The sequence below is a fragment of the Teleopsis dalmanni genome, chromosome 2, assembly GCF_002237135.1.
Source record: "Teleopsis dalmanni isolate 2A chromosome 2, ASM223713v2, whole genome shotgun sequence".
Taxonomy (NCBI): Eukaryota; Metazoa; Arthropoda; class Insecta; order Diptera; family Diopsidae; genus Teleopsis; species Teleopsis dalmanni.
The window spans coordinates 103,519,794-103,591,882 of record NC_051847.1 but is presented as its reverse complement, the minus strand read 5'-3'; the positions used below and the strand labels follow the sequence as shown (position 1 = coordinate 103,591,882).

General features: G+C 31.3%; 2 protein-coding genes across 4 annotated transcripts; both read right to left on the bottom strand.

Moving 5' to 3' along the window:
• Positions 1–4,568: 4,568 nt before the first annotated feature.
• LOC119684282 (fork head protein homolog 2-like) lies at positions 4,569–5,973 on the bottom strand. Its single transcript, XM_038098289.1, has 3 exons — positions 5,803–5,973; positions 5,067–5,744; positions 4,569–5,006 (listed from the first exon to the last, which is right to left on the bottom strand). The coding sequence occupies exons 1-3, from the start codon at positions 5,896–5,898 to the stop codon at positions 4,635–4,637; spliced, it is 1,146 nt and encodes a 381-aa protein (XP_037954217.1). The 5' UTR covers positions 5,899–5,973; the 3' UTR covers positions 4,569–4,634.
• A 23,597-nt stretch (positions 5,974–29,570) lies between these two features.
• Positions 29,571–55,149, bottom strand: LOC119684754 (mucin-17). 3 transcript variants are annotated; one of them, XM_038098866.1, is made up of 5 exons: positions 54,993–55,149; positions 54,565–54,756; positions 46,314–46,364; positions 32,487–41,295; positions 29,571–29,601 (listed from the first exon to the last, which is right to left on the bottom strand). In XM_038098866.1, exons 2-4 carry the CDS (start codon positions 54,716–54,718, stop codon positions 33,635–33,637), a joined length of 7,866 nt encoding a protein of 2,621 aa, XP_037954794.1. In that variant the 5' UTR covers positions 54,719–54,756; positions 54,993–55,149; the 3' UTR covers positions 29,571–29,601; positions 32,487–33,634. The 3 variants fall into 3 exon arrangements, with proteins under 3 accessions (XP_037954794.1, XP_037954796.1, XP_037954795.1); XM_038098868.1 differs by having other exon boundaries at positions 32,487–41,266; XM_038098867.1 differs by lacking the exon at positions 54,993–55,149 and having other exon boundaries at positions 54,565–54,836.
• Positions 55,150–72,089: the final 16,940 nt, after the last annotated feature.

Below are 72,089 nucleotides of genomic sequence, written 5' to 3'. Positions count from 1 at the left end.
AAAGTTAAAGAGAAGGGGGTCAAGAACCAAACCATGAGGACACCGGCATAGATGGGGAAGTCACGGGACAAAGAGGAACCGACTCGGACTTGAAAGTCGTATTAGAAAGACAATTGTGAACCACACTGCAAAAAGATGAGGAGAAGCCGAACTGGTGGAGCTTAAGAACTAAGCTTTCAAACCAGACGGTGTCGAAGGCTTTTCCAATATCTAAACTTAGTGTCACAGTGGGCTGCTTATTGAAAAAACCTACGCGTATCTCATTTTGGAGATAATGTAGGGCATGGATAGAGGAAGTTTGGCTTCTAAAGCCAAACTGGTAAGGGGGAATAATATTATTAATCGAAGAGAAGGACTTCAGCTTACTGGCTATGAAAGTTTCATATAACTTGCTGATAGAGTTAAAAAGAGAGATGTGGCGATAGCTCAAGGGGTCACCTTTGAGTTTGCCACTCTTGGCAATGGGACATACTATAGCCTTCCACCATGCCTGGGGGAAGCAACCAGTGTTGTACACATGGTTGAAGAACATCGCGCACTCTTTAAAGAAGAGAGGTGAGAAACGTCGCATGGTGTAGAAAGACACAAAGTCAGTGCTAGATGACTTTTTGGGCGCTTTGAGCCGAAGCGTGTCAGAGAAGTTTAAAGGAGGCAAAAATGGTTTCAAGAGCATCGGCAGCAAAATCGATATCCGCAGGAGTCATGTTCCTGTGTTCGGGGATGCTCAGCTGAAGAAGAAGATGATCTAGAGTGAGATTAAACTCTGACTAGTTGGTGCTGGAAAAGTTGAAAAAAGTGCGAAGGCAGGCACGAGTAACTCTGCAGTCGTAAAGCGCAAGCCTTACCGCTTGGTGATCAGATACGCCGTCGATGACATGCGGATCATCGAGGCTGGGGAGAAGGCAATTATCCGCTATGAAAAAGTCAATGATATTGTTGATACGAGTCAGAACCGAGCGAGCTACCACACTAAGAATAGGAGTGACTGAACTGCTCGTCAGCCAGTTGAAAAGTCTGGTGCCACTACATTTGGAGATAGAATTATTCCATAAGGGGTACTTGCTATTGAAGTCAGTCCCTATAAGGAAAGGGTTAGGGGACAAGGAAGCAAGGGTGCCCAGATCGTTGGAGTTAATAACGTTAGCAATGGAGGGAGTATGGTAGACACAAAAGATGTTAAGATCAGGGCGGTTGGAGAGGGAGAGACTAGTGCTAACCGACCTTTTAATAATCCATAATGCATAAAAACCATAATTACATTGTAGTATAATATCGCTTGTTTACATTACACAATAACTGCATCTCGACTACAGTATCAAGACCAATTACTATATATTCTTAAAATTACAATTATGAACATAAAATTTACAATTAATAATTGCCACTTTTATCTTTGCAGGAATTAACTTCGGACTCATAACCATTTGTCAGGTATTTCAATTTTTAATACAATTTTTGAGCAATTTTTTTCTTGTTCAGCTTTAATAGTTATACATCTATTAAAAATAAACAATTCACTTATACAAAGTTTTTCTGTATTTTTAATAATTATTGAATAAAAAAAAAACACTAAAATCACCCGATTAAATTTAGGTAAGTTCTATGAAAGCATGTGCCCGCATGACTGTATTATATACATGAATATGTTTCTGTGTTATTCACTGGAATAGGAAATTAATTTTTGTCACTTGTCTAATTAAAAACTTAACCAGCACAGTATCTTGGATGTACTACCCATGCTTTTCACCTCTGTAAAGTCAGGTGAGAGATTATAAAGTCAGACTAATACATTATTGTCATTCTATATTGAAATTGCCAATATGTAAAATTCAGTGACGACGCGTGCCCTATCTGGAAGGGTATGCGGCCCTTCTACAATGGTTTTACGTGAGGCGCTTAAATTAAAAATAATAAATTGAAACATATTAGATGTTTCATCAAAAATAATTATATTACATTAGGCAATAATATATTCACAATATAATATTTACAATTTCATTAACAAAATAACATATTAAATAAATTAAATTAATAAAATATATATATAAGTTGAATATTATATCAATCTGGAATAAACACAACTTTACACATACTTCTTATAACATGAAACCAAATTTTTTCAAACAAAAGAGTTTGTACTTAGAACCATACATGTTTATGTTCAAACACAATCGAATACACTTGCAACGTATAAATTTGCGGTCAACTTTGTGTGAGGGATTTAAATAGCAAAGAAAAGACCAGAACAAAAATTTAGTTAATTTATTGAAATTTGACTGACCATACATATAACGCTGTTTCGAGTATTGCCACGCTCTCATCATCAGTGGTCTTAGTAAATATTTGAATTTCTTTTTAATTAGTTAATAGTCCGTTTTTAATTTGTTTGGACTGCAAGTGTCAGACTTAGAACTCGTGCCTGTCAAATTTGAAGCGATGAATAATCGTATTTTTCCACAAGCAGCCAAGGCTGCACGAACTTTCAATGCTCTAGTTCCAGGTTTTTTGTCACTTCTTACTTTTTTAGTGACACTAACCAAAGCACTTGCCGTGCTTTTTAAATTACAACGATTTTATTTGGAAACACAAGTTCAACGAATTGAAAGTTAACTCTTGAAATTGCCTATTTTTTGTTTCAAAGTTCTTCTTTTGTAGAGACATATATTACGCATATTTTTACTTAGTAGGTATATGTAAAGCACCTGTTTTTGGGTGTAATTTTACAAAGAAGCTATGCAAATGTTTCTCTACAAGTTCGTTGATCGCGATCAGGAAAAGTTGAACAATAATATATATTATTTCTTATAGTTCTAAATTTTAATGTTTTTTTTTTCTTACCGAGAGTGACGCGTCTTCATTGATTCGTATTTCGTCTTTATGACGAAAAGAAACTATTAACTAAATTTTTGTTTTTGGCTTTTCTTTGCTATTCGAAGTCCTCTAACTTTTAAATAGTTTCTTTTCGTAATAAAGACGCGTCACATTAAAACGGTGTATGATTTTAAGCAAGATCATGAAATAAGTACTCTATACCTGAAGGTTATACAAAATCATTACCACAGTTTGGGATGTATATTTATAATCCTGTTAATTCTGATAGCAGTATACATCTGTAAGCAAAAAACAAAATTTATGAAAATTCTCAAAATAAGAAGTTAGGTGTTTAAAGCTGCGACCTCTTTGGTCCCAACGCTTCAAAATAGGGAAAGAGGAGTTATATATGCTTTCACCTCTACAACAACTATTAACTCAGATATACCTTCGAAAACGCCAGCATATTGTTTCATTACGGAATGTAAATTCTGAATAGTTATTTTATTGTCACTTTTCCATTTAAACATTGTACCATGGAATATGGTTCAGCATCTATATTGCAGAATATTATCCGGAAGATAATATTGCTAAATCTACAATGAACCTGTATAACTAGTGTTTTTTAACATTTTTCATAGTAATACAAAGCCTTCGAAAATATTAAAACAAAATTGGAAATTCAGAATAGGATTGTTCTCTGAAACTAAGAATCGTAGTTTTTATATTGTTAGGGAACACATTTTCCATAATTAATTTTTTTTTTGGAATCAACAGTTGAAGTTTGCATAGCTCGCGCGTCCGCTATTAAACATAATAATTGTTAATGGAAGATGGTTACGGGATTGAAAATGCTTGCTAGGATTAGTTATCACTGCTCACCTAAGCGTTCCTTTATAAATGGTATTGATGACGTTTTCATATTAATTAAATTAAATTTCATATTAATTAAACAGTGATTAATATTTTTAAACCCTTGAGAGTTTCATGTTGGCATATGCATAAAAATATAAGAAAATTTCCTACAACATATAAACTTGTTCAATGAAGCAACCTATTTTCTCTTAACTGAATTCTCCAACCAGACGATTCTCCAGGCTGCCAGATGATTTTAGGATTATGCTTTTACTTTCTATCTCTCTATTGCATCGATGCGTTCTTAGTTATTATTACTTTTACTCTTCTGTAAAAGTTAAAGTTAAAAGCTAAAGTCTGTTGGTTGAAGTTTTCTTGTTAAATTCTGTGATCTATATAAATTCTTTTTCTGGAAAATTTGAAAATTTGACTTAAGTCATATGCCGAATAATTGTTAGTAACCACTCCGAAGTGAAAACAATTAATGAATTTCTCACAGTATAAAGCGTCCCTAATCACAAAGCAGGTAATTACAATTATACATTTTTGTCATAAAGTAATCAAAAAAATTATTTAAGAAACACTAGAATTTCAAATATAATTTCGTATTTCAGATTCAGAGTCTTTTGTACTTTCAGAAAACAAAGTTAGAAACATCGCTTTGTCGTATAATTTATGGTACTTTGACAACTTCTTAATATTACAAATTTTACAAATACTTTTTTTATTTATATTTCTAATAAACTATATATATCTGATGAATAAAGTATTTTTGTTAACATTTCTGTTACATATTAATAATTAATTCTTTCTTAAGCAAAGTAACTAACATTTATTAAAAAGATATTCGTAGTCAATTATTTTCTTTGAATACATAAAAATCTGTTCTTACTTTCTTTATTTGTTGATATTCAGTATGACAGACGAAAAGACAAGATTTTCTTATTTAACTATAATAATACAGTCATTTAATAGTCACTAACGGATATATCTAACAGATTGTCAAGTATATCCTCCCTATTACTGTTGTCAATACTACGCAAGTATTGGAAAGCCTCTTCAATGCCATCAATATAAGGACGGAAACTGTCGCTTATAACAGTAGAGTACTCCATGTGAGGAATGGCTTCATTGGTAGATGTTTTGGATGAAGCCAATGAAGAAAGCGTGCCAAAAGAAGGATGATTAGCTTGTTCCACAATCACATTTGACCTTAGCATTCTTTGATTTGCAAGTGGTTCGTTAAAATTATGTCTGTTACTGTCAATATTGTTATTGGCAAGATATGAGGAGATTATTATATTTCCACATCTTGGCAACATTGTGTTGTTGGAAAGTACCTAAAAAACATTTATATAAAAATACAGAATTGCCAAGAGCTTTCTTAATATCGCTCATACCAAGTTTTGATGTTGTTCATTAGTATTTTCACCAAACATATTATTTATTGTCGAACTGGCTTGTTCGACATCCGTTGCAGAAGTGCTGATAATAATGGTGCCAAGCTGATATTTTTGTAGTTGTTGAAAACTTTCCTCTCCTTGTTGCAAATCATCATCCAGCTGATCTTGCATGTTTTGTTGCATGCTGTTGATGCTGTTAGTCGTACACATCTCTGAAGAACTGGTGGTATCTTCAACTGTAGAATTGCTAAGTACGCCAGTAATAAAAACGTCATTTAAGTTCTGATGATGTAGGTCGTTGCAACTGCTCACATTGCTATGTTGAACATTCAACTCATTGACTAACAGTTCATTGGTTTCTTTATTTGCTGGCAAGCTTTGAGCATCAACCATAGGTTCAAGAACATTCTTCTCACTCTCAACTAAGTAACAGCAATATTTTGACTTTTCCGTATTTCGTATTCCAGTTCTTGATCTTATGCTTGAATTGAAATTTTTATTTGCCCTCATACCAATCGTTTTACTTTGTAAAGATTTACGATTTCGAATTCGTTTTCGATCGCATTTTTTTGGGTCAACGCCAAGCTCCCAATAACCACCTTTTCCCTTTTCATATTTATTGCGATCTATTTTCCGAAAACAGTAATGTAACGATAAATTGTGTCGTATGGAGTTCTAGGAAAAGATTAAAACTAATTACAAATAAAATTTTCAATATTATAATTTGGCTTACGTTCCACTTTTTTCGAACGCGAAAAAAAGCAAATTTCGATTCAATCCATGTGCATATTTGCTGTAATGTTACACGCCCATTCTCTAACATAGCCATTCCAATTATGTGCGAATAATTAAAGGGTGGCTTTTCTATTGGATCGTTCTGGTAATTTGTCGCAAATTTTTTATATTCCATTAAGTCTCTATAAAAACGTTTTTGATATAACATCAGTGGCAGATATGAAAATATGACAAACATATTCAGAGTTCTTAATTTATTATTATTAATTTCATTAGAATAATAATCTATTGTTTTTTCTTGATTTTTAAACTATACGCATGTATCCATTATATATATAACATATTCGAAAAATAATCTTACCGTTTTATTTTATCTAAAAATATTTCATATCGTTGCGAAGGTGTGGGGATCGTAGGTTGACCTTGCTGCTGATGGCTTGATCCTTTCTGTGTGCTACATGTATTAACCGAAAAACCGTTCTGGAGACCATTAGAAATGTTTAGCATCTTTTCCTCAGATCCACTTTTTGCATGAATGGTTTGAAGGACTCTTCCATTTTTATAATTTTTACGTTTAGTCTGAGCCAAGCCGGAAATTGATGGTTGCTGTTGATATACTTTATCAATAGAGGCATCATCTTGTCCCTCACCATTTGCGCATTTATCGACAACTGAGGGCCAACTGAGGTTCTGGTTTCGTAATTCAGTTAACCAAGTTAAGTTCGTGAGATCTCTTTCATCATCCGAACCATCATCGTTCGATATTAACGACTGTTTTTCCGAAGTGGGTGGTACAGACAACGATATTGCTGGAGTCACGTCAGATAACAAAGCACTATTTGTTAAAAAAGATGAAGATGAAGGGCTTTCTTGGGAGCATATAGTTAAATTCGGTGCAGGTTCCATCGACATTTATGACTTCAATTTATAAAAAAGGTATTCTTTTGTCGAAATAAGATCTCAATTTAATTTCATTTAATTAATAATAGTCTATAGTGTACGTAGTTTCTAAGAATAAAACGAAAAGATGCATTATATTTAGTTTCTGTTAACTAGAAATGGTGCTTAAACAAAACTTAGGTATCTAAAATGATGAGATTTTATGCAAAAAGATATAACTATAAGCTTTCAAATTCTTATTGGCAAATTTGAATTCTCTGAGAATAGAGGGGTGGGTTTGTTCGCAAGTCGAACACATAAACACGCCTTACGCAATCTTTCTCGACTGTGATTGGCCGAGGCATTCTGTATCATTACAGTGTGTAAGTGTTTTGTATCCAAAATACAGTTCCAGAATTAAAATATTAAGCAGTCTTTCATATTTTATGCATACTAATTGCTCTGCATTATATAATTATTATTATACAATAATATTCAATATTTCATTACAATATGAAATCACTCGTATATACATACGTGCAAATCGGTCTATTTGTCAAAAAATCAAGTTATATTTTTGTACACCGAATTTATTCACTCATCCAGTAAGCGTAAAAGTATTTTTTTTTATTAAGGTCTGCGATATTTAGAATTATTTTTGCTTTTAAATAAAAAATTTAAATAAAAAATTATTATAAATCATATACTACAGACATCAAGTCACCCGTATATGTATATATATGTGTACGTGTGTTTATATATTTATATTACTTATATATACAAATGTATCTTCAAAGAGTCACCATAAAAAATAACTATTTTACGTACTGTAATTAGTTGTCCGACCAAACTGTAACTCTCGCTTGCTAACAAACACTGAAAGGACAAAACTATATGCGGCCAGTATGTCACTTTAGAAAAAAAAGTATATCCTCTCTGCACCTGTGCTGTGGTCAGTATGGCAGGTTGGTGAGAATGTTTACACATTCTCTATGCATGAGTTGCTGACCTTCTGCCAACAATATTTGGTTCACATTCTAATAGCTTACTTATACACGCATTTGGGTAGTAAATTTACATTGCAAAAATTATTTCTTGTTTATTTGTAACTGATTACTAATATAGGTATATCTTCTACTGCTGCATGGATGATCGTGTTACTTTAGTTTTACACTGATTCTTATTTCAGCATAACATATTCATTTTTAAACTCTTTTATATCCTTCCAGCGAAGTTAGTGAACTCAACTGTTTCACTGAGGGCAAACATAACGACTTTGGTTCCCACATTCTATGGCACAGAATTTATTCTCCGAATTATTGACTACAACCCCTAATGCTATTCAAAAATGAACTAGTAGCAGACTAGTTGAAAGAACTAATATGTGTGCACTCATGCAAATATGTTTAAATATGCACTGGTTATATATGAAACAATTACTACTGGACACTGAACACCTGAACTTTTGTTTATAGTAAGTTTCCATTCCAAGGTATTAACCATGCTTTTGTATTGCGGACTATTGGAAATTACCCTTATTCACGGAGAATAGACACGTTTACAGGATTATTGATTTTGATTCGACGATTGCAACAAGTTTACAAATCCACAGCATTTTTTAAAAAGTTTATGGTTAGTAAATTTTCGGTGATGCGAGAGGACTCCAAGACTTGCTAGAATACGTTACACACTTCGTTTCTGAATCAAACTGAAACAATCAAGCTCCATCGATTAGTAAAAATCCATTTCTTTGGTATAAAATAATAATTATTTGATAGTCAAAGCTAAATTAATTAAATATACTTATAATTGGTGAAAGTATTGTATAAAATTTTCCTGAGCCTCGCGTATTCGCCTCTATTTATATATGTTTTATTGATTATCGATTAATGGTATACAGACATAGATAACTTTCCAACATCAGGTATATCTGTTAATTATTACAGTATTATTAATTTGAATTAATAATACATCTATATATACATATATATATAAAAAAATTTTAAAAATATTGTAATAAATTCGTATTCATAAATATCAATAAAAAAAGGCTTTTAAATTATTTAAATAACGTAGATAAATTTTATTGCAGTTGCTTTTTTTTAACAATACTCTCTATGTTCTGCGTGTTAGTAGAGAATGCGGCACTGGAAATATATGAACTTAAGTTATAAACACCGGTAGCGCTTCACAGAGACTATAACAACACATCAGACACCTTTAATGGAGTAGTAACATTTGCAGTAGATGCGACCAGAGCAGGTAATACCGACGTATAATACAAGAGCTAAAATTTTAAAGAATAATGAACTGATAATACTATTATCTAGTCTGCCTACCAGGGTTGCAAGGGGCAGCAGTGTGTGCTGCAATGCGGGAGTGATGCAAATACATAGCCTATCCTCGTCTCAGCCAGGGGATTCTCTTGCATACTAGGCTCTGACGACCGAGCACAAGCGGTATAATCTGGAAACACCTAGCAGAGGGGAAACTTTCTGGCTATCAAACACCAATTTTATCCCCAGATTTGCAGGGGATCTGGTCCTCCAGGTTGGGGGTTGAAAAAACATCCGCTACGCAAGCTTGCTTAAAAAAGAAGGAGACCAAGGTTTACACTGGACTGTAGTGCCAAATAAGAAGAAGTGTACCTACTTTTGCATAGATGAATAGAGAGTAGATGGTAATTGGATAAACATATGGCAATACTTTAATATGGCACGAGTGGCACTTAGCGTATAAAAAAAAGAGTATTTGGATGTAATGTTAATAATATGTATGTATTTATTTTCTGTACAAATGCTTGTCTGGTCGCAGTAACAAAACCGAAACTTAATTTTAAAAACTATTTAATAATATAAGGTAACTTATAGCAAAATAAAAGTAACATGTAATTGGCACAATATAAACAGTAATTAAAAGTTAAAAATGTATTCATTTACATTTGCCTAAAATTTGTACAAATAAATAATTTTTAAATGCATTAATGTTAAATTACATAATTAAACTTGTATGAAAGTACAAATATAAAAGTTATAAGATATGCTTAATCACATTTTTTTAGCCCTTATAAAAATAAGCTTTAATTAACCCATATCCGCCCAAAGTTCGATTAATCGAACATCAAATTTTACCCCTTTTCATAGAGTTTTTGTTTATATTAGAAAGACTATAGAGTTTATATATGTTATTACTTTGAATTTATGAAGCTTAAGCTTTACAAAAATATTTGTGACTTCACTCTACACTTCCCACCCCCTTACTAATAAAGCTTTAAATATGAAACATTTTGACCAAAAATTCCAAAAAAAATCCTTGGGCGGAGATGAATTTATAAATAATATTTGCAGATCAAATCTCTTAATTATAAGAATAATGTGAGATTTAAGCATTATATTTTAGTGCGTCATTTTTGCATCGATGAAAATTTTGAGAAAAGTTATGATTGTCACTCCTTTGATGAAAGATTTTAGTTTTAATTCAATTGTAACTTCTAAGGCGTCACATCATCCAGTACCCCACATCGTCCCTAAAATGATTCGTGACCAGATATTTCACTTTCTTGCTGAAAAACACAATCAAGAACACAAAGATTATTCAAAATAAATGTTTGCATAGAAATTTTTAGTCTTACAATATCTAACTTGTAAAGGTGAGTATGGGGTAATAGAAATGTTGATCCAACGTCTCGCTCAGCCATGGTATTCGCCTCCTAAAAAATAAAAACATATTGTCAACTACATTATGCACTTCTGATTTACAAATTATGATTGAAGCTAATAAGTAACGCAAAACTTAGTCGGCGTTTTATATGATTTTAGACAATAAATCCAATAAGGTGTGTCTTCTTAATTACTTAAACGAAGTGACTGATTACATATATAGAAAGTAAATATAACAATTCTACTATGAACTTACATCAAGTGTTTCATTTTCAAAATTATGTATTAATCTGTTATATCCCTGCACTATAGTTTCATTAAAAGACCTTACTTCTGTGGACCTATTTAAAGAAAAAAAATTAAGACATATTTTTATTTTTAAAAAAAAATGCAACTGAATTTTCAATTGGTGCCGTAGTTACAAAAACCTTTTTACTTACTCTGATTGTTTAGAAAAATAATTTTGATGTTCAGCATTGAAGTACATTTGTGCATTAGAAATATCATCCATTCCGTCATTTTTATCAGAACTAGAGTTGTTCAAATTATGACCGACAACCGCAGATACTTCAAAACCCGCGGAGACTAGAGCTCCGTGATTATCAGCTGCAATGAAGTTGTTTTTTGAAGATCCAGTACTCAATTTCATTTTTTTTTCGCTTGAAAACTAAAAATTAAAAAAATTAATTCAGAAATAATATCGATGCATTGAGATATATGTAAGGAGGTTCTACAAATAATTCACCTTTTGTCCATTCGAAAGTTTTGAGATATTAATTTTCATATCATTTTTTCTTATATTTGGTTGATGGAATAAAAACTGGCCTTGCGGTTTTGTTGAGGAATAATATTTTGCACGCGGAATCATGACTGTTAATGATCGATCAGTTTGATCTGAAAAACATTCCTCCATATTTGATATTGATTGGCCGTTACTGATAAATTCTGGCGTTCTATCAAGCGAATTAGAGGTAAGGATCTCATAAGGAATGGGTGGGTCGTGTTGTTTATATTTAACAGTAAATTTCTTTGGTTTGTTGGAATATTTTTCAACATGTGTTGAATCACTTCGCAAAACATAAGGCAAAGAGCAATGACTTCTCTCGCTACTAGTGTCTTTAATTATTGCACAATTTCCACTGAAACTGCTCCCATCGTGCATGTAAGAGCCACTGAATAAGCGTGGACCACCTGCCGTTTGAGCTATTCCACAGCCTTGACTAATACACCTGAACATAGTTTTAGCACGTGCATGCTTGGAGCATGCAACATGCAAAACGCAGAATAGAAAGAGTACAAAAAGCACAGCACCAATAGCACTAAGACTTATAAGTACAATTTTCAAATTAAGTTGGCATGTAGTACCCGCATACCAAATAAAACACTCGCAAGCCATACTATCTGGTATCCAGTGTTGATTTTTAAGTAGCTCTCCCGCTGAAGTTGTTACTGTTGAGTTGACACATATTCCATTATAGTGACATTTGTTGCAACCAATTATTTCGGGCGAGCATTTACGACCAGGAAAAATATTATTTTCTGAAAGATCAGAGTATCCTTCTCGACAGCTACATGTATAGGTTCCCTTCAAATTGAAACAACGAGCGTTGGATGAGCAATCATGGAATTTCATATCAGTACATTCATCAAAGTCTATTGAAATAATAATAAGTGTAAGTAATAATGATTGTTAATACCCAATACAAGTAGATTCGTTACAGATACGGCTTTTAAATCACGGTTAAAAACGCAGGAGATCGAAAAAAAAATATACTCACCAACAACAGTTAATAATTCCAAATCCTTATTGGTGGTATAAAAATCTGTGCCAGCAATGCTATAATTGTTGAAACGTAGTTGCTTTCTTAATTCTTCTTCTAAACGATTTTCATCAGTATTTTCGGATAGCTGTAAAAAAAAAATAATAAATTTAACGAATGAAAAGTTCAGTGATTACAGTGGACGAATTTATATTTTATAGAATCCACAAAATTTAATGTTATTAATAAAATATAAAAATATATAAGAATCCTACATCATATATTTGTGGATTGTAAAATATAACGAATACAAGAACAATTCTGAGTAAGACCCGAAGTTTCCGCAGAAAATAAAAATTAAGAATGAGAAAACTAGAGTCCTATTTATTACTATAGTATCATGAGGAACTCGTTTGTCGCTAATGGTGATATGGTGGTACTCAATATTGATGTTGGTAAAGTTAATAAATACCAATTTACTGCTATTTAGTCTGTTCCTACGTCATTATGAAATTCATTCCATAATTGAAGTTCATATTATGCTGATATATTTTCTATATTCATATTGAATATTATATTTATCTGTAATAGCTTTTATTATACTTTTTTACAGAACCCCAGATTTAATTTTGTGAATATTGAAACATTAATTTCCTTTTCTCACTACAAAGTTTGTCATTTATCTAAAACGTCACGTACGTCTTAAATTTTAATTTATTTATTTTTTGTGAGTTATGCTTAATGACGTTGAGTTGCAACATTGTATGCAACATTGTATGCAACAAGAGCAACTACCACATCAAAACATATTATTATAATACAGTATACGCTCGGTTATGTGAATACTCGATTAAGTAAATATCCCATTATGGTATGTGAACAAAAAAATTACCGAAAAATTTTAACTCGTAGTATTCTATAGAGTGAACAAGGTGATAATTCAATTATGTGAAAAACTAAAAATTTTTATTCTTGGTTTAATTTTTTTGTTCTAAGACTTACAAATAATATAATTTATCTTAAAAGATGAGCATATTTTTGTTACAATGTTATTTCAATTTCAAGGCCCCAGCTTTCTGATGAAACAGTTACTACCATATGTCGTATTTTTTTGTTTTTTCTTATTTACTTTTGCAATTAATGGTATTCTGCATAGGCTTTTTTCGCAAAAGGCAGAAATTGATTTCTCAGTCGACATCACAATGCCGGGAAAAGTTTCAACATTATATGATCGTTATGTGACTTGATTAGAAGTTTAGAAAGTTGATCATCGGTTACATCGATTTCAAAAAAATACTACATATCAGAATCTTCAGTTAGTGCGATAAAAAAAATAAAAAAAAGATTTAGATACCACAGACAATTATGTGGTTGGTGCTAAAAGGAAAACTTTGAAATTCTGAGAGATGTATAAAGTCGAGGCAAAATTATATGAATGGTTCTGTGCACAACGAAGTAGAACTCTTCCAGTCTTTCGTGAAATATTGAAAACAAAAGCAAAAGAGATAAATAACATTTTGAAAGAAAAGACTAATATTTTTTCCAAGCGATGGGTGGGTTCAGAAGTTTAGCGAAGATTTGGAATAAAGCTTCTAAAAATTTCACGGGAAAAGTTATTTTCGAGTTCTCATCTTGTGAATCCCTTTAAAAGCACTTTTAATTCGTTAGTAAAAGCGCATAACCTATTAGAAGATCATATCTATAATCATATCAATATCTATATAAAACTTTGGCTTGCAAACATGAAACAGCTGCACCTGGCAAAAGCTTGAAAAAGCGCGCCTTACATTTTTAGGCTGCACAAATGCATCTGGCGATCATAAAGTAAAACCTGTGGTGAAAGCAGCAAAGTCAAGATGCTTTAAAATTGTTTGCTTCCAGTGGATTATGATCGTTCAAAAAATGCCTGGATAACAAGTGTTACTAAAGATTATATTCATATAAAGTATTTTTTATTAATAAAATTAGGGAAAAAACTTAAAAAAAAAAATTCGATTTAGTGAACATTTCGATTATGTGAACTTGCTCTGTCTGAATTAGTTCACATAACTGAGCGCGTACTGTATTACCTAATGTTAAAATCAGCATTTTTATGCTTTAAGATCGCTTAAAATGTAAAGTCAGTAAATGTACGCTGTACGCTGTACGCTGTACTAGTGGCTTGAGAAGAAAACGTAAAAGTAAGTTTAACAGAGTCATTGCTTCCCAGTCATCGCAAACAGTATTTTTTGTGTTCTTTTGATTTAAATAAATAAATAAATATTTTATCCAATAAATGTGTTTTATTAATTCATTCGTGTTTGTTGCCAGAAAAGACAACTGAAGACCTAACATATTGTGTCTATGTGCAGACTTGCATAGGCTGGTTCTAAATTAACCATTATCCTATCCATTATTAAGGAATAGTGGAATAAAAACGGCTTTCTTAGCTAATTGCGGAAGATTCCTCCCTCCCTCCACTTTACCAACTTCTCATTTCATAAGAGAATTTAATGACTCTTTTAGTTAAGGTAAAGTAAGACGTTGAATAAACCGAGTAAAGAACATATCCTTTTTCAGTATGAATATCATAAGCGGGCATTTTTGTAATAAAATTCGATGATATTATATATATAATTAATGTCCGGCGGCCCATGTACTGCTCTATATAACTCATGTCTATATATTTCATGTGGTTTGCATTAAAGTGCCCTCCGATTATAAATTTTTATTTGCACACATTGATACGATTTTTGATTCATTCGGTTAAATAGAAAATTTTGATGGACTGCTATCTGTTGTGAAAGACAATGGGTTTACGGTTTCGACGGTTATGGTAGTTATTTGCAACCTTCATTGCTAATGTGATAGTTCCATGTATTTGTATAAATAAATAAATACATAGCATCAACAATTTTATTTTCGTAATTATTTGAATGTTTAATTCGAATTTATTTAATTGAGTTTTGGCTGACCATACAGCTGTTTGACTATTGCCAAATACCCATCATCAGTGGTCTTTGGAATTATTTATTGTAAATAATTTTTTAAGCCTGCAAGTACCAAGGGTTGAACTCGTGCCCTACCAAATATTAATCTCGAAGTCAGTGTTCATTAGCCAACTGACCCAAAGCACTGGTAGGCTTTTAGGGTCTAACTTGGAGTATTGTTAAATTACTGTGAATGTTTATAAACAAACTCACTTGCTGTGTTATATTAAATCGAAATCTTAAACCAGCTACAGAAAAACTGAATTAATTAATTATAGTTATTTTTTATTTATTAAATTTCAATCTTATTCTTTTGTAGATGCAATTTTTATTGCATGATTTTATATTAGGTATTTCTTTTTAATTATAGTTTTCATTTCTATTGTCCTCATTGCTTTTATACCCTTAGTAGTCATCAATTTTTTTTCGAAATTGTTTTTTCCTTAATAGGTAGAATAACGCTATTTAGCATATCACTGTTAAATTGTAGTCTTGAAAATGTATCGGCAATTGTTTTCATAATACCCATTTTATATATTTATATGCGATGTTAAAATCATAATCTAAAAGGACAAGTCGTATACTTGTCATTTCTGTTGGCAGATTTCTGTGTATATACAAATAATGCTGCTAGTGGTCTACGATCAATTACGACGGTTAATCGTTAACTGTAAGAGTAAGATTATTAGGCCAATGAATTGCTGGATCATGTTTGGATAGTAATATCCAACATCAAAGCCTATTGAGCCTTAGAATAAAATGGCTTCAAATACGAAGTTCAAGGCATCTGTTTTTCGAAATTGGGACATATCTATACCATACGCATTCATGGACTTAAATTTTTGTGCGTGTCAGAAAACAACATTCACGTCGGTTCAATTTACGGTCATTAAATAATATTTAATATTATTTTAAAAACATGTTAAATCCCTTATGCATGTTACTATATATATATATATTTATATATTTTTCTATATATATTCTATATATATTTTTCTCTAACAGACTTACAGGACTGTTTATATTCACCATATTCAACATCCACATAATCTATATGTAGGTATATAACATCTGTTGAATTATTTAATGTAGTATCTATTAAAAGACAAAAACTCTTGAAGTATACAGATTAACTGGATTTTATATATTTGCAACTTAGTATTGCAAATAATTATTGAGAACACTTTCATTCTTTTTAGTTTTGGTTAAAACTATATTTTATTGAGCCCTGAGATTATTTAAATATTATAGGCTGTTTAGATATTATTTATAGTCCGAGAGGTCTTACCTGCAAAATAAAGCTGAAAATTCCACTACCTAAGTTGTTCGGTTTTTCATCAAAAGCAAGTAGCATTACTTTCTGATAGATGTCGCGAAAATCTGACTGCATAATCATTTGATCAATTGCATTCTTTGATTTAACAATTACAAGTGAGTCCAGATCCGAACTCGTAGTGAAGTTTTTCTTATTATCCAATATTTTGTGTGGTATCCGAATGGTTTTCATTTTTACCATGTACGTATAAACAGCTGGAATAATAAAGTGTAGTTACTTAAAATATTGTTAGAATTAAATTGCTTACAATTTTTTATATAAAACGAGTACTATAAATATATAATAAATAACTTACGTTTGCATGAATTGTCAGAAAACATTCTCGCAAACCCTGGTCTACAATTACAACTTGATACAGCATTGTGTAATACACAGATTTCATTTCTGCTGCCTTTACAGGATGGTGTACAAAGTGCAAAATTTGTAGGTTTCACTATTCCAGTAGATGGCAGAGCACTGTTATGGTTTTTCACAAAATTGTTGTATACTGGATTTTCACCAAAATCAGGTGAGGAAGCTATAAACACTCCACCAAGGACAACATGATTTTTTTCATGTTCGTATGAGTCGTTGCGCTCGGGAAATTCAAATGTTATTGTGTTATCATAATCCAATTCTATGTTGTCACTGTTACTTATATCCGATCTATAAATGGGTTCAGTGGGATTTGTCATGAGTATAAATGGAGTACTATTTCTCTTATATCCTTTATAATCGCTTAAGTTTATATTTTGTCCATCCTTCGTTGGATGTCTATTATTTGTAATACTACCATATAGATAGTTATTTTTAAGTATATTAGTAACCATCACTACTTCTGGTTCATAACCATTAATGTTACTAGAAACTGACTCAGCTTTTACGATCTTTTCAAATGTATTATTGTGTTGCGATGAACTTTTAACACTTTTGTAAACTGTACTAGGGTTAAGTGTTTGAGTTTCTGTCTTCATTTTGGAAGTGGTAAATAATGTTATATTTTGAGTACTAGTATCTAACTTAGTTTTGATTGCTGTCGATATCTTTGTGTTTGCTGATGATTGTAAAAATACTTTAGACTCATTATTAAAATTATTTATTCTTGAGTATTTTAATGGTGAAATAGAGCTTTTAGTGTTCATTTCAATGACATCAGAAGAATGCTCGAATAATGTGAAAATGGGGTAAGAAGGTTGTATACTTTTTGAATTTAAGTGTTGATTTGATTGTTGAATCAAATGTGAATCAGAATCGGAAGATTTTTGTTCCTTTAATCTTTGATTTTGTTTGTTTACTTCATTGCTTTTCGAATTAATTGGGTTAGATGCCGAAATGAGAGGGACTCGTGTTCGTGTAATAAAGACATTTGTGGTTTTAGTTGGAAATATGCCTCTCGTTGAATCTGCAAATTAGTAAACAGAATTAGGTGAATTTATATATGTTACTACATCAATTGTATATTTCCAAAAAAAGCTTAATAATATTATATATTAAACTTAACTTACTTGAAAATTTTTTCACGTTGGACGAAATTATCACTGCCGTTGCTATCGTATTCGAATAGTCAATATTTTTTGTATATGGACCGGCTGTTTCTGAAAAATGTGTTTTTTGTGGCTGTTTGGATTGCAAAAAACTCCAATCCAATATATTAGTAGAAGTAGCTACTGGACCAACAAGTTCTGTGAACTTCGAATCAGTATTCAGATTGACTGTTGAACCTTTTATTTGAACGGTATTTAGGTACTGCTCCAAATGCTGATTATTGTTGTTCAGAAGATCATTGACTTTCTCAGCATTTGTCTCATTTTGTTTGATGTCTTTTATTGACACGCGGTTATGTGGATTTGTCGTCTCATGTGTAACAAAAATTTCATCATAATTTTGAATTTTCTTATCAATATTTTGATTATGAATCTCGTCTTTTTTTTTTGTTGACAATGACAATTCCATGTCCACTTTGTCAATACTTGCTTGGAATGCTGAAGGCGAGGTTTCTGGATATTTTAAAATATTGTTAATTGATTTTACCAGGAGATCTTTTGATTTTAATGTGGTGACATCCACCGGCTTTTCTATTACTGGTTTCGAAATTTTAAACCCATCGCCATTCGCTATAAATATTTGATGATGTTTTGTTTGTGTAGTTTTGTTTTGATGAACAACACGATCCTTTAATTTAAATGTTGTGGCATGATTAGTTGGTCGTTTTAATACTGCACTTCGATTGATTGGGTTCGAAGTGGTATTACCCAGTTCAGTAATATTTTTATAAAACGCTGTTTTTTGGAACGGACGAAGGAGATTTTTTTTCGTGGTATGTAGCTCTGGAACCGAAGCATTGAAATGTTGCCACTGATTTGGTATTGGATGTACAAGCGACTCAGAATTTTGCTTTAGAACTAATTCATTTTTCGTCAATACAGGGCTTGGTGCTTCTTTAAAAAAAGGCACAGTATTCTGTCCAACCTCACCTATTTTTTCTTTGTTGTTGTATGTGTCAGTATTTTCATTTTCACTAAAATTCAAAGTGTGTTTTGGATCAGTAAGCGATTTATATTTATATATAAGATTAGTTTCCTGTCTGTTTTGATCTGTCGCATTAAGTACTGGCCTTTGCAAAGTATGTGTTCTTAAAGGTTGTTTAAAACTATGCTGGAGTTTAAATGGAGCGGAATAATGCAAGTTAGTTTGATCTGTTTTAATTTGTGTACGATTAACAGACAGTGTGTGCTGGTTAGTTTTTTGCAGATATTGTGGTGTTATATCAACATCTCTCTGGTTCGTATCAATTTTGAAAAATGTGTTACTAACTTTTAGCGGAACACGTCTTTCACTACTAATCACAACATTTTGCTTTTCCGAAATAGAGGGGCTGGTTGGTTTAAATTTTTTTTTATTGTTATTTAATATGCCATGATCTGTTATCTGTTGTGTAAAATTATTTTGTTGTAATTTTCCGCTATGAGCATTAATGGAAACTACTGGTTGAGTCTGAATGAAATTCGATTGGATCTGACCTCTAATTATGTTATAGGGACTGTCATAAGATTCATTTTTGAATGTTAATGGAGGTACATTCACCTCAATATTATGACTTATTATGCTGGAATTAAGATTGACTTGTGTACTGCTTGAGTGAGAAGCGTTCCGCATATTCTGTTTGGATTTTCCAAACAAATTGCTGTCCTGAACTGGATTTTGCTTATTTTTAAGTGGTTTCATTGTTCGTTTTAATTCATTTTTATTCTGGAAAATTGTTTGTCTTGGCGATTCAGTTGTAAGTATTTGTGTATGCTGATTATGTGAACTTCCTTGAAAAGAGTACAAAACTGGTATATTAGCAGTATTGTTCGTTTTAATTATTGGTGGTAAGTTTATACTATAAACCTCAGGAATTGGTTGAATTTCTAAAATTTCATCATTTTTCAGTTCGCTGTTTATTATATTTAATTTGTGCTGATAAGTTTTTTGGAGGTCGGGTGTAGAACGAATGGGTATATGCAATGGAAATAAGTTTTTATTTCGAATATTGGTACTACCAATATGGTGTTGTTTTTTCGTATGCATTGACACAGGTGTTATCGAAGGTGGTGGTGGCTTTAAAATATCTGAGAATGTGTTATAAATATAATTATTTTTTAATGGTGGCGGATACAATATAGTATCAAAATTTTCAGAAGGGGCATGCAACAAATTCCCTTGATTATCGTTATCTTTGTCAATATTAGTATAAAAAGGTGGCTTCAACTGACTAACTGGAACTTTGAAATGTTGTATTCCATTTGGTTTTCCAATTACTATGTCTGAGTTTGCGGTTATTAGTTCGCCTGGTCTAATTGGTATCCCACTTCCACCAGCATTAAAAACCACTTTGTTGATTTTAAATGGGGTCCTTTTATATTTTAAATTGTTGAAATGTATATAGCTTTCGGAATCATTTTTTTTATGGTCGGTCTTTTGAATTTGCTGCGTTTTGTAATCACTGTATTCAACATTCACTTTGGGTGGTTGCTTATGTAAACTGTCAATATTCATATGATGTGAAATAAAATTAGTTTTTTCCACAGTTTTATTATGTACGGGAATATGTACAGAATTACCTTCATCAGTTTTGATAGGTATGAACACATGAAGACGCTGTTCTGGACTATTCTTAAAGACATTTGCTGTTACATTTTTGGCTGCTTGCTTACCCTCAATATTATTTGCGAAGTTGATCATAGCTACTGTTGGCTTTGTTCCAATTTTATTGTTTTGAGAAGAATCACTTATTTCTTTATTTCCATAATTACTTTGTAATAATCCAGCTACTGCATTAAAAAATGCAACTACAGCGGTTCCAGCTGCATCTGATGGCAAAGATTGCTGAGCGTTATTAATACCTGTCGGTTTCACGTTGGTATAATTTTTTTGTATATGAGACTTATGAGGAACTTTTAATACTACTGGTATTTCAAATGTGTTTTCTGTATCTAAATCTTCAACAGTATTATAGCTTATTTTATTTAAATTATTATTTGGGATTTCTGATACTTTGCTGGTATGATATGCAATTAACTCTGTATTTGCTACTTGGAATGCTGAATTAGAAATCAGAGCACTGTTATCAGTAATAATGGATTCATGTTGTGGATTGATATTTGGTAGGTCTATCATTTTTGTACAATTATTCCCCGAATCACTTACGTTATCTGTAATTGACTTAAGCTTTTTCGCAGCTGTGACTTCCAAAATCTGACCATTTTGTAATGTGGCTATAGTTATAATAGCATTCATGTGACTTATATCTTTTCCTAATTCATACCTAATTTTCGAAATGAGAGAGGGTTTTAGAAGCGTACTTGGCACACTCTCTGTTACAATATTTTTTAGAACTTGTGTACTGTATTTTATTACCGCTGCGGCATTATTTACTTTATTAGCCAAGATACTCCCTACATCTTTTACTATTGATTTAGTTGTGAAACTCGTAAAAGTTGTTAAAAACATTTTTGTGGCATAAATATTAAGATCGAAGTCCAATGCAAGATCAGTATTATATTCTGTGATATGTTGCGTTCGTGTCTTCAGCAACAGATTTTGCATATCGTCGTCTACTACCGATTTATAATTAGTTTTGATAAGGTCACTGTTTTTCAAATCAGTCAAAGTATGTAAATATGTTGACATTACTTGCATCGTCTTTAATATATTTGTTGACTTATTGAAACTATATACAGACATATTGGGTTGGTTAATGTTTTCATCCGTATCAAAAGCGTTGTAGGAAGTCAAAACAAATGTACTACGAGGAGGAAAATATTCCGTTACAACAACTTGAGTGAGTGGAATTTCAGTAACCACACGTTTTTTGACATAAGCATTGCGTAATGTCTTCGTCATTATTATTTTATTGAAGTAGGTATTCGTATCAAATACTGGAGTAGCCTGCTCTGATGGTTGCAAGAATGATATGTAGTCATTTGGACCGGTAATTGTGTTTATAATTGTATGCTCAGAAGAAAAAATAAAAGGTACTTCACCATCAAGAGTATTGTAATAAGCAAATGTTGTTGGAAAAATCCCAATCACCATTTCCGGAACCTGAATCAAAATAAAATGTATATATTTACAAGATGCATTTATTTGTGAAAACTAATAATGCTACTATAGGTTTTCAATAGATTGTAATTGAACGTAATATATAAAAATTTAAAAACAAAAATACTTGCGTTTGAGAGCGTTACACCCAAATATGATTCGGGACTGAACTTTAAGTAATTTCTTTCTTCAGTAGCGGTATTCGCTACTACACGTTCTCTGGTATTCAGTTTCGTTTTGCCATCCTCGACAACTGTGGTACGATATGTATATGTGGTAACACAAGTCTTCGTTACAAATTGATTCGGATTTGTAACAATAGTTAAGTTATCCTATTCAGAAGTCTATGTTTGTACTTTTAAGAAAAAATTACTGGAAATATTTACCTGTGCATCGTTCGATGGCATCAATAATATCATTTGATTCTTAAGAGTACTTGGTGCTAACGTCATAGGTTTTAACGCTTGATTTGGCACTGCATGAAGTAAACTATCTATGTAATTGGCATCAGCGTCAGTAATTTTACTTTTATCACTTGCAATTATAACTTCAACACCATTGGACATAACACGTGTCTTTAAATTATATCTGGCTTCATCAAAGTTGTCATCAGCACTTTTTTTGCTTTGAGTCACATAAACATTCTTTGAGTTATTGACACTGTGCAAAATAGGTGAATACAACGGGCCTGTAATATCCGTTGTATCTTCATGAAGAGAATATAAAGATTTATATTCGGTGTTGAAGTAACTTATTGTTTTTTTAATTTCGTTTAATGGTGCTAGTTCTGTTGCAATATTAATGGGTTGTTTTTCCAAATTAGTTAATTCCTTTGTTTTGTGAAGCGAATCAAAAATTGGGGTTTCTTCAGTTGATACAAGGTGCATGAAGCCTAACAAGTTTAATTTAATATTCTTAATTATTTGCAATTTATGAATATGGTGGCAGTCCTATAATCTTAAAAAGCTGAAAACTAATTTCCTTATTTTATATATTTTAAATACTAAAATTGAATCAATAACTGTACATATATTAACACTTAGCATTAGGCACGCTGCAATAGTTATTTACATAGTCGCCACTTTTTAGGCTTGGGATAGTTGTACCAACAACACTAGTCCGAAAACTGGAATTAAAGATTGAGTCATACTCATCAAAGAATATTAAAATTAATATTCCCAATCGGGAAAATAAAGTGCAAAACCCGACTTAAATAAATGAAGAATCGCAAATCTGGTATGCAGATAGTAACACCGGAGGCAGATATACTACGTACTTCCAAAATTTGTACTTTTGAATATCTATGGAGCATAAAACAGAACAGCAACCAACATAAAGTCTGATAGCGAACCGATCTCTTTGACTTTAAACTCTGACAATATTTAATGAGCGCTACTTTGTGGTGGGTTCTGGGACAAGGAGAACACGAAAGTAACGAGAAGCTGGTTGCTGTAACAAAAGAGGAACCCAACAAAGATTAACGGATGCAAAGTTTCGTTCGAAGATGAACGTAATACAATGAAATACAATGATTGCGTACTTGTGTCTTGTTATACGCATGAAAAAGTTGACTAATTTTCAACTTTTTTTACGTTTAATGAGAGCATAATGATACCTGTTTCAAAATATATTGTATTGTATTGAGTATTAAGTAGCTATAGATTTTCTTAATATTAGAATATTATTTTTATATAATGTGTTTATAACAATGATTGCAAAATGAAAATAAGTTAAGGCAGAAAAAGTACTTCGTGAATCAGCCAAGGTTTGGATAAAAACTCACACCACAACGACATGAGTTATTTTTGATTTGCAATTGGTTTCTTGAAGATGCGACGAGGATTGCTAATCTCAGCTACTACGGATTGTTCGAATACGTAGTTCAAACCTATGTTCCATACTCCTCTTCAAGTGCCTTGCAAAATTTTTCAAGAAAAAGTTGCCTTCGATTCTGGAATCTTGTGTAGAAAATTACAAAGTGAGGGAAAGCCAGATTATCGTGAAGAAATGCAACCTTTGTGAAAGCGGAAGTCACTCAGAAGTTGTCCAAAACAATACCAGCAATCAACAATTAATGTTTAGAACTGACTCTTCCGTGCGTACAAATCGAAGGAAATGCTTAGAAGTGGTTTACAGAATTAACCTATAGAGCTATGTTATAAGAAAGTTTAATAGTTAAAGTCTTAAATATTATTTTTAAATAGGTTCAGATGAAATGCACTTATTTCTTGTTAGCGTTGATCTACGCCAGTTTGAGAAAATAGTAAACAAAATAATAGGAGGGGCTAGAAATAATCTTCCCACAATCAACAAAAGCGGTTTTAAAGGGAAAAAAGATTATAAAATGATAACTTGGTGGCTGGAGCCTGAAGCTATTACAGATTAATGCGATTGACTGTTCACAACTCAATCGCTTAAATAAAGTAGAGATGAAGATGGTCTACAAAGTAGACCGAAATATTTGTAATTAAAATAATTTTGTATAAAAATAAAATGCAACTAAATATTTAACACTAAAAAAGTGTAATTTATTTTATTTAAAAAAACATTTTCATAAAGTTATGTGTTCAATAAACGAACTAAGCCCGGTAAAAACAATTTATTAAATAAAGTAATCTAATAAAAGCGACGAGAATTATCGAACAGAAAAAAGTGGTGTTCGATCATGAAAATGTCAAACCACACACAACCTTGATTCCTTAATTTGTTTGCCGGAACTTGTTTGGGAATTTTTGGTGAATACGGTGGATCTGGTGGATAGACCTCATAAGTTAAAAAATTGAACTACCGAAAAACCGTGGAAAATCTCTTGGCCAAGTTTTCGCAGACGAAGCAAAAAAGTTCTATACCGATGAAATGCAACCCAATAGCAAGAAATAAAAAACTTGCAAAGTTTGCAAGAATTGGAAGACTTACTTTCAGACTCCTGCGCCACGCTCTTTTTTATGTATTATATAGTATATTGATTTACATATTTATTATCATACATTAAATTTATATTTTTGGATGTATGAAAAATATAAATTAAATTTAAAATAGGGCATAGGGCATAGCAAGAAAGAATCTTGAATATTACGCTCATTTCAAACCTTAGTAAAATACTTACAATAGTACTGTATTTCAAAAACCATTGAACATTCCTAATAGCTTGTAGAATAAAGTAATTACGAAATAGCATCTAAATTTAAAGAAAAAATAATGGCAAAGAAGAAACGATTGTTTAGTTATGAACATATTGATGAACCCATACAATCTGTTAAAATGCTAGATGCAATGATAGATGCTATCATAATTGATACCGACTGTCGATTCAAACCACTTAATGGATATTTTGAACAATTTGGTTTCATATATGGCATTAATCATATGAAAAGTATACCAAATGAAGGCCTTTTCAAGCAATAATTTAGTGAAACTATGTCGGAATGTTTGTATAGTAACCAGAATCATGCTCACAGTTCCACTCAGTACAAAATACCAGCTGGTATAAATTATAAAATAATTTTAAAAAAATCGGTGAATCTTTAAGTAGGAAAACTCATTTATTTTAATTTGTGTTTATTTTAGCAATAAAACTTTCATACATGCTTCGTCGTATTAGTGAATGTAAATTATTTACAATTATAACTCGGTAATGACGGGGCCTCTCAATTCTGATGGTGCCGACGTCCAGAGTTAGTTTATATCAGCCGCTGATTGCTGGTTGTTGTTTTAGAAATTGCCAAAAGTGCAATTGATCCGTCAGTGATCTATGAAAGCCGTAATGTTTTCTTTTAGTTGTAAAAAACAGCTGCACCAGCTCCGAATGTTTTAAGAGCATTGTTTTTGCTTCAATTATTTTCTTTCGTAATTTGCAAGAAAATCAAAAATTCTTCTCAAACCAAAAATCGGATCATTAATTCTCATTCGTCACAAACATTTGCTCAAACAGTGAAGTCGGGCATCAGTAACCCAACACAGCACAAGCTTTCACCAATGCCAAATAATTATGTGGAAAAACTCCTTGAGAAGAACACGCTCGTAGTAATGACCAATTTACTGATCAACTTGACGTCTAAACAAAATTCTTAATTTAGTCGTAGTCATATGGAATCCGAATGGCCTATCAAAACATGCTGTTGAAATAAAAGCATTCTTAAAATAAACCAGGTCTGCGTAATGCTGGTATGAGAAACCCATTTTAGGACGAGAAGTTTCTTTAAAATTTTGCACTACAAACTTTATCACACAATGCATCCAAATGATAAAGCGAATTGGAGCTCAGGGGTTCTAATAAGAAAATCGGTAAATCATTCTGAAATAAAACTATATTGCATGAATGAAATTCAGACTATAAATATGGCACTACACTCTAAAGCAAGTAACATGACTTTCTCATCACTCTACAGTCCATCACGTCACAGTATCTCGAAGAAAATGTACGTATCAGTTTTTCAGTGGCTTAGATCTAGGTTTCTAGTAGAAGGAGATTTCATAGTCAAACCCTTAAAATTGGGTTATCTCCAACAGGACGTCAACTTCTCGAAGCAATTCATTTACTCAATCACCACACAATCTCAACAGGTAACGAATAGAAACAAAAATACCTGACTTAATTGAATTTGCATTATCGATGGCGGTATACAACTGGTCGAAATACCGAAGTCCGGTTGAAAACTGAAACTGATGTAGGTGAAGCCGTAAAACATTTCAACTCAAATATCAAATGTCAGCATGGGAATCAACTCCACCGTGTTCTAAAATTAGCAAGCAAGAATATCCTTTTAACATTAAATAACTAATCAAAGAAAAAGTTAAAATGAGAAAACGTTGACAGAGGACGAGACTCCCTGTAAATAAAACTCGCTTAAACAATTTATGTAAACTCGCTAAAGTCCTTTTTTATAAAGTACAGCAATAGTCGCACGTCCCTGTACCTCCAAAAGCTAAGTGCTTTAAGTGATAAAAACTCCTCCATCTGAAAGGCCATAAAAAATAATAACACATCTTTCGCTTGTCAACTACCTATGCGCAAGACCTACAACTCCTGGCCAAGAAGCGACATTGAAAAGGTAGAAACAATCGCGTTACATCTAGATCAGATCTTTAAACCGAACGATAACCAAAATGTGACATATATCATGAAACAAAGAATAAATTTTCTACAAGAGCTTTACCAATTAGTACAATAGAACAAACTCATAGACTTGTGAGACATATTCATAGCTCGATAGATGAAAAGAAATATTACACTGCGGCATTTATAGATATTTCACAAACATTTGATTGAGTCCGGCATGACGGCCTTTTGTTTAAACTAAAACTAAATCCACCCCTCAATTTTTTCATATTTATTAAATCGCAGCTATCAGCAAGGCACTTTTTCATTAAGCATGGTAATCAAGTCACAGAACTTCATGATATATGAGCAGGAGTACCTCAAGGTAACATAAGTGGACCAATGCTTTATCTTTTATGTACTTCGGATCTTCTCGTTACCTCTGAGAGTGTAATTGGTACATTTGCAAACGACACAGCTGTTTTATTAGTGACCCAATCCATACTTCCACCAAACTACAAACCTGCTTTATCAATGTTGCGCCCTGGATGGAAAATTACCGTATGCAATCAAATTAATCAAAATCGGTCCAAGTAACATTTACTACAACACATTCTACTTGTCGGACTGCTTTAGTACACAATATCCAATTACCAAAAGCTGTAGAAATAAAATAATTGCAAATACATCTGGATAGTAAACTAACCTGGAAAACACATATATTCAGTAAGCGTAAAGCGTCAAAACTCCAAACTGTGACTCGATAATAAGCTGCTAATATACAAAACTTCACTAAAACCTATTTGAAATTATGGAGCTCAATTATGACGTATTTCAACAGACTCAAACTTGGCAATTATCCATTTGTGATTATAATCACAAATACACCTTGGCATATAACAAATCAACAGCTGCATAAACAACTACATATTCCGATAATCATGAAAGAACTATCGCGAATTATAAAGAACTACGCTCATTGCAAATTTAGGCACTCCAACCCAGTGGTTACACATCTGATGTCCCCTTCCAACACTTTTACAAGGCTGAGAAGAAAAATTTCAATCGACGTCTTAGATATGTATATGTGAGTGAAATATTTATATTTTAGGTATATATGGATATATCACTGGGCATAATCCATACGCGCCTTTCTTTTCTTAGCTCGTAGTAAATATTACTTATTGTCATTCATACTTGATAGATTGTAATAAAAAAAATGGATTAAAAAAAAAGTTGGGAGTATGTTTTCGCTACTCTAAAAGAAAAAATTACTGGTATTATTATTTGTAATAATCATTTTAGATCGTTTACATTCTGCAATTGGAGCCGGACCAAAGAAATGCTCTTTGCAATTTCATCCAACTCTCCGTTGGATATGAACTAATCTGTGACAGTCAACAAAGACACGTTTTCAAATAAATCCTACCGCCTGTTTGTCACTGACAGCAATACGTAATTCAAGTTTCTTACCGCGACAAAGGTTGATTTCTGTATACTACCCGCGCGTTATCTTAGAAGCGATAAGTTGCTACCATCATCATGATTACTGCAATCGTTTTGCTATTCCGATTAACGGAAACAGGTTACTATTGCTAAATTTGGCCATAAATTGATCAATCTTTAATTAATTTAAATTTAATTGGAATTTTGTAATCGCCATTGTGTTGGAACCAATAGTAGGTCTTATGTGCATATGGTTCCACAACTGCAAGAATACGGTTTAAAATCAAGCGAAATGTGCATTTACTCAAGAGAAAAAAGGTTTCTTGACCATTATAATAATCGTAAATTAAACATACATATAAACCAGTAAACTAACAAATAAATTAGTATACAACAGTAAAACTAAATGTTTGAAATTCTTCACAGACTGTCATCATCAGTAATTCTAACAGCTAAATCTATTGTTTTCATTTCTTTTCTAAAAAAGTCATTAACTTATTTTCAAAACAATTTAACGTGCGATTCACTTTATAATTACAAAAATAACTTGATCCATTTTTTACTGATTTGAAGAAATTTTTAGAGTACTTGTAAACTTACCTGTAAATACTGATCTGAACCTCATTCAGTTTAAAAGAAAATGAAATGTATATAATATGTATATGTTTATTATACATATTTATATGTAGGTAAAATATGTGTTTAGTACAATTAATAAGGCCGTTAATATTTGAAAAGGTTTTTTAAAATTTTATTATAATAATTATTACATTTTACAATTTATTTACAAATGTTTTAAGGCTAAATCATAAATACACATTATTAATTAAAACCATACAAATTATTATATGTAAATGTGCATGTGCTTTATACAAATAAATAACTTCATTAAAAATCGAAGCTACATATCTTAATTTACACAGAGAAGAATAGAACAGTGAATATACATACCGATAAAATTAAGTTATATGTACAGCTTAAAACTACATTTTATGTTATGTAAGTATAAATATGTAAGTGGGTTTAAAAAATCATTTATATATAGGGTTAAGTCCGATTTAATATATCAGCCAGCTGCGTGCACTTTAGATATACATATTCTTTATATGCATATTAACTGCGCCTCGAAAAGATCCGTGTCGATTTTTCTTGAAATAAATCAATAAAATATCAATTAAATATATGTGTATATGTGTACTGTATCTGTAAAAATAATAAAACAGAGAAATAAATAGTTTGCATATTTTAAACTTCATTTTATTTTCTATATTTTCTTTTATTGAAGAGTTGAAGAGCCTTTAATCAAAAATTATATATTGCTATAAGATTTAAATAAATAAGGCGACGGTAAGCTATGGTATTTTTAAAAATAGTTTATTTAAGCAAAACACTTGATTGGTGAACTATTAAAGGTATTCACATATCGCTCAATAGCGCAGTTATCGGTAAAGTTGTAATATATAAGTTGGGGAAGTAAAATATAATATAAGTGAAATTAGTTTGTTCTAATTTTTTCAATTAACATTTCTTTATTTATAATTATAATTTAATTTTACTGGGTTCAGATCGTTTATCTAAAAAATAGTAAATAATATAAATGGCCTAAAGCCCGGTAAATGTAAATATAAAAATATTGATCGAAAATAATTTTTAATTTTTTTTAAATTTAAATTTTGTACAACAGTTTACAATAATAAAAATTAGCTGATCTTTTACGGAATACCGAAAAATTACTCGACGAGATACTTCAGAATGTCGTTAACTCGATAATGTTGTAATTTCTCAAAAAAAAAATTATATAAGATTTTATAACTTTACCGAGTTACTGAGCACGTGTGAATATCCGAAAAAATTATGACACATATATTTTACAAAAAAAAAAATTAATAAATAAAAACCTATTTCTATTATCTTTAAATTAAAATTAAAATTTAAATTTAAATTAAATTTAAAAAAAAAAGTTAATAAATAAAAACCTATTTCTATTATCTTTAAATTATGTTAAAGTAAATTTACTCGATTTTTAAAATCGTTATAACATGGTAAAGAAAAATAGTCATTATAAGAAAAGTAGTCTTTATCAAAATTAATTAATTAAAATGTGTAGCTACATTTTTAAGTTTATTTTCTAGATCGGAACTTAAACTGAGTTTCACCTTTCAACCCTAACAATAGTATTAAAACGTGAATATAAATTAAAAAGCTGAGGTCATGTGGAGTAAAAAAATATAAAAAATATTTCTATTTATCACCACTTAGGTTTCTATGCTCTGAAACCTGGATCAACACACTTAAAACCCTTTATTATTCATTTTTGAGTTAATGAAAGTATTGTGTTATCGAATTTATGACCATATAGATTTCTATGAACTTTAAATTGTATCCACATATTCTGAGAACTTTAATATTAATTTCAAATAAAAGAAAGGTCATGTGGATATTAAGATATAATTGAAGAGGCTTCGATTTTTTTCTATTTATTGCCACATAGATTTTATGACCTATAATCAGTATTTACATATTTTAAATTCGGACACACCTTTATGTGGTTTAATAAATATCAGTACAATATGTTTAAAAGCTTACTACATTATTTTCCAAATTCTGCCATTATTTGGCAGAAAATCAATCAAACTTTTTTATGTTTTTTGTTTTATTTTTATATAATCTGCCGTATTATATACATATATTTTCTATTCAAAAATTTCTATTCTATTTGCTGCTGGGTATGTACAAGATACGGTTCACGGGGCTGTTATTTCATACACATACAAAATAGCATATACACAAACCATTTAATAACTGCAGTAATCAAATATTTGACGAAGATAGGTTCAACGAAAAATTTGAACTAAGCCAAATTTTTTGAAAAAATAATATGTTGTATTTAAATTGTGCTATTTGTTTATAGCTGATACCGCCATCGCGTAATACATGTAAACACTTTTGGGTACATGTTTCATTTTAGGTCCTTAGCCCGATGGATAGAGGGGTGAATATGTTATAGTACATTTACACTGTCTCATTTAATGACTTGCTCAATTTTATTAATGAGCAAACGTTCACAATCTAATGAGCTCATTTACACAACTGATAGAATTTTTATAAACTTTACTTAATAATATATCACATAAAAAAATAAAATATATAACTGATATATGAAATTATTTATATACATTTTATATATCAATTACATATTTAATTAATAAAAACAAAGATTTTATTAAATACTTACTTCCTGAGTGCGTTCGTCTACAGCTCAGCTGTTTGTTTACATTTTATATATAAAATATATGACAAATGTTTCAACTTTTGGTAATTTCCCTTGTGGGATATATTATTTTTCTTTTTTAAGGATTACGTTCGACAATTTCCATCTTTAATAAGCTGATCTATTGATAATGAGCTCATTTATATGAAAGATTTTTGTATGGTAAATCATCCTCATTAGTGGTTGTAATGAGGAAAAAAGTCTAAATGAGACAGTGTGATTGCGCTATTATTTAATTCGTTTTAATTAATAATTAAAGGCCATTATAGCAACAAGATTTTCGATTCTTAAACATCAAGCATTATATTCAATTGGGGTTATTGATGTTTTGCAATACGACATGTACATTATACACCTCTAACGACTAGAAAAAACTTGATTTACACATTCATAATTATATCCAGTACGTAAAATCATACATCATATGTACTTTCAACATGTTACAAATCGTAATAATTTTTCTAGCATTCTAAATAAAACAGTTAAATAAAAATCGATAAAATTAAATAAGAAACTAAATAATTACTAAATTGTTATATAAAATATTATATACCTCTATATTATTTCTGATTTGGAATTTTATTTGTTTAAATATTTCAAATATGGGTATAATTTGGGAAAGTAATATATATAAATATTGCTTTCTTTAAGTATTAAAATTAGTAGAATGAATATCTAGCGTATATTTTAAAAGGCATTTAGAAATTTTTTGATATATAAAAAATCGGATTTCTAAAATTCATTAAATTTGTTGGTACTTACCCAGTTCATTTGTTCTAGTTTCAGGTAGTATTGTACTACATGTATAATTTGCAGCTGCTCTTTTATCTATACTATGTTTTTATTACATCGATGGACTTATACGTGAGATATTAATTGTGTTGCTATTTGCTATGTCGTAAGAGAGACGGTCGTTGTTAGAGTTTTTGTGTAATCACGTAAAATTGTAGTCGACTGTATTTCATGCTCCCCATTGTGAACGCGGTCAACAATTGCGGTATATGTTCGCTGAATTGTTGTAACAAAAATTGAAGTTGTAAACAAAGCTTTTGTTTCAACCGATGTCGGATGAAATAATATGGTCATCGATGAGTTTAGCTCAGTAAATAAGTGATTGTTCTTAACTTTATTTTTATTTCGGATGCTCTTCTCATTTCTGCATATGGGCTTTTTACACTGTTTCCGAGTTCTTGTCGCTTTAATTTTCCCTTTTATTTCTGAACTGTTTTCCACAGGTGTAATTGAAATTTCTGTAGAATTTTTTGGTGTATTTGATGGGACTGTTGTAATGGAGGTTAGGTCCACTGCGTCAATAGCACTTAGTAAATTTGGTGTGGATTGAAATTCAATATCAGAACTTCTCTCCGTTCCTGTAGTAGGAGTTTTGGTGTCAATAACATTTACATGTGCGTTATTTCCCTCAATCACAGTAAAAGAATATTGCTTCTCCTGTGGTGTTTTTAACTGTTTAATTTTAATTACTCGCAGTCGTTTAAATGGTTCAACAGTTCTGATTAATTCGGTTTTGTTGCTTAAAAGCCGCTTACGGACTAAGAGTTTACGTATATTTCGTTTTAAAATTGTGGAATTGTTTTGGTCTGTTGCATCCTTTGTTTGGTACTTATTGGCAATTATTTGGTCCGGTTTTTCAGTAAATATAGATCTTTTTTTTCTAATATCCGAACTAAATTTTTTAGATGGTGAGGGTGAAGTGATATTAGATAAATCATTTGATAATTTTGTACAGTTTTCACTTTGTCCGTAAATTTTTTCACGGTTACTAGTACCAATACTTTCTATCGTGTAGTCATATTTTAACTTACTATCAAATGCGATAAATATATATTTGGTAGGAATGCATAAATTGACCTTTAACTCGAGCTGGGATTGGTTGTGCTGAGTAAGGTCCTTTATTCTAAAAAATGTATATTTGACAGTTCGTTTTCTTGAAAATGTTTTACATTTGTTAAATGCATTGTTGAAACTACTTCCATAGAATTCGTTTTTGTCATTTTAGATAAGTTATGTGTTGTTTTCGCATGCCACAAAATAACATCACCCACTATGCTCTCTAATGATTCAGTTTGTTGCTGAATATCATAATTTGGTTCAATTGAATTAAATGCTAATATCAAATCAGTATCTTCATTATTCACATGGGGTCGTTGAACTTCTGGAGCACTGTCGATAACATCGGGAATAGCATAGTTATTGATCTTTTCACTACCATCGCTAGTATAAAAGTCTTCAATATTTTCTATAGCTGTGGTAGCATGAATATTTGAATCGGCCTCCCGCTTATGTAACGTTGATTCATAATCGGCTTTTACTGTTGATAGAATAGTACTGAATTCACCTGGACGACGTCCCGAAACATACAATGTGATGACACTGCTATTTTGATCTTCATCTAGTTGCTTTTGTTGCTTGTTTCGTTTAGATCCTTTACCTGATTTTCTTAGTTTTTTTCTTCCAGTTTTATGGCTTAATGTTTCTTCTATCACTCGAATTTCATCATCAATATCATCGTTTTCAGAAGACATTCTTACGTTATTTGTATCAATATCTTGGAGATTTTCATTATAAAGTAATTGTTTCGGTAAAATCGTATTTTTTGATGAATTCTCCACTTGCTGTTGAGGTTGCTGCTGAAGCAATAGTTGTTGTAATAGCAAACTATTAACTTGAGCTGCTGGTTGCTGTTGAAGTGTTGGGGTTGTAACAATAGTGTCTGTTATGAACTCCGTAGCAGTAATTGTTTCTGCTGAAGTATCAAAAATAGTAGTTAAAATCTTTTTTCCCTGAAATGTTACTGGCAAAACAGTTGACGTTCCCTCAAATAAAGTTGTAACGTATGTAGATGTATGTGTACGAAACTCAGTTACCGGTACTGGTGGAGCTAAATTTGATACAGCAGGTATTTGCATTGACTGTGTTATTGCTCCACCTAACGCCTCTAGTAGTGGATTTGAGGGTAAGCCAATATTACCAAGTAGAAGTTGAGATAAAAGAATATTAGCTAGTGGAGCATTAGCTGAAATTTGTGGCTGTAAAGTTGACACAACATTTTCAACTGAATAAATAGTGGACGGAATAATATGGGAAAATGATGTCTTTCGGCCACGTATGGTTGTTGGAGTAAACGTTACAGATGTAGTGGGTGTTTCATGTAAAATAAATTGTGTTACTTCCGTTGCTCCAGCAAAATTTGTACTTGACTCCTCATGAACTAGTGCTAGCGTTGTTTGACCATTATTTCCTACATATCTCGTATATTGTTGTGAGCTGACTACTTCAGTGCTCGTTTTAGCTGTTATTATATTTTTGTATTCTGTTATTTTACCATTTACAACAGGTATTGTTGCTTCTGCTGGCACAACATGTGTGATAGTAATAATGCCATCGAAGATAGGTTCAACGAATTCATTACGGCTACGAGAACGCACAGTGGTCATTCCTCGGCCTCGATTATTTGAACTGTTTCTGTTACGAGAAATAGTTGTTCTACTATTGTCGAGAGGAACATTATTAGTGGCAAAGTTTTTTAAACGTCTGTTGTTTGGTGATGTATGACTAGTTCGTCTAGTGGATGCAGTAGATGTTTTTGGTCTGCGAAAGGAAGAAGTGCTAGATGTTCTAGATAATCCTTTTTGGGTTGCTGTTGTTGCATCTTTTTCTCGCAATGTAAATTGCGTTCGTCCAATTGATGGTCGAGTTGGTCGAATAGCTCTATTATTTGCTGTTGTAGTTATTGCGGCTGTGGTCGCATGTTGCATACCAAAAATTTGATACCTTGTACCAAAACGCGATGATAATCGTGAACGCGTTGTTGTTGTACTTATAGGAGTGACAGATCCAATGTCATCTGTATTGTAACTTTGTGGTTCATTTGATGTGGTTGGTCTTCCACGTCGAAAGTTAGTACGCAAATTACTTCTGTTTGAAAAATTGTTTTCTGCACTTCGTCGTTCTCTTTTCTTGTCTGAACGGTTCTTTACTCTCCCTATTAGTTTATCGTTAATATTTTTATTCAATAAATTATTTGTTTTTAACTTCTGGACTTGCTTTGTATTTGAACGTCTTCGACGATTGCCATCATCGTCTAAAGAGTCTACTTCAGCATCATCATCATCTTCATATTCAGAGTCATCATCACTGTCTGTTTCCTCAACGTTTGTTTTTTTGTCGGTAATAGGTTCTTCTACTGCAGTAGATATAGATTTTGGTTGAAATAGTCCACGTGGAGGAAATAAACTACTTTGTGGGCGAGAACGGTTTAAATTAACTACAGGTCTTTGAAAACTGCGTGGTTGTGCAGGTTTTGATGTCGTTGATATTGCTGTAGAAGTCGTTGTTGTTTGGTCTTTACTGCGTCCACTTATAGGACTTCTACGAGACGAAATTGAATTATTTGAAATAATTGGCCGGTTTGTAAGGGTAAAACCACTCGGACGGCTGAGTGGTCTTCTGAAACGCAATAACGAGTTGTTTTGCTTTAATTTGTTAGAGTTAACTGCCTCCACATTCGCATCGTCATCATCATTTGGGGTTTCTTTGGTTGAGGTTTCTTCTTCACTTATATCATTTTCAGGTTTTTGAGTTTTTAATGTAATTTGTTGTGCCGCGTTGAATGTTGATGTCGATTTAATGCGAAGTCGTGAATTACCTGCATAAACGCTTGAAAATGGTGAGCGATAGTTTCCAGCAGATGTTGGTCTTAATAAAGATGAAGACCTTCTCCCTCCTGGCAAAGAAGAAAGCTGGATACTTGAACTTAATCGATTTCTTATTCCACCGAAATTGATACCAGTGGTTGACGAAGTATATATTTGACTTCCATTATTGCTAATTCTGCTTGGACGACTAAAACGGCGCGATGAACTCGGATTGAAATTTGAAGTATTAATAGACGAACTTTTACGTGTTGAGCCAAAACGATTATTAGTTGATTTTAGAGCAGGTGTCGCAGTAATGGTAGGTGTGAAATCACTTCTTGTAATTATTGTTGCACTGCTGGGAAGAAGATTATTTTTTTTTGGTGCAAATAGTGGTCGATTACGTGAAGCAAATGGACGTATAACAGGAGTAAAAGTGCGTTTTTTCGACAAAATGTTATCGTGCTGCAAGTCCTTTTCATCTATATTTTCATCTGATGATTCTATATTAGTCTCAGTTGTCTCTTCTGATGAAAGTACAGCTTGCTGAGTTATTCCAATTATATTTTCGGTTGGGGTAGGTGTGGGAACCAAAACGGAATTTTGTTGCTGAAACTTTGTGGTTTCATATAAGAAACTTGATGTACTTTCTATAATTTGTGCATATCTATTATTTATAATTGTTCCAATAACTTTTGACTGGTAGAGTGTTGTAGTTGAATTTGCTATTTTCGTGCCATCTATTAATCGTACTAAACCAGTCTTATATGTTCGACTTGCGCTACCTTCATTATTTTCTTCAGTGTTGACAGAAGCTGTATTTTGCAATAAGGCCTTTTTAACCTCATCTACATAAAGACTTGAGGTACTAGTTGTGAATTCTGTTATTTGACCATCTTCGGCTGCACTAGGTATTATTTGTGTTGTAAGAAACAAAGTACTTACACCTTCTGCATCAATTATTTTTTTGTAATCGAAAAGAATATAATTTAATTTCTCAATGGGGGATGTTTCAACGTTTATTTTAGTTTCTTTTTCATCGTCTTTACTATCTTTTTGTTGAGCAAAACTTGTATTTTGTAATGTTAGAGTTGGCGTAACTACATTTGTAATTGTTTCGAAGCGGGAATCAGTTAAGGTTTTGTTTGCTTCATACGACGTCGTGTAGTACGTGTATGTAGTATAGTATGTGGTGGGTTCTATTTTACTCACATTTACGTCGAATGGCATAGAAATAATTGAATTTTCCGGTGCAGATGGGGTTATATCTACTTTATTTTCTACTTTTAGGTCGCTATTTGAATTTAAAATGACTGTTTCCTGCTCATGGGATATTTCATTTGTTGACGTAGGTGTAATGGTCATAGGAGTGGCAATATTTGTAATAGTCTCCTCTCTACTAATAGTAGTTACATCACCGTATTTAGTCAATTTGGTCCAATAGGTAAAAGTTGTGAAATATGTTACCGGCTGTGTGACGGCCTCTTCATCAAAAGTTATCATTTTGGAAGGTGTTAAAGTTTCAGTTGCAACGCTTGTTATTGTTTCTAAGTGGCTCACCACATTTGAGTTGGTACCACTGTACATAGTTGTATAATATGTAAATGTAGTGAAACTGGTCTGTAATAAAAGAGTAGCTGATGGTACTATTTCATCTGTGTTGCTTTCTGAAATTATTTGATCGTCTATTGTATCATTACGCTTGATCAGAGCCTTCGGGTTGTTAATAATTTGTTTATCACCGTTTGAACTACTATAACGAATATCTGTCATTAAAGTAATATCATAATCTTGTAATTCTATCGTAGATGATGGGTGTCGTGACATTGTGCTATATTGTAGTTGTGATGATGTTTCTTTTCCCGAAATGTCACTAGATTTTTGGATTATTGTGTCTAATATTAAATTCTCAAATATATTATCATATTCCTTAGGAATTAATGTGTCAGTTATTGCAATTTCTGCAAAATTATTCTGTGTTTTTGTTGGTTCAATTGCAAGAGGTGAGGTTATCAAATTTGTATATACTTCCGTTCGTGACATAACTTCTGTTTCACCTTCTACGAAGATTGTTGTATAATATGTATACGTGGTGTAATAAGTTTCAATTTTATGGTTTTCATCGTTTAATTGATTTGTTATTGTAACTTTTTCTGGACTCATGTTATCCTCCTCTCGTACAAAATTCTCTACTTCACTTGGTACCATAAATTTGGAAAAAGTTTTTGTTATAGATAGTTCTTCTATAGAGTTGTGTGGAGTTGCTGAAAACATCTTACTTTCAAGTGAAACTTCTTCAGAGTTTTGCTGAGAATCGTTCTCAACTTCTATCGTAGAAGTTATGACATTTGTAACTACTTCGGTATGACTTGATATGCTAGTAGTTTTTTCATGGAAAAATGTTGTTAGATATGTATAGGTTGTATACAAAGTTCTATAAAGAAGTTCAATTTCTTCTGAAGATTCATCGCTATTTTCGTGCTCAATAAGAGATTCTTCTTCATCGCTTGCTACTAGTGTTGTGTTTTCATCCAATGTAGTTTCTTTAATATTCTTGTCTGGTATATTTTTTTTTAAATTTTCATCTGTTCTAAGACGTTCGGTAGTACCCGTAGTGAATTCATTATCATTATCTGTTATTTCAGTGTCAAAAAATTCTGTAGTGGAATACATATCTTCTTGTAAGTAATCTTCTTTATTGAATGATAATTCTTCCATCGCTTCGGAGCTTAAATTAATTTCTAGTGGTTTTTCTAGTTGTATAGATATAGTATTACCATTGAAACTCTCGGAAGTGGGCTTAATACAGTAATGTTTGGTGGCTTGCGTAATATCAAAGGTTGATATTATGTTCGTTTGGGTAACTGTTGAGGTTATAGTTTCTAAACCGTTGCCATCTGTAAAAGTTTTCAGATATGTTGGAGAAAGTGTAATAGTTTTCGGCACTTGCGTTAGGAAAACTTGGGATGTACGTATACAAGATTCGTTTACGTTTGTATCCTTTTCATTAATTTCTTCTATTATAAAATTATTTAATATAACTGCTGGAGTTCTAACTTCAGGTTCGGTGCTATTTTCAGTGTTGATAACATTAGAATTAGACTGCTCTTCATTTGGATTTTCTGTAGTATCAAAATTTAGATCACCTGTTGTAGTCATGGTTTCTGAAAATTCGTCACTGCAACCCAGTGATTTATTACATGTAGAAGATATTATTTGCATTTCGTTTTCATTGGTCACATTTATATCCATATTCGCTATCTCAGAATTTATATTATTTTGTGTAATATTAGCAGTTTTAACTTCGTATTCAGTGGATAGTTTTGAATATTCATTTGTGCTGCTATAAGAGCTTAGTTGCGAAATATCTGTTTTAGTGCTTTTATGAGTAAATTCCAAAATTCCTGTCGGTTCTATGAAATTTGAAAGGGGATCCTCTTCAAAGAATATGGTTGTAGCTCCCCCATGTACTTCTATACCACTCGTTACATCTTTTGTTTCTTTTGAGTTAGAATTAACATTGCTTTCATGACTTTCTATTGGAATGGTAGTCTGCTTTTTATTTGCCTCTCTGGATAATGAAGCATATATTGCAAGAATTTCTTCTTCCGATGGTCTTGAATACATTTGAGTGTTAATCTCATTTGGAGTACTTTGAATATTTTTACCTATATCTGATGATGGTATTTCCGAACTATGCAGTGAAGTGGAACCTTGTAAAACTACTTCTTGTTCTAAAACATCTTCCGAATCATTTCGTATTGATTGATCAAAGTTACTAGTTACAGCAACTGTAGCCATTTCTATTTCTTGTTTTTTATTTTGTAACTCAATGTTTTCTGTTGTAATTTCTTTCGTAATTTCACTTTTTAGCTTGATGTCATCAATAGGACTATTAGTTTTTGTTACTATCGTTGTGCCATATGTTGGAGAAATAGAGTTAATAGCAGCAGGGGGAACAAATTCTTCAAAACGATGCCCCAGAGTTGCTTCTCCTGAAATTGAAGTTATATGCCCAACATTAGTATTTTCCGTTGTTTTACTTGGGGAAAATACGATAACGCTATCTCCAACAGTTGTAACAAAATCTGCAAATCCATAATATGTTGTTGTTGAAAAGGAACGCTTAGGTTGAATCTGCGGCACAGCAGAAAGATTAGAATCGACGCTATTTATAACTTGCTGAAAGTAAAGCTTAGGTGATCTGTTGTCATCTCCAAATTGAACAGAAAACTTTTGTTCTTGCTGATCTCGCAAAAAGTTTTCAGAGTTATTTGATGAAGAGTATCCACTAGGTGCAAACTGATTGATGACGGTGTATGTGGGCAAGTTAGCAATCGGTAACACCTTGTTTGCTACCAATTTACGAATATCGTTGTCCGTAGTTTCATGAAATTCATTCCATTTGTTTTTAACTGAGTTTAGCGATTCAATTTCATTTACAGCTTTTGTAGCATTTACATTAATCTTGGAAGATTCAGACAAGTTTACCGTTGCATATTTTTTTATATTATTGATACCAACAAAATCTGTGTTTCCTACAAATTGATTATGTTGTATAGTTGAACGATTATCTTTGTCTTCATGTTCAGGAAAAAGATAATTGTTAATATGTTCGGGCATTATTTTCACAGTAGACGTCGATTCCCCCACCCAACTAGTTACCACAGAAGCAGAGTATGAGGGCACACCCTCGAAAAGTACACGGGAGCTCTTCTTCAAATACTGTGCATAAACCCGGCCATTATCAAGTGTCGTGCCAAGTACTTGCGTTGCATATTCAGTGGTTACACCCTCTTGTATAAATGTCCGAGCTGTCGATGTTAAAAGACCAACTTCGGGTTTTAAATTAATATACCGTCCAGGGAAGTCATTCCGTCCTTTGTCCTTATTTAATAATAAAACAGTCGTTAACGCTACTTTACAAACGATTATATACAATTAGTAATAACATTTATTTACAATAAATAATAAGTTAGAAACAGTAATAAAAGTATTAAATGTGTTGTATAATGTTGTTTTAACAGAAAAGTACACAGTTGGTTTATTTAGTTACAAAGATCCATCCGGCCCATATAGTTTAAGGAATCATTTACCAATTATGTACATATAAGAAAAGAAAAAAGAAAGAAGAGAGAAAAAATAGTGGAAATATAGATTAACTTGAAGTCACTAAATTCAGTATATATACGCCTACTTATAAAAATTAAGAAATTTTGATGAGTAAATGATAGCATTGGGTATGTAAAAAATTTGTACACTTATAAGAAGCACTGCAATTTAAGTTTAAAAAACTATAAAAATTCAATTAAAACCAACTTCAATTATAAATAAAACATTAAAACACAATTGCAAACTAACATGATATGTTTGAGGTTCTTATGTCACGAATAATACCAAACAAAAATAAACAACTGAAATCAGTTAACAGATTTTATTTAATAAGTTGAATGACTTGAAATGTGTTTGAAAAAAAAAATGTATTTATTGTTTTTGAGACATTTGCGAAAAGGTGTTTTTCCCCTTTAGTCAGGAAGACATGTCAGTTTTGAAGTCGTGAATCTAGGAAACCAAGAACATATGTTCTATATACATCGTTAAGCTGGAATAAAAACCTTTGATTACACAATAGCATATTCAAGGGGATGAATGAAGAGTATATATACTCTCTTGAAAAATAACTTGTCAACTTTTAAAGATATATATATGTATATTGATACATATATACATATATATATGAAAAAGCTAGATGAAAAATAAAGATGAAGAAACTGCAGCGTTTATAATAAAAAAAATCATTTAGCTAGTGTTGTACTTCATTTAGTTATTAAAAATTTTGACAGAAAGTATTTTCTAGTGTACCCCCATTCCCTTGGCACAATCGCATAAAATGAAAACATTACTAAAATGTTGGAAGAAATTATATAGTAAAAATATAAGATAATTTAAACTTGGCTACGCCCACGATTATTGGTATACCATTGTCGAGTTATTGCCTAAGCAGTTTTCTGCGATGAATACCAGGATTTTTTCGCACTCGTTCTTTGCTTGCGTCATGCAGTATGGGTGGTTTAAAAATTTAAGTTATAGCAATATACTGTTTCAAAAAAGCATAGCATAGACTTTTATTGGAAGTGTGCCATATACATATATTCTTCGTACTTTGTGCTCTTAAAACATGTTTTGAATCTCCTAAGTAATTCTTTTTTTAAATTTAGATATATTTTATAATTACTAACAATTGCTAATTGAATGCGCTCTCGCATTCAACGCTGTTATCTCTTTAGGCATTGAATTTGAAGTGAACTGCTACAGCACTAAGTATAAAAGTATAACCCTTTGACGATAGGCGTTAAGGCATTACATGAAAGAGTATTTAGCATTATTTGACACCCTTTGATGATACTGGGATTTGCGAGGAAGAACTCTCCTATTATGTTTACATAGATTTTGAAATTGGGCAGCGTGTAAAGTTTAGAGTATGAAGTCCTTAGGTATATTTTTTATTCGATTTCGGGAAAAGAATCATCGAAAGCACACTGACTTATCTAAGTTTCAATACTGTTCTTCTTGCAATCATATAGCTAATAAAAGCCACTTGCAGTTAATTAAATCTCTTTTAAATCTTATTAATTAGTCTTTATTAATATGTATTCACATACATGACAGAAATGTACTTATCATTATCATCTGATTTGATATAAACATTAGAACAAAAGGAGTAATTATATGTTTCCTTTATGAAAACTGGTCAATGTACCCTATTTCAATAAGCAAAATATCTGAAAGTTATCTTAAATCTAAAATAAGCTAACGAGTAAATTTAGCTTAAAGTGTTTAAAAGTGTCCTCTCTACGTTATTTTAACATGATATTAAGAAGGGAATACCATTATATAGCATATTTTCCTAAGATAAATTAACTTTCATTATGAATTACTAAAACTTTAATATAAGATCGTAATAATTCACCTAACAAAAATTTATTGAAAACGGGTTCATGCACCAAAACTTGTAAAATTAAGTAGTTATAATAATCAACATTTTTTCGGTTTAAATACTCTGTTAAGAAAATATAAAAACAAAAGCAACATTTTTTAGTTAATGATGCAGAAGGCACCTTTATTGCCGAAACTTATGCCGTGCGTAGACTACTAATTAAAACAGACGAGTTTACACTCGCTCTGAATAATTGCATTTAACAGTTTGCTACATATTTTCTGTTAACGATTTGTATGTTTCATAAACAAATATCTGAAGTTGAAAAGTTTATAACAGTATTCTAATGCTTCGACACATAATATTTTTATAATTTATTCTTAAATTAGTTCAATAATTAATACTTTTATATCACTCTGTACATTTCTGTACACTTGCTAACTATTGAAATTGCAATTTTATAATGTGAACTGCATTTCCTTTGTAAATACTTTAACATAGTTTATTGGTTCGAACTGTAATCGCCAGTAATTGATTTATAGTTAGCAGAATTTAACAGTAAGCCTTTTCTTTTGTAAGCGTGTCGCAAAAGAACAAATAAAATAAGCACTTGTTCCGATGACAACTCTGGATAAAATGGAAATTTTGTTAGGCGTATATATGCAAAACACATAATAAAATTTAAAGTTGATATTTCGAAAATGAATAATAATTCTTTGCAATTATTAGTAAAAATATTTTTTTTTACATGATTGTGAATAGAATATGAATTGTCATGCCTTTTAACAGTAAAATAATAAATAGAAAAAGATACGTATTTTTTACGAACAATGACGACACGAAATACGAATAATTAACGAAATCATTCGTTGACAGTTAACTGGAAATTTTGTTGGTCTTGGCAACCATGCGATTTGAGCTGCTTATTAGTTAAGCGATTTCAAAAAGGTTGGACTAAATAAGCTAGCAATGTTGTTGGTTCATATGTTATTTTTAAAATAGCCGGTTGTTCTTTTGTGATATGCTTTCGAAAAAAAAGCCTAGTGATAAAAATTATATCCCTAATGCAAGTAACATGAGTGGCTTCCACATATATTCTATTTAGAATAATAACATAATACATGCATTGGTTTAATAACTAAATTATGTTAGATCTTTACCAATGAGTAAGTATGAAAAAAGGAATATGGCCAATATTTATTTCATGGATTTTGATCTGAAACGAACAAAGTGTTACGAAATAAGAATGCACAACTTTCTGCAGTAATGCTTAGATCGAGACATGTGACTTTAATCAAAAAAATAAAATGACCGTAGAAATTTGTATTCATTTAAAAATAATGCTATATGTATGCGGATAGATTGGATTGTACTTGATTTCGCACCTTTTGAATAAATATACATATATGAAATACTTGTGTAATAGCATAATAATGCGAAGAGAATATCCCAAGACCACGAAGTTCTCCAGCACAAAATAAGATTTGTATATAAAGTAGCAATACTTTTTACTTAATGTAAAACTTTTTCTCACAATTTCATTAGGAAAATCAGGGTAAGAAAATACATACAAAGACAAGATTTAAAGTACACTTAAAAGGAATCTGTTATCCCTAAAAACACAATTATGATATCAAATAACTGCAATCAAATTATAATCATCGTCGTAAATTTTTCATTCAGAGTTGTAAAAAAACATCACTTTTAAAACATATTATCATATATGTTAATATGGCATCACTTTTAAAATATGTTAAATGCTTCTTTGGTATATTTTTTGTAGTGTTGTGTTCAATATGAAATATAAAAATTGTGAACACTAAAAATTAATTAATTTTAATAAAAGAAAATAATATAAATAGTAGAAGCATTTTTATCTTATATATTTAAATTAATTTATTTATTTATGTATTTGAAATTACTAGTTAATGAAAGCCCCATTTGATTTCAACGGATGACTAGAATTTTGCAACACATTTCCATGCACAATAGCCTGATATTTGAATTTGGCTGCACTGAAACTTAAGACGTGAAATTTTTTGCGAGTAAAAGCTAACTCTGAAGACTTTAAGAGCATTGTTGTTGCGCGTATTTTTTGCTACTATGAAAGAAAAAATTATCGCTAATAATATACTAATTTATTTTAACAAGGTGCTGCGTTTATCAGATACATACCTAACAAATGTGTGTAAATATATCTATTTGGACTTTACACTGCTTGATATAAACTATTTAACAGATTCTCTTTCACTGTATATAAAATTATTTAAAATTAATTATATTAAATTATTACAGAAACTTTTTAATAACTAGCTTAAAAAAAAGTATTAAGCTAAAAAAGTATTAATAAAAAAAAAAGTATTAATATTAAATTTGGAGAAGTTTTCTCACCTATTGTTGAAAACTATTATTAAGAATGGTGATTCTCTTTCCGTAATTCGGTTTATTAGTAGAAGATATTTCTATTTCAGAACTTATTCCTTACTTCATTCTTATACACATCGTGGATCATTTATTGCAAAATATAAGATACTATAAAATTTTTTATAGTATATGCATTTATGTATTACAAAAATACACAGCGACAAAAAGATAAGCATTTTGAAACTAATCAAGTTCGACAAGATTTTAATAACAGCAGCTATACTGTGTGTGTATATAAACCAAGTATTACAATCTAGTGAAAACCAATTTAGACCTCTAGTTTTTGTTTTTGATATTTGAAATTGAAATTGAAATAAATTAATGTATGTTTTTGTAAATGAAACAGACTAGAGACAGAGACTAAAGGGATAAAATTATTTATGTAGTGTGCTAATTAGTGTTCAATATAAGTGTCAATATATACAATACTTTTGGCAATCACTTACTCTATACTTTATAATTTAAGCGCAAAACAAAGAATTGGGCGCATTACGAAATATTTACAGTCAGTGTACAAATATTTTACATATATTACCTTTTATTAGCGCATAAAAAATTGAATAAAAAACAAACCTTCCTTTCCCACTTCCAAAGCTGGTGTTGGTTCGACTATATAAGCATCATCTGTAAAAAATAAAAAAAGTTCTTGTAACATGAGGAATGGTAAATAATTCGAGAATAATAACGCAAAAAAAATTATATGAATCCCATATTATTCAAATGAAAATTGAGTACAATTAAAGATAAGAATGCCATCATATTTCCTGTTTGAAGAACCCCTTTCTTCTTCTTATTAATATTTGTCTTAATTTAATTTTACTGTCTGATTCTGTAGACCCTTTCGTTCGTGTTTTCGAAGAATACCTTATAAGAAAAACTTAAACGAACGAAACTTATTTTTTTTGTTCGTTAAAATAGTTATTAACTGATATGGAATCAGTTAAACAAACGACGTTATCGTTTGCGGAACGCAAACATCATGTTCTGGAAATGTCTTTCTAAATAGGTCATGGCTAAACATGTTTAATGTTAAAACATTAAAACTATGAAAATGATATAAGCATGTTTATATTAGATTCACACGAGAATTTTAATTGTTATTTTAGCTAATATTTCAATTTATTCCTGATTCTTCTTCTTCTCGTTCTTGAGTTGGTGCTATTACGCACTTTTACTCTATAATGGCTGGAGGGCTTATCACTACCCCACACTAGGCTTTAACTAGGCTAAGAAATCATATCATTTATTTGTCTTTTAGTTGATGAAGGAACTTAAATCAGCATATCTTCTGTCTCTGATATATTTTTTCACGGAGTCAATCCTAAGATGTCTATGTATGTCTGTTGATCTAATATACCATGGAATCTTCAACAGTCTTCTTTATCTTGATTTCGATAGCTAAAAAGTTCAAAAGATTTCTATGGAAATTTTAACAGTTCAAAATAGAATTGAATAGCTATTTTACGAAATTTAGTGGATTTTAGAATGAAACAATACTGTTATTTATCGTATGTTTATATATGAAGGACATTCAAATTACAATGACACATTGTGTGAATTGATATTTTTGCTTTTTGATATCAGATGTCAATTTAAAATTTTTTTACTGCTAAAATTACAAGCAAAATTCTTATGTGAATCCAGTATAACTCTGACGTTTCATTTTGTTTATACAATTGGAATCAGTAAATGAATAAATTAATAAATTATTGTGAAAACAAAGGAGATTCTGATATCAATATAATGTATAAGTTAAATGAAAAAGCAAAATAGTCTAAACTGGATAAAATGGCTTAATACAGTAAAAAATTTAAAATAAGGGCTTTTCTTGTGTAAGCAGATCGGAAAATCACAATATAAAATAAGCACTGGAAATTTTGTTAGGCTTGTACATATATGCAAAACACCTAATAAAATTTCAAGTTAAAGTTTGGAAAATGAATAATAATTCTTTAGAATTATAGGTAAAATATTTTATTTTTCACATGATTATGAATAAAATTTGTATTTTCAGGATTTTACAATGTTAACAGAATAAAATTGGAAATTACAAGAATTGAGTATTATTTATCAAATATTTGTTGATAGGTTACTGGAAATTTTGACTTACTTCCAAAAACCGTTATCAATAGACGAATTTTTTCACTTGTCAACCATGCGATTTGATCTACTCATTAAGCGGGTATTAAACATCATACTTGGTGCGACTACTTAGTGCGTTGTATGTGACATTCCTATTCCTTGGCACTAGTCTCATCTGTAATAGGAATATTGGCAGAAATAACGAGAAAACTGATGGAAATCAAAATATTTCGATTTTTCGTCAGACTTCCTCGTGTTTTTTTTTTGTATACAATCGGATTTTTGTCATTTTATTATAAGAAAGAGAAGCGATAACACCGTTTAAATGCACGCATTATTTTATTTCATACTACATTTGTAATATTTTTTGCTGAGGAATATTAAAAATAATGTCACACCAAGTATGATGTGTAATAATAAGCGATGTCGCACCAAGTCATCGCATCAAGTATGAAGTGTAGTACCGGCTATAGTCAAGCGGTTTCAACAAAGTTGGACTAAAAAAGCCAACAGTGTTGCCGTGTCCTATGTTTTTTTTTAAATAAGCGGTTTTTCTTTTATGATATGCTATATATTAGTTTCTAAAAAAATTTTTTAATAACAATGTTTTAATAAGTTTTATATAATTTAAAAAATAACATAAATAAAGTGAAATAAGGTATGTTCATTCTTGAACAACTAAAGACATTTAATGAATTATTTAATAATTCAAAACTTGGGATATACTATAATTATAACTGACTATAATTTTAGTTTTTAAAATAAATATGCGAATATTTAATAACAATCAAAAAAACTCTTAATGATGCCCATAAGAAATGCTTAGTATTAAAACATTTTTGGAGTAAAACATTTCTTATTTTCAAGAAAGGTGCTAACATTGAAGATATGGTAAATGTGCAACGTATTGTTGTTCTAAGCAAAGGTTTGACTAACGTCGTAAGATTGGAACACATCATTCAAACGAACGAACACTCGCAAGTAATCATACTTGTAAAAGTTTATTAAAATGTTATTTAATCTGTTACTCTGTTACCGAGTTCCTTACTCGAGTTCGTTTCTACCCCTAATATTTCAACAGTTTTAGATGATTACTTTCATAGATCTTGTTTTTTAATTCTGAATTTTACAATTCCGTCCCTACTTACAATTACCTGAATCTTTTAGGTAAGCAGTTCAAAGAATCTCTTGTAACGTTTTTGCGTATATATTTAAATTCCTTCTTCCTAAAAGTAAAACCGAATTAAAATTACCTAACTTCCACAATTACTTTTTTACTTTCATAACAAATTTTTCAAATTGTTTACGCCAAACAAATATTTATTGGACTTGTCAAAATTGTATCGGTTATTGGGTATATTCAATAACTGACATTGTAGTATTTTGTAAGCATTCATGAATTTAGCTGAAGCAACCATATGCAGATTATGGTTTAACACGTTCACGGACGTCTTAAAAAATATTTGTACACTAACAATTGCAAAAGCTTAAACATGTTTAACTACAGGTTTAAGCAGTTAAATCTGCACACAAAGCTAAGCCGGTTTAGTGCATTTATTTAAAAAGACTACACGACAAAATATCGTTGAGAAAAGTCATTATTAGACGATAGGTTATTTGCTGCCGTCTGCTGTGTTTGAACAAATGTTAAACTTTTGCATCGTGTAAATAGAAATAGCAATGGATTTAAAAAAAGTCACTCTGATATTTTACTGAAAACAAAAATTTTATAAAAGACGTATATTACATTAAATTACTAAATAAGTAATTAATTGTACAGCTTAAAAAAAAAATAGAAGATTCGTTGTTCTTATTAAGGTCCTCGAAAAGAACGTTAATTGATAAATCTATAATATAATTATTTCACACAAACTGTAATTAATTTATATTATGTAAACTTCATCTTGACATTTGCTTTCATGTCATTAGGTTAAAACGTAAGATACGTTAAAAAATAAAATAGGGAAATGGTCCGAACAAGAAAAGGTTTTACGGATATTTAATTAAGCTGATATACGATTAATGAAGACAATGTATTATAAATATGTTGGAGTTCTATTTATATTGGTCCAAATTTGGACCCACTTCTGTAAAATTGAAAACATTGATAACTACTATATTATTAAAGGAAAACTATGTAGAACTGAATCGATCTGATAAAATTTTGCTTATGATGGTTTAAATATAAATTCTTCTCCTCAAAATTCACTCTTAAATACTTATATTTACGTATTAAAAATTGAGTCCATCGATTCAAATTTAAAATTAAATGAATATAAAACTACATAGAAGTCATAATTATATATTTTATTAATATATAACAATGACTGAAAATGAAAATTTGTAATAAAGTTTTTCTTCTTTTTAATTATTACCTCAAATGTAACTAAAATAGAACTATACAAAACGTATGACGTGTAAACAAAACAACTTTTGTTAATGAATGTTTAATAACACGTATGCGGTTAATAAGTTTAAATTAAGTGAGGTTATATCAGCGATTCTAGGGATCCACTTATGCGTATTGGCCCATTGTATTATCGAATAAGAAACTCATAGGTTTAAATACCACCTTGAGCCTCTAGCAGACGCATGGGACCCATCAGCAAACCTACTACATAACCGATATCTTTACGAGGTAACTCAATAAAAGTCCTTAATGTTTTCTTAAAAGAATGCAGCCAACTTAATTACCAACATATGCATGTCGACATTTCGTTGAGTCCTCTCATCTTTTATTAAATAAAGAGTTTAAAGGTTAAAAAAGACCTACATTTTTTTATATATCATATTTCTTGTGTTAGAATTATTACATTATGAATAATCTTCAAGTTTAAAATAGTGAGCTACTTCAAAAAATTCGAACTAAACACTGAAAAAATAACGCTATTTTTCTTTAAAACCCAGGAAAAATAACAAAATTCGAACTAAATACTGAAAAAATAACGCTATTTTTCTTTAAAACCCAGGAAAAATAACAGTCAATTCAGTGCGTAATATTTTGTAAGTATGTTGCAAAAAGGCAACATAAAATAGCAACGCTTTGGATAGCAATACTAAAAATGTTGCAAATATATGCTTTGTTTTAATAAATGACAAGTTTTACATATTAAAATGGTCATAACAAAGTACGTAATATGTTGAGAAAAACAAAATAAATATTTCCCTAGAATGCGTTTTAAGTATATTATTTTATTATTATATTAATGCACTATTATAATATTTTATTTTAATACCTCTTTCAAATATGGAAATAATTAACCAAACATATTTAATAACCATTCACAATAGACAAATGTGTAGTGTTAGCAACGCTGAAACTAATTGACATGTTTATTGCTTAAGTAGTTTCAAAAAAATTGGGTTAAATAACACATCAGTGATGTAGTTTCATATGTCATTTTAAAATAATGGGTTGTCTTTTACAACCCTTTTTAAACGATTATGCCTAATGCTGAAACAAATTAAATTAAGTAAAATTATGCCTAATTTTATCCATTCAAATCATTTGGTTGCGTTCATTACAAAGTGAAATGACAAAATGATTCCGCTTTAGTTACGAAAAATTCAATTTGATCAAAACCTAATCAAAATGAAGCTTGTAATTCGCAATAGTGCAATTGTTTAGCGGTATTGTAAATAATACTTATTAGCTAAAAACTAAAAAAATATTGATGCTATTGTTAAAAAATAAGATTGATGTTATATGGTAATTCAAATCCATACAAAAATTCAACACCTAAAATTATGAATACCATGTTGAAAAAATTGGTAATTCACAGTAGTACACTTGTAAAGATATATAGGCACACACTACCACTCCGCAATTTAACCAAAAACATCTAGTATCTTGCTAAAGTTTTAATTTGTATGCAAAATACACTCTTGTTTAAATAGACAAGTCATAACCGATCCAAGGAACTGCCAAGAAAATATTATGAGATCGAGAAGCGATATATTCAGAACTTTTATTAAAAATTTTAGAGAATATTCCAATTATTTGTTTAAAATTGTTTGTAAACAAAAGTGCAAACAAATTTAAACGATTTCAAAACAAATTTGAAATTCGTAGAAAAGAAATATTATTAAAATATGCAAAAATTGCGGAAATTATATATTATAAAAATATACAAAAATACACACCGAATTTCTTAAGTTGTTCGTCGCTAACAGGTTTATGCTTATTAAGGCATAAATATTTTCAACTGTAATTAATTTTGTTGTAAAAGGAAATTTCAAAATTTCTGCATTGTTAACATTGCTTTTAATACGCTATTCATTTTAATATTAATTTTTTAATAAATATTTAAATTTACACAAAATTTAGTTTGCCTTGAATTTTAGGCACATACGTAAGGCTTGTTAATTATGAAAACAATATTTGACAGATTGCAACAGTGATGCCAACATATCAGTTAGAGACTTTAGCAAGAGACTTGTTATAAAGCAAGACAAAAGAAGATTTCAATACAAAATTCGAGAAATTTATTTTCAGCGCTCTTAATAAACCAAAACTAAACTATTAATAAACTATTAATTATTATAATTAACTAACTATCATTGCCCACGTCTATCGAAGTGCAAAATGGACCGATTAAACGGATAATTAAACAGCAATGAAGAGCTAATGATGACTTGCAGTCTCTATGCAAATATCAAATTCTCTACATAAATGATATGAAGTGATATCTTAATAAATATAGTATCTTAATATCTTAATAAAACAAATGGTTTCAACAAAGCCAATGTTTTGCATTTGCTAAACTAAATAAAAGCAATTTCTTCGCCGTATTTAGTTCCGGATCTCACTTTTGATTTTATTTTATATATGTATATGTGTATATAGGTATGCATAAAGTGGATATATGCAAGCATTTTTTGTGTCAATGTCGCGTTAATATTTACTTCAAATGTTTTTATCTTGGCTCGTCAGAATATCTAATAAAACATATCGTTTTAGAAAATGATTGCAGTTATTGTCAGCAGTTTGTCAGCAGTTTGTCAGCAATTATTTCACTTATTATCAATAAACGAAATATAATTGAAAACTTAAAATTCGCTTTCACTTCTAGTTTTTAAACATGTTTAAGGTTGTTTTCCGGACGCGCAGTACATGAAGGTCTGCTTTACATATATACACCCATGCTCACAACATGAGAGCGAAGTTTTTTCTTGACTTATTCACCTGCGTATTTTCACATTCCATTTTTACAAAAAGTATTTTATTTCATACTTTCAAATCTGTTAGCTTTGTAAATATTGAGTTTGATGCTTATCGTTTGAATGTCATACATAATAGGTTTTTTCCTTTTTTTACTCGTGATTATTTTATACTGGTGACTTACATATGTATATAAATGTGTATTTTCGATCACATTTTTAAGAAACCAATGAATTACTTCGAAAGTTTCTTTCTTAATGGATAAAGAAACTACTTATGGGATCAGCAGACTCCGAGAAGTGTGCAAATAGAAGAATCAGTAATTTTACAAACAGCTGGCTGTATGAATAATTTATAGATTGGTGAAAGTTTGTGAAGATTTGTTTGTCATTTTACTGTTGTTTTTATCAAAGGAATAAAAAGATGACACAAAAAGCATGCGGATGTGCGAGTATGTGGTTATGTAAATGGAAGCATACGAGCATCTGCTCGCACATACGTATGCATATAAATCTTATAACTGGTCGACAATAGCACAGATATGGCAAACCTATAAAGAACAGGTATTTGGTTGGTGTTTCAGTTTTTGCTTAATATTATTATTTTGCTGTTTTGTTGTAGCAATTTTTTATATTGAGCAATCATATTAAAATAAAAGTTATATCTCTCTTGGTATGCTGAAAACTTGCATTCCATATTAAGAAAGTTTATATTATTTATAAATAGTCATGTTCTTTGAGTCTAGTTATCTGCAATAAAATGAAGAACAAGTCTTTTTTTATATTTATATTTACATTTATATTTATATTTATATGAATGTTATTAACGCTTTGTTTTTCTGTTGAGCATTAATATTCAGTATTTGAGCAGTTCTACAGTACAATGAGAATAATGATATTTTACGTTTGCAACGGCGAACCGCTATTTCTCTAACATTTGCTGTTACCGCTGAGTTGTGTGGATTTCTACTTGAAGTGAATTAAGTATTTAAAGGCAAATGCAAATCAGTTTCTTTGTACACAGAAAAAGCTGATAATATAACAGAAACAGAGCAAAAACACATATCCATTTCTGATTTACTGATACTCTACTGCAGCGTCAATAACTGTTCATTCGATTCGGTTTAAGATTTTCTGCATGCAGACTAGTGTAATGCGACAGCACATACACAACTACATGCATACATATGCATTCATGCTTGGGCTATGTGTGTAGAACAGAGAAATAATGCAAGCAGTAGAGGAAACTCCAATTTCGTTTTTTATAAATCATTCAATCAAGAACACTACAGAATAAAATTGTAACCCAAGACCATGTACAGGTGAATTGTTGTGTTGGTGTCTTTCACTTATTATCAATGTATGAACAATGTACCAGAAATTGTTGTAAAAGAATGTAAAAAAAATGTAAATTATATTAATCATTTAAAATTTGTAAAGACTAATGCTTTAAGTTAACTTTGCATCAAATTAATTTTGCTAACCACGGTTAATTAATGCAAGATTATGTTAATGTATATTATAGACATAAAAAACTACCTGAAAATTAGCTATGTGAACTAAGAATCGAGTTTATACTTACCATATAATTGTGCATGACATAATTGCAATAACAATGAAAGCAAGACCGATATTAAAGGACAGTATATACGAGACCAATTTGCATGGAATCCTGACTTTCTGACAGTAGTCCTCATGATCGTCGGATGGGGGATTCGTTCACGTGGTTGCAACATTTTTGTTTTTTTACTAGAACCTTAAATTTACTTCAAATCTATACCCGAGAATAGAAACTAATATATATAAATATGCACCAAAAATATTTTTGTAATATTCATAATCTCTATTACTGAGATATGTAGTTAAATTCAGATATTTTCTTTTAAGATTTAAATAAAATTGCAAAACATCATCAAATTTTTATTGTAAGTAAGAATTAAACATATTTTGTGTCATTATACATTTAAGACGATTTATTAATAAGACCGAATGTATACAGAGAACACGCACCCTTTTCTATTATTTTATTTAATACAAAAACTTCGCATAATAAACTGAGCTTAATCATTTGACTTTTAAATTTGCGCGTATTTAAAGTTGCCAATAACCACGATCATACTTGGTAAAGGAAAGTTTCACTACTGCGCGTGCAGAACTGACTCGAGAGGTGGTGACTCCCAGTTGAAATCATTAAAAACAGGTAAGAAGACGCATCAAACCAACTTAGCCAACTTGTACACGATTGTCTTTCGTTACTCGTAGCAAATAACGGCTAACATAAATATTTCAAGTTGGACAAGTTTTTATAAGAAACTGTGAGAAACACAGACTATACATTTAGCATGTATTTATGCATTAGTATATTATATATGTACACACATATAAGTATATAAATGTATATGTATCTAACAAATTTCACCTGTAGCTCAGAACACTACAATTATTTCTTGTAACCAAGAATTGTTTTCAGATAAGTATTCTTAATCTTTCGTACTTTAATAAAAATAAATCAAGTTCACTATTTCTCATAAGCTAAACAAATTAACAAATTAATCCAGAGTTTAAGCCGAGCTTTAAATGATTCATGCAATGTATTAAAGCAACAAATTGAATGTTATCCAATCGTTAATGTGGCCGAAATGCGATGTCCATTAATAGATTTCTGTAGGTAAACAATAGGTATATGCTTTTCGATGTTGAATGTCCAAATAAAACAAAAAACTAACTTTGAAAACGAAGATAAATAAAGCGCAAGTTCGTCAACTGATGAATAGTTTCTCTAAGTTAATCCAAACAAGTTTTTTTCATCTCTTCAAATATTTGATTTTCTAAGATCATCATCGTGTTAAAATGAGATGATTTTTAGAAGTTAAAAGTACTTTCCGTAAACACAATCGCGTATAGTCTCATCTTTTCAAAATGCATAGAATTATTTTTAATCATTTTGATGTTAAATTAATCTAGATTTTAAAACAAAATTAGATAATTTTAATCTTAATTCGTTTCATAGCATAATATAACATAATATACATAGCATTTAATTCCTAACGCCTACAATAACATATATGTATATATTGCTATAATAATTTTTTAAAATTATGTGATTATGTGATTAGTATGCTAAGTCCATTTGTATATCTAGTTTATTCATTTTTAATATTTCTACTTATTTATAATTTTTTTTTAATGCATTGTTTATTAATTGATATAGTTTGTAGAAAGCGTTTTATTTAATATGGTCCTGCGCTAAACGATACCGGAAACTGCTGGAAGATTATTGTGTACTTTATAGCATTATTTATTTTTTATCACTAGTAGCAGCTTCTTTACTTTTAGATAATGAAATTTTATACTAGCCTATTTAATTTCTTAGACATATATATAATTTGTAGCCTGTTCACACTAGGCACTTTGCGAACGTTTTGCACCGTAGAGTCGCCAAGCATGGAGGAGACAAAGAATTCATATTGCGGATGGTAAGCAACTATGGTATGTTCTTCGTAATATTAACATAAGTATACTCAACATATAATAAATAAATAAGATTTAATTGATAAAATCTGTAGTTTTACCTAAAAAACTTAATTTTTGTATAAGAGCTGATATAAACTTTTGAAGGAGAGACTTCTGATCTTTGAAGAAAAGTTTCGTTATAAAAAATTAATATATTTGCTATAAATGTTGATTTTCTTAGACCAAAACTTAGTTTTAAAGGGAATGAAAAAATTTAATTTTAAATGGCAGGTGGTATTAACCCTTGAGATAGCGTTTTGTAATATACAAATAAAAGTTTTACGTAAAAGAATAATATTTGTAGATCCTAGGTATTAGCCCTATCTGGTTTTAACCAGATTATAAAGATACTTTTATAAGTGGATTGTGTCAAGATTTCGACAAAAATGGTTGCAATTTATTAGAGAAAGTTGGAGTTTTGGAAAATAATATTAGCTGTAGAATTATTTTACTGAACTGGTGAAAATTTGTCTTTTACAACGATTCACAAAAACATCTATTACAGTGTGAATTGTCTCATAAGAAAAGGCTTCTAATCAAAAACTAATAAAAATTCCGCTTGCGGTATTACGTCTGGAAATCGAATGGATCGAAAGAAAATTGTTTAATGTGAGATTTTATAAGTTTGAAATTTTCTATCAAAATAATAATTTAAAATACATAGGGAACACAAAATTATTATTCAAATAAATTAAATTATTCTTTATTATTATGAAAATATAGTTTTAGTAAAATTACGGATCAGTAACTAAAAACGAATAAAAAGTCGTACTGAAACTTAAAAATTGAGTTTTTTAAGACAAAGCCCTGCTAAAATAGCGTGTTCTAAACCAATTACAGAAACAGTCAAACTGTCAAAATAAATTAAATAATGTTTTGAGTTGAATATTATGTTAAACTTTATGTTTTCCACTTTTCAGAAAAAACGAATAAATTTTTTATGGTTATGCATACCGCATAGATCTCCATTGTTTATTACAATTGTCTTAAGACACTAGATTATACTTAAAAATGCTTAGTGAGTATAAAATAAATCCAACCAATTTTTAAATTTATATCAGCTTATTGTAATGTGCTTGTATTCAATTTTTATTAGAGTAGGATATATGGGAGTCAGTTGGTTGAATCGCTTTTTCAGCGTTATTTATTTTTATCAAATGGACCGCACGTTGTAGAGTGGTCTCGGATGCAGAGTGTCTCGGGCACGGCAAATACGCTTTTTCGGCATAGTGCCGAAAATCCATGTTATGCAGAGTGTCACATCAGTGTTGCCAATTTCGTATTTTTACTACTTTTTGGTTGTGCCTAAATTTAAAAGGAAATATATACATGCTTACTTGTTTGATTTTTGCTTACAATTATTTGCAAGCAATTTCAAAAATGAGTCAATCCAAGAAGTATCAAATAATGGCTTTCAAAATTATGCAATCACTTAACGATTATGTGGACCGCATAGTCTTTTGGAAGGCAGATGATACTCTTCTAATCAAAGAATGTTTAAATTTTGTAAAAATGCTACAGCAGAAACAACATCCGAAAAGGTTGTGTGCGGAGAAGTTGTGGCGGAATGACAGGAGAATTCACTGTTCGTATGCATTTGTGTCTAATGAACTGCGCCTGTTAGACACAAATGCATACAACAACTTCTACAGGATGTCCAGCGATACATTTAAATTGTTACAGCTTGTAGAAAAAGATCTACAAAAGTTGGACACAAACGCGCGAAATACTATTTCTTCTGCAGAGCAATTATCCGTGACACTACGATTTTTAGCAACTGGGGAAAGTAACAAAAGTTTAGGATATTAAACTAGGTTATCGCACTCCTATTTGGTATATTGTAGGTATACCAAACGTATGCCGCACAATTTAAAGAACAGTTATTTAAAGGTGAATATTTTACTTTGTATATTATAAACATGAGTAATATGTACAATATATACAATTGTCTAATCTGAATTATTTATATATTTAATATTTACAAAGCTTTTGACTTAACCATTATATACAATATTTACAATGTTTTGGACTTAAAAATTGATATGTGCAATATTTACAATTTGTGGCTACATGTCTTCCTCGTCCAGAACACCAACTACAGCTTCTGCCAATATGTCTGAATGTCTGGTTTGTGGTACTGTGGTACTTTCGGCTAGATCTTTTGCTGCAAACGTCATTGTAACCTCTTGTACTTTAGTAATAGCCTCCATAACGATGTTTTTGTTCGCCATTTCATTTAAAGTAGCCACCACCTGCTCTTCAAGCCATTCATACTTCCTGTTTGATCTGCTTTCTACTTTATGCAAAAGTGTTTCATAGTTGTTGTCCAAATTATTTTTCCGTTTTTCAGACTTTTGTGAAGAACTAGGCATCTGAAATGAAATATAGTAATAGTACAAATATACAAATAATCAAATACACACTTTAACTTTAATATTATTTCCATTGCAGTTTCCCACCACAATTCAACAGTGGAAATCAATTGCTAAAGATTTTGAACAAAAATGGTAATTTCCACTATGTCTTGGGGCATTAGATGGTAAGCACGTTGAATTTAATGCACAAGCATCAGATGGTTCTTATTACCGAAATTATAAAGGAAGAGATAGTATAATACTGTTGGCATTAACAGATGCAAATTGTAAATTATTTACATAGACGTCGGCGCTAACGGTAGAACAAACGAGAGCGCAGTATTGAAAAATTCGTCTCTTCAAAGAATATTGGATAATGCTGCAGCTCATTCCCCACCAGATGAAGTAATAGGAAACAACAGATTGTTGCCATATGTTGTTGTGGGTGATGGTGCTTTTGCTCTTCATTGACACCTTATAAAACCATTTTCACACAGAACTAATATAGTAAAGAGGCAAATTTTTAATAAACGACTTTCAAGAGCCAGGCAAGTTGTAGAACGGTCATTTGGAATTTTGTCGTCCAGATTTGGAGTGTTTCAAAAACCGATAAATATGAAAAATGTGGAAAATATTGAAACCATTACTCTGGCATGCTGTGTACTGCATAATTTTCTTATGGATAGCTCCTTGCAGTACGCTAATTTTGAGTGCCCTTCAAATCCTTAAACATGCGAAGAAAGTTCGAATATTTATGCACCATTTGAGGGTGTTCGAACCGAAATAATGGAATATTTTAACAATGAAGGAAAATTGCACTGGATGGAAATGTGATTTATTTAAAATGCAATTTACTTACTGAATCTGGTTGAGTAGGACTTAGAAATTCATCCTCCACCGTCTAGCTCTATTAAAAAAGAAATTTGTAGTATATTAAACAATATTTGCATATATTTTGTTTAAAATAAATATAATTGTTACTTAATATCTATTACTTTTTGATTTTTCACACGAATGTCATTACTAAAAAAAAATATTATTCATGAGCATATTTGTAAATTTTGAAAAATATTAACAAATTTAAATAGTTAATAATGTAATGATATTTATAAAAGAAATAAATCGAAAAATTTATATTTATAATTATATTTATGGTGTAATTTTTACTTATTTTGTTCTGAATATATAATATACAATCATATGCAAAAGCTAGACTGATTTTACATTTTATTTTTAATTTTTATTTTATTTTATATATATTATATAATATATATCTGGTATATATTAGTATGTTGTATGTGTATATTTGCATATGTATATATATGCATTTGTGTATGTATGTATGCATATATTTGTTTACAATTTTATTATTTATAAATGTTTTATTTTGTTTTTGTTTTTCTTTGTATTTATATATAAAATATTTCATTCACAATTTGTGATATTTGCTGAATATCTAAATACTGTTATTTTTAATGTACAGATAGAAATTCTACTATGTGCATAATGCATATAAATATACTTTTTATAATATAAGTTGTAAAAAAACAATAAACTCATAGATACAAATAAAGGAATTTCTCCTGCGCTTTTTTCAACGGGCCCATCCAATAAAAAAAGGAAAAACTTTATAATATATTTAAAGATAGTAATTTATTATATTTCATAAATGAAACAATGCTTACAGTTTCCTCATAACTGGATGTACTTTTTCTGATTGCCACTGATGGCCGGAGAAATTCTAGTAAATGGAAACACCATAACCTTGGAGTTCTCACGTCTTCCAATCCAGCTCCACTTCGCTTGCTTGAGCTGATGATCCGTAGCTCTCTAAGGAACTGAGATCTGATACTTTGTATTTTACTCTTCAATTCCATAAGAGTTAACACTGGGATGTCGGGTTTCATTAGCCCAAGCATCGCGTTGAATGCTTGCTCCCGCGCCACTCTGTCATGGTATTTGGGATTTTTTACTTCCCACAAGCATTCGTGCAGCTGGTACATGGTTATCAGCTTTTCAGTTACTTCTCTCTCCCAACAGAGTGCAATTCCACAAAAATTAGCAACAACAAAACAAAGTATTCGCTGTGAAATAAATAATATTAAATCGTTTTATAAAAAATTATAATTTTACTTACAAATTGCCACCAAAAAAAATTGCAACAATAAGAGAAAGTATAAGCTGTAAAATAAATAATATTTTATCGTTTTATAAAGTATTTTAATAATACTTATACAAAATTATACGTCAGCGCCAAACCGGAAATTGTAGAATTCGATTAATAATCGTGTGGCGGTATATAAAATAGGCTGTGTTACTTCTTGCCATTTTTTTCCAAAACATATTAGAATTGTAGTTATTTGCTCCTAAAAGGCGCAAATTTTGAAATTTATTACTAAACAACACTGTTTTGCCTTAGTGCCGGGGCACAAATACGCCGGCTCTTATGCCGGAGTTTGAACGGCCATATTGTTTTTTCTCTCATTCTCAAATTTAAAATTTGCATTGAAAACAACAACAATTGTACTCATGCCGTGCCCGAGACACTCTGCCTAACATGGCCCTAAGAGTAGTATATTTGTTTATTTTTATTTATACTTATAAGAGGTGTGTTTTTGAATGGAGTAGTTGTTTTGCATGTTCGTTTTATTTGGAGGCAGCTCCAAATATCTATTATGAAAAAAACAAAACAAAAATTTAAGATTTTATCTATGGCATCCCATGTTGTCTAGATGGCACCCCACATAGTCTCTGAGAATTTAAAAAACGGTCTCGAATAGTGCGCGCGAGATTGGTGTTAACAGGAATGATTACGGATCAAAAATTGGGATATAAAAGGAAAACAGTTCGCAGAAAATAAAATTTTTTTGTCGTGAAAAATTGTCGTGAAAAATATTCATACATATATAAAACTAGTTTTTTTTGAAAAATAAACATATAAAAATTAAATTATTGATAATCTTAAATAAAACAAGTGATTAAAACAATAAATATAATAAAATTATTTGGTTTAAACATTTTAAATTTTAAATTCTCTTAAAATTCTTGAAGCCATTGATGCTATCATTTCTCTAAGGTATAATTTTTAATCTTTTTTTACTGCCCACACTGTAAAAAGATAAAAGTTTAAAATATATTTTTTGGATGCAGTAAAAAGAACTGTTTTTGTGGAAGTTTGTGAACCTTTTAAAGGACACTCGAATCACCTTTTGGATAGCGGTTTTCTTAGCAGTTGCCTTAATTTATTGACTATGTTATTCAAATATAGATGAATACAAAATAGTTATAACCGTTTTGCATATTCAATTCCGAAAAGAGAATAATTTCAGAAGTGAAGTGAACAACAACTCGTGTCACAGAAAAAAGTAACACTGAAGAAAAGCAACCCTGTTAGACAGGATGACAGCTGAAAAGGAGAGGCAGAAGAGGATGACGGATAAAGACACACAAAAGTGAAATGCTCGGTGATTTATAAAATATATATAATAATTATAAACAGTACGTATATTAGTAGTAATAAAAATAATAATTAAAAAACTAAAATCACAAGCATTACATGTTTTCACATTTTTTGTATTTGTTTAAAAAGCATTTTCTTCGCAAAGACGCCGTAGAAAAAGACAAAGAGTGTAGTATGTAACTAGAATAGATGGGCCGCAGAAACAATAATTCATCATCAGTGCCATCAAGATGTCAAGAGGGGACATAAATGCAAGATGTATTATAAGCTATAGAAGCTGTGCAGCAAACAGTAAATGCAGTTCAAGCTGACACGATTTGTAATCGGTAAGATATTAGCAATTTACGTAAACAACTTGCCAACGATAAATCGGTAACTCACGAAAAGAATGATGGCATATACATATAAGAAAGATCAAGATGATGAAAGGTGTACTGCTGAAGTTGTATGCCCAGAAAGCGAAGGCGTCCGACTTTATGATTTGCCAAAATTCAAAGGTAACGTCGAACAGTGACCACTTTTGCGTGCTGGTTTTGAGTACACCACCAAAACATTCACATATACCAACAGGCATAATTTAATGCAGCTACAGAAACGCGTAATGGATGAATCCAAAGAAGTCGTTCAGTCACTGCTAAGGTACCTGCAGTTATGGAAGAACTTGATTTTCGTTAAGGCTGCTCAGATTTTCTAGTAAGATCCTAGTTAGACAATTTGAGAGAGTGATCAAGAAAAATATTGATAATTTAATTGCCTTATCGTCTCTTGTGTGAAATGTCGTAGCCTTTTTGTCATCAGCCAAGTGTGAGCCACACTTGAACAACTCAACATTGTTAGAACATCTGGTGTATAAGTTGCCGCCTAGTAAACAATTTGAGCGGACGAGTCATGCTGCAACTCTGAAGGGATATCGCACAATAAGAGAATTTAGTGTTTGGTTTAGTGTTTAGTTTAGTGAAATCACGAAAATAATTTGTCTCTTGTCACAGCTATTGCCTCAACCAAAAACATAAAAAGGCCAAAATCACAATCTCAACTAGTCATAACTCAACTTTACGCACCGAATTATGCGTGCTCAAAACCATGAGAAAGAACAACAGAATCACCTGAGAGATTTGCGAAAAGGAAAAGATCCTGCGGTATGAATGATTGCCGTAAAAACCATAGTAAATTGCTACATGAGTTCCAACAAGTGCGGTCTACGTCTAAATCAGTTCAGCAGGTTTTACGTTGTGTCAGTCCATATTCCGACCTTCTCTTTAAATTGGTTCCGATAATAATTATGGTTCCAAACAGATAACTAAAGATTTTCGCGCTTGTGGATGAAGGGTCTTCAATCTTTATGTAGGATGCCAAAATTGCGACTCAGCTGGGTCTTAAAAGCAAGATCACTTAAAACTCAATAGTGCTGAATATCAACATAAAGGGTGAAGCAGGCGAACAATATGAGTTTAAAAAAGTTTACGTGATTCTCAATCTTAGTCTACCACTACAATCGTTTAAAAATCAGATTATAAGTATAACGATGTTCGCCCTTTAATGGTACTGAGCCTAAATTGCGCCAACATTAGTGCATCTTCTGCACTTGTAGCCGCTGGTGCATCTGATCCATTTGCTATTCGAACTATACTTGGATGGGTGGCATATATTCCAACAGGTTCAAGTGCTACCGTTAATTCGCCAATTTTGTTTGCCCGAGCAGAATCATCATTTAAATGTCTTGATCATACTGCTTAATACTGAGAATTATGGAATTGAAAATCCAACACGACCTTTGGAATCAGTCGATGACTCCCAATATTGCCTGATAACTGAGCCATGGTCGCCAAATCTTTGCAGGGAATTAAATTGAAATTGAGAAATAATGTCGAGTTCGTAGAAAGATATAAGGCCGAAATCAACAAATACATCGCCAAGGGTTACGCCAGCAAACTCACACAAGATGAAATCGAAGAATTCACAAAGCCAGTGTGGTGTCTGCAGCATTTTTCTATGCTAAATCCGCATAAGCCCGATAAGTTGAGAATTGTTTTCGGTGCCGCTACCACTGTTGGTAAACAATCTTTCAACTCAGTGTTGCTGCAGGGACCAGAAAAGACTAATCCATTAACGGAAATACTTTTTAAACTTCGTCAGGGACATATTGCAGTTACTGCAGACATAAGAGAAATGTTTTTTCAGGTTAAAATACGACAAGCCGATCAGAATGCCCAACGATTCTTATGGAGAAGCGGTTGCGAAATGGCACCGATCGAACAATATGCGTTGTTGCGCTGAATTTGCTAAGAACCATAACGCCGAAAGTTATCGCAGTCAATATCCGAAAACTGTGTCTGCCATAAATGAAAACTTTTACGTGGACGATTACGTTGCCAGTTTTGATACAGAAGAGCACGCTGTACAAATGTATCAACAAGTGGTGCAAACTAATGCAAACGCCGGTTTTGAACTTCGAAATTTTTATGGGCGCCAGTCAAGTTGCATTCGCTGCAGCCGCGTATCTTCGAATTGAACATCAATATGCTGGAACTGAAATAAACATAAACCGTATCGTATTTCGATAAACAATGACAACATATAGTTAAAAGGACCAACCTTTTTAACAAGAACCAATGGCCAATTGCATCATTTTCGTTTCATACTGACACGCCAGAAAAACAGATTACGACACTGATACTACTATAGTATCAAGTCAGTGAAGCCTTGACCGTTTCAGTTCCTTTTAAATGTTCTGTTGCTTGGTTTCTAAAAGCTATTCCAATATTCCGTAGAAAACGGGTTCAACTATCTATAGAAGGGTGTGATGATTTGAAGTCGCTGCCACCGTTATTTACTAGTGAAATCGATGAAGCCGAAAAATTTATAATGAGGCTGGTACAGGAGGACTGTTTTTCGAAGGAGAAGAGCTTACTGAAGCTTCAACAACTTCTTTCCAAAAAACATAAGCTATACAAATTAATGCCATACGTAAACAACGAAAAAATCATTCGTGCCAGTGGTCGCCTGAAAAAGCCACATATCTGGTTCTTGAAGCTCGAGGCCCTATTATATTGCTGAACCGTCATGTCGTCCCCGTACTAATAATGAAACACTGTAAACATCAAAATAATGATAACAGTCATTTATAGGAATAATGGATTACGGAGTTTTTGCTTCAACTATGTCGACGCCCTAAATGGTGTAAGGGTGCGCTGTTCGTAAGGGTTGAAGATAAAATGTCGCCCTTGAGGTCGCTGACCGTCCAGTCATAAGTTGGAAGGTCGGTGTTGCTTGCCTTAAGAAGTGTGAGTATTTTCTCAAGCGAGGAAAGCTGCGAAAGAAGCCAAACTTAAGTTCCTTAAGTTTCCCAATCGCTTATTGGAAAAATCTACGGTAGCAGCCCTGGTACCAGTCATCATCACGACAGCTAGGTGAGAAACCAGAGTGAAGGGCCACGATCTCTATGTAGAATTTCAGGAAAGCCCGCTCAACCTTTTTCCAGTTTCCTGGGAGGATGGTGCCATCATTGTTACCAGTGTCTTGTCTCAAATAATTTAGCCTTGTGGGTTTCTGTTAGCGAAAAAGGGTCGGCGACGTCAAGCCTTACAAGGATTCGATGAGCTGTCCTCCGCGTTCTGTACGCCAAGGGGTTAACGTGAGATTTTATACCAGAAGTAGAATTGGTGCTAGTTGCTGGTGGAGTGATCAGCATATACGCTTAGACTGGGGCACCAGCAGAAAAAAAATAGGCAGCATTACTACCTGGCATGGATGCCGAGGTGCTCGGTGAAGCGATCCTTGTCTTGTCCGTTTAAGAATGTGATCTAAACGGATGTAAATTATCCGCTTGCCTATTAAAACTTGAGCATTTAACTTTTTCGACGTCCTAAATGGTGTAACAAAGTGATATCCCTTAGAGTTGGAGATTTTGTGATCTTCTGTGACAATATGCTCCCAAGAGGTCAATGGCTCAAAAGACGAATTACTGAAGTGTTTCCCTCCAAGATGGGTCAAGTTAGATCAGCCCGCGTGCAGACCAAGAATGGTTTCTTAACTCGTCCGGAACGGACGCAATGTTACGGACGGAATGTTACGGTTACGGTTTTATAGTTAATCTTACAAAATTCTTACGCAAAACATTCAACGATCTTTGTCAGATTGTTGTTAAAAAACTGTCGATTCCACTAATCGCTCAAATTTTTAAATAAAAGATTCGCTTATTTTAAGAGAATTAGAAATCATGCGATTTTGCTAACACAAACTCTTACCTAAATTTATCCGGTGATGTGGATAATGCTGAAAAACATTGAAATGTCAAAATAACAAAAACAAAAATTGAATAAAGTATTCGTGTTGCTGTAAAGCTAGACTTTCTTTGTATAATGACAAAGAAGCTTTATTAAAATTTAGAGAGGTTTTTGAATAACAAAGAAAGAAATAAAGGACAAACACAAAAATTTATTTTAATTTTATTGAAGTTTGGCTCACCATACAACGCTGTTTCGAGTATTGCCAAGTACTCTTCAACAGTGGTCTTTGGAAATAATCGAATTTTATTTAATTAGTTTATAGTTCGTATATAATTTGTTTGGACTGCAAGTGCCAGGCTTAGAACTCGTGTCTGTCAAATTAGAAGCGATGACTAATCGTGTTTATCCACAAGAAGCCAAGGCTGCACAAACTTTCAATGCTCAAGTTCCAGGAAAAACGCATGTTTGCCAACATGTTAGCAGATTACTGCTGGACACTATAAAGGAACTTGGCAGATGCTCAATATGCGAGAAAATCCTAAGTAAGTACCATTTTTGAAATTCACGATTTATTTGCTGAAATCCTCTTGAATATTCCTTAATCCGATTGTCTTAAGAAAACTAGACGTGATAGAAAAAATCTGACTCCAGATTTGCAATCTAGGAAAGCAAAAAAAATTTTTTTGTTGACCTGTGTTATTAAAAAATAGATTTCGTTGCTTTAGCAGCCAAAGAATTTTAATGTATGATCCTAAAACAACGGGCAAAATTGTTCATTTATGTTTGGTTCTACATAATTTCATTATTAAACATAATGTAATGAACGAAGCCAATCATGTTGACTGCACAGAAAACACGGACGAAGAACAAGAACTCATACCTGAAGTGTTTATAGCAAGAGAGGAAAAAATCAACAATTAATTTTAATATTAATTTTTTTTTTTGAGTTTTATTGTTATTAAAATATATATTTATTTATATTGTTAAAATTTCAATATTATTTTATTAATAATAAATTGTTATTATGACAAATATTCAATACTTTTTTATTAATACTGGGTCAGTCTAGTCGTTAATTTAACACACAAAAATTACACTTATAAATTTGTGTTAAATATTCAATTGAATTTTAGTTTTTATTAAGACTTATTTGTATGTTATTACAAATATTTCAGTCTACTTCTTCTTCGATCGGACTATTCTCAGTCCGATAAACAATAAAAAACTATAACAATAAACAATAAAAAGAAGTGCAAATTTTCACATTACCAGTGAGGTATTGCACATAATGCGTTAACTAAATTATTTTATATGACTGATTCGCCGGTAGACCTATCCACCATAAAAAACTTATATTAGCCTTATTCTACTTGTTGAAATTATTGAGCGCATCCACTAACGATTTTATAGCATCTGTATGCTCTTTTGTGACCTGCGCACATTTTTCACAATTTTCTTCTCTTGTTTAAGCTTTCTTTCCTCCAGTTCAAGTCGATTCTCAAGCTTCAACCTGTTCTCCTCAATCTCGATGAACTTTTGATTGTTCTGTTCTAATGAAAGATTTCGATTTCACGAGCTGGTGAAAAATTTCACCTGCTCAAGGTACTAAAATTAATTATTTATTAGATTAATAATTAAAAACTATACAAAAAAAAAAGGGATAATAAATCGTTCGTCTCCAATACTTACCTCTAAATCATCGAAACATGAACTATCACTTTCTATTTGCTGGTTCACAAACACCTTCCATGCCTTGCACAGCATTAATGCAATGATCCGATCGGTTAAATCTCTTATACCCAATGATAAATTGCCGGTCAGTCCCATTACATGCTTATACTCCTGCATTTTCTTCTTACCTTTGGATCTCAAATTATACAATGGACTTTTTTAATTCACAATTTTTCAACATACTTTCACTAAAAGAAATATACACACTACAATTAAAGACCACGATGTCACGATGTTTGTATGCCCAATTCTTTAATATATATATATAGTATTAACTGTTAACATATATTATTTACATTTTTGACAACTTACTTCATGTTGACCTTTGCCTTCTTTCAGCCATTGGTATCTTTAAGTGATTCACAAACGGCATTTAAAACAAAAGTTAAATAGCCCTACTCTTCGTGAAGACTTCGCGCACCATGATCCGGTACAAATCTTTCATGAGCGGAATATATATGCTCTTCCATAAGCTGGACCAGCGCTTGTTAATACGTTTTGTCTTTGTGTCCACCACGAATTCCATCAAAAGTATCTGAAATTTAAATAATATCGAAGGCAATTTATTTTGTTCACTCTTTCACTTACAATTCAATTTATTTTTGCTACAATTTCAAAAATGAAATATGAAGAATAAAATACAATTGTTTAGTTCTTTCATACGTCTGAGTGTCAAACACACTCTTACTATATTACTGCTACATAATTTTTGGAACATTAAATATTATTTTACCTTCCCACTTAAAATGCATGTTTATTTCTATCACAATAAATTTTAACTTTATATTAGCAATTAGTTGATTTTGAAAGTTCAGAAAATTAGTGTAATGAATTAGCAGAATAACAAAATTTGCTAAAATACACTTAAGAATTTTAATTGATTTAATATATTAAGAAATCAGTGCATTAAGTATAATGACAAGAAAGTCAATTTAAAGGTTTATACATACGTATATTTAAAAGACAGAAATTTACATTGTAAAATTTCTGCAGGACATAATCAAAATAAACAAACGGTACTCAAGTCTGAAATAACAACATGTTCTTTTTCCGCGAAATGCCAGCAGTCACTGTAGCAATCGGGACGTGGCTTTTTTCCTCGAAACAACAGCACTCGAGCCGGTACTCACGAAATATTCTTTTAGAGAAAAAAAAACAAGGTTTTGCAAGCCAGCAGCCAGTCGTTTTTCTGACAAACAAGCCATGAGAAAAACCCAACCTAGAGCAGCGACAGAGAGTCAGGTATTCGGCGACCGACAAACGAGTAACACGGGTTTTGGAAGATAGTACTTTGTAGTGACAGACGGTGTGAATGGACTTAATTCATTAAATGCAAATATAGGCATAAACTGAACAATTAAAAAAAATCTCCAGTTTTAATAGTAAAATATTTAATATATGATAAATAAATAAAGAGTTAACAACATATTACTGAACCGTGTAAAAAATATTTAATATACGATAAATAAAGAAAGAGTTATAATTGTAAATTAACCAGCACTGATTTTGTGTGTTTATAAACCAAGCACGGAAGAGAAAAATAAATTCCTGCAAATACAAATTAATTGCAACCCCTGGACAGCAGCTGATTGTACCTCAGTGAATATGAGCGGACAAAAGTGTCTTTATAAATTAGAAATGAGAAATGCCGAGGCTTAGCTCGTCAGATCCAGTCTTACAATAAATTTATTTGTTTAGAATAGTGGAAAGTTGAGACGACGTATGAAAGAACTGAATATGCCTTCAACAAGCAGGGCTAGTGATACGATGTGATCACGAGCTCGCTGTTTAGCTGACTCTCGTTTAAAGAAATGTCAATTTCTTTCCTAAAGAAAAGGTTTTACTACGAAATGAATAAATTTTGGGATAACAATGATCATTTTCTATCTCACTTGTGGAGTTTGCTATTAAGTGTGAATTTCGTGGTTGTGATGTGAAAACAATGGATTTGTGATAAAAATGTCAATATCTACTTCACCAGTCGAGTTTGCTATAAAATGCGAATTTTGTAGTTACGATGGGAAAACAATGGATTTCTGAGAATTTAACGGCTTTGAATTCAGTGATAAAAACGCTCAATATGAAGTTTTACGTGCATATGTTTCTAAGAATTTGGAACAAAATGATTTGAACAAAATGATGAATCTTAGCTTTCTGAATTTGAGGAATTGTCCATAATGATGCATTGGAATGAGCTACAGAAGTTTGTATAAGCCCTTCGTGGGTTCGCAAGGTTGTTTTTAGAAGGCGAAAGAGGTATTTCTGCTTTTAACAAATTAAAGCAAGCAATATACTTTGTTTCCACTGCTAATTTAGTAAGTTATTTAGTAACATTTGTCGTTTACATTAGCACAAGTTACTTAAGGAATGGGAAAAGGCCTTCATATGTCAAAAATTTATAGTTGTAGAGCTTTTCTTTTGTTTATATATTAATTGTAAATAGCTGACATTAAATTTTGTATTGTTAGAAGACAATATGTCAGCATTTAAAACGCAGAAAATTTAAGTAATTTAATATATAATGTTTGTGATATTGTTCACAAAATGAATGCAGAAATTGTTGTATATAAAAAAGAATATGCAATGATTTATAAAAAATAACAAATTATTCAAAAATAAGAAATAGCAAAAGAGCTGGGCACATTTGTAGAATATTGTTCATGATCACTTCAATGACGAAATTGAAGAGGTCACTTGATAAGGGATCACCTTGTCTGAAGCCTCGCACGGTATCAAAAGGTTCAGAGAGACTCGATCCTACCTTGACGGAGCTACGGGTATTACTCAGCGTCATTCTGCAAAGTCGAATTAATTTTGCAGGGATACCGAGCTCAGACATTGCGGCGTAAACGCGATCCCTAATGGGGCTATCGAAAGCTGCTTTATAATCGACAAAAAGGTGATGAGTGTCGATGTTATGTTCGGGGGCTTTTTCCAGGATTTGTCGCAGTGTGATATATATATTGCTATACTTAAATGTACATTAAAGTAATCGATTGTAATATGATTAAAATATGTTAACTTATAAAGATTTTATTTTTACAAATAAAAAAATTAAAGTTTATAACTTTAAGATTATTATTCACTATTTACTAATTGACATCATTGTCACATAGCCGGTTAGAAGCTGTTTCAAACCTCGCACTAGAACGTAAAATAGAAAAGGAAAATCATCCATATATTGACACCTTTATCTGACAGCATTTCCATAGATTGGACATCCCATATAGAATGCTAGTAGAAATTTTTCATATATTTTTTAATTTAATTTTTATTTAATTTTATATATATAATTTTACATTGTGACCGAAAAGTTTCCGGAAAATTTTAAATAAAACGCAAAATTCTTAATCTTCATCAATATTTATTTTATCTCCTTCAAAATATGCTCCTTAGAAGCGATACACAAATGCCAACGTTTTCTTCCAAATCATCAAAACATTATAGGCGCTTTCCGGTATGGCTTTGAGTTCCCTCTGCGAATTCTGTTTTACGTCTTCTATGGATTCAAAACGCGTTCCTCTGAGTGGTAATTTGAGGTTGGGAAACAGGAAAAAGTCACACGGTGCAAGATCAGGTGAATACGGTGGCTGTTCGATGGTATTTATTGAATGTTTGGCCTTAAAATCGTTGATAATGTTGAACAAATTGAGGTGAATCGGAACAAGCCGGGCGTTGACACGTCGCATACACAAATTGTCCACCAAAATCAAACGAGCCATCTCACGACCGATGCCTAGCTCTCGTGCTATCTCTCTAACACTCACATGAGGATTTTTGAACACGATTTCCTTTGCCTTTTCAATGTTTTCGTCGGTGG

Bases quoted from the DNA above. Each gene is read 5' to 3' on its own strand.
- LOC119684282 (XM_038098289.1), bottom strand. From the start codon at position 5,898: ATGGCTATGTTAGAGAATGGGCGTGTAACATTACAGCAAATATGCACA. The intron at 5,745-5,802 runs GTAAGCCAAATT...ATCTTTTCCTAG, and splicing joins GCGTTCGAAAAAAGTGGAAC to AACTCCATACGACACAATTT. The intron at 5,007-5,066 runs GTATGAGCGATA...AATGTTTTTTAG, and splicing joins ATGAACAACATCAAAACTTG to GTACTTTCCAACAACACAAT.
- LOC119684754 (XM_038098866.1), bottom strand. From the start codon at position 54,718: ATGTTGCAACCACGTGAACGAATCCCCCATCCGACGATCATGAGGACT. The intron at 46,365-54,564 runs GTAAGTATAAAC...TATTTTTTACAG, and splicing joins ATGTCATGCACAATTATATG to ATGATGCTTATATAGTCGAA. The intron at 41,296-46,313 runs GTTTGTTTTTTA...TTTGTAAAGTAG, and splicing joins TTTGGAAGTGGGAAAGGAAG to CGTTAACGACTGTTTTATTA.